This window comes from Rhinolophus hipposideros, assembly GCF_964194185.1.
Source record: "Rhinolophus hipposideros genome assembly, chromosome: 13".
NCBI classification, from domain to species: Eukaryota; Metazoa; Chordata; class Mammalia; order Chiroptera; family Rhinolophidae; genus Rhinolophus; species Rhinolophus hipposideros.
The window spans coordinates 75,792,595-75,864,683 of NC_138059.1; the positions used below are offsets into that span (position 1 = coordinate 75,792,595).

The 72,089-nt window shown below is 42.7% G+C and overlaps 1 protein-coding gene across 1 annotated transcript; it reads right to left on the reverse strand.

Annotated features, from left to right (window-relative positions):
* Positions 1–210: 210 nt before the first annotated feature.
* On the reverse strand, positions 211–36,017 carry PIP4P2 (phosphatidylinositol-4,5-bisphosphate 4-phosphatase 2). The gene is made up of 7 exons (XM_081069921.1): positions 35,801–36,017; positions 22,377–22,525; positions 18,591–18,697; positions 17,417–17,540; positions 9,925–9,977; positions 4,135–4,225; positions 211–3,311 (listed from the first exon to the last, which is right to left on the reverse strand). Exons 1-7 carry the CDS (start codon positions 35,904–35,906, stop codon positions 3,168–3,170), a joined length of 774 nt encoding a protein of 257 aa, XP_080926047.1. The 5' UTR covers positions 35,907–36,017; the 3' UTR covers positions 211–3,167.
* Positions 36,018–72,089: the final 36,072 nt, after the last annotated feature.

The window sequence follows — 72,089 nt, forward strand, 5'->3', positions numbered from 1 at the left end:
ACCTTCAGCAGCCACCCACCCTCCTTATCAGTCAGCAGCCATCAACATCGAGGAGAGACCCCCCCACACACACACACAACAACAGAAACATTATAACTTGCTGAAGACTCAGATGATGGTCAGCATGTTTTAGCAATAAAGAATTTTTAATATAGATGATGTATTACATAATTATATACCTGAAACCTCTGTAACCTTACCAAGCACTGTCACCCCAATAAACTTTAATTTAAAAATACAGAATTTTTAGTGAAGGTATGTGCATTGTTTTGTAGACATGATGTTACTGTGTACTTAGTACACTACAACAGCATAAACATAACAAAATAATTGTGTGACTTACTTTATTGCGATATTCACTTTATTGCAGTGGTCCGGAACCAAACCCGCAATATGTCCAAGGTGTGCCTATAAAAGTTTTCAAAAAGTCATTTGTCTTTTATTATCCAGAGATAACCACTCCTAACATTTTAGTGTTCAATTTTCCTTAGTTTTTTTCAACACATACACATAAAATCATTTCCAGAAAGTGGATCATACTCTACATAATTGATTTATAATCTGACTGCCACACAATATTTTGTGAACCATTTTCAATTCAACAGGTAAGAAATAACATTTTAAATGACTGCCTATTATTTCATACTCCGAGTATACCATTGCTTATTTCACCTATCCAATATTGTTGAATTTGGGGACTTTTTCTTGTTTTTAATTCCTATTATACACAAAAATGTGATAAACATCACTGCCCATATATATTTGTTCTCTGATTCATAGCACCTTTAAGAAAAATTCCTAGAAACAGAATTACTATGTCCAAAAATACTTATGTGTGTGTACTGTTTCATATCCTAAACATTACAAGGATTATGCTTTCATTCTTTGCTAATATGGTAGGTGAAAAAACAGTACCTCTTTGTTTTAACTTACATTCTTTGATTATTAGTGAATTGAAAAAAAGTAACTTTTTATTACTTATATTTTTTTGGTGAATCGATTTTTCATGCCATTAGTCTCTTCCCGTATTAGATTAAGTCTTTCTACTATCGTGAAAATATCTTCACCAGTTTGTCTTTTGGCTCTGCTTGTAAATTTTTTTTATGCAGAAGTGTTTTACTTTTTTAATCATACAATCTATATCGATCCTTTCCATGTTTGATTTCTGCTTTAGGGTTTTACTTGGAAAGTTTTTCCTTAACAAAAAATTATATAAATATTTACCTGTGCACTCTGTATCAAAATAGAGTTCAGACCCAAGAACATAAAAGAATTTAACAAACCAATTCATTCACTCATTTGTGCATTCATGTAGCTGATGTGTATTGAGCACATACACATTAGGCACTGCTCTAAATGCTGGAGACAAATCAGTGAACAAGATCACCAAGGTTCCTGCTGTCACCGAGTTGTATTCCAAAGGAATATAACCACGCAGAATACAACTTAATGTGGGATTTCAAATTAATAGGAAAAAGTGGGTTATTCAACACACATGCTGTTACAACTAGTTAACCATTAAGAAATAAATTAGATTTGTTTTTCATACAATACTACATAAAGCATATTACAAATGGATGTAAAAATCTAAATTTTTAAAATGAAACCATGAAAATACTAGAAAAATAAATGAACATTATATAAAGAAATATAAATGTTCTCAAACATGAAAACTCCTTCAGAACAAAATCTCAAGGCAATTTTGGAAATCACATCTTATTTTTTAAAAATGGAATAGAACAAGGTAATTGTTGAACAATAATCTTTATTAGTGTATTTTTCCAAGGTACACATGATTCTGAGCTACTGCATTTATATATTTATCATTTACTCTTTGAAGTTTGCATGTATTTTGCTTCAAACTCTATTATGTGTACATTCTTATACTAATCGGGGACATAAATATTTCAAATTATTCCTATCCCTGGAATAGCCAATTAATTTCCTCAGATCATCTCATCTTCTAATTCTACATTAAAGCCTTTAGAATATTATTTCCCAACTAAGCAATTTGTTTCAAAAGTGCAAATATGGGAAGTGTGAGAAATGATTCCTTAAATCCTGGTTAACTTTTTGAAAACCATGTGTTTTACTGTCTTTCATCTATTTTCTTGAATAAATTGGGTCATTATCTGACCTGATATATTTGAGAAGAATGGAAATAGTAACTACCTCTAATCTCAACATTTTAGCTAGTGTGAAATGTCACAGGCTCCCTTCACATAATTAGTCCAGAATTATTACCATGAGAAAAATTTACCATGACAATGAAAAGGAGGGCAACCCAATGTAAATATATCTTTGTTTAAATGGTTAAGTATTATAAAACATGTTATGTAAAATACTTTTTCCAAGCTCTGTAAGGAAATACATACAGCCGATTAACATTCAATTTCATAAATGTAGACCAGAACTTTTATAATAGGTAAAATAAAAAACAGACAAAAACAGAAGACAAAAGTCCTTAGATCTATGAGAAAAAAACATTTATCCAACATTATTTTTAACTGTGGACAAATAAATATTTTCAGCCTTGTATTTTAAATTACTACCAAAATATTGTAATTTTCTACAACAAAACAAAAAACAACAATACAGTATCTAGAAATGGTTTTTATCTGACAGGAATGTCAAGTCTTTGAAGGTACACTCAAATTTTTTTCCTGAATAAGGTCACTATGATCTTAGGTTAAAGTTACAATAAGCACTTCAAGCAAAATGCGTATTGCTTAGATTTTAAAGCAAGCAATTTTGATACCGTTTCATTAAAATGTAAGTATAAATGTAAAGCTATCATAGAAACATTTATAAACACTTCTTGGGAAACTCACAGATCAGCAAATTATGAAATAACTAATTTAAAAATAATGAAAGGTGATATTAGACATAATGCTTGGTGACAAATCCAAAAATACCTTTAAGAGATGTAAAAGAATATGAAGATGCCACTTTATTATTTGGAGCTCGAAAACCTAGCAGCAAAACAAACTATTATTTGCATATAATGTAATGCAATAAGCATTTGTTCATAAAAGGCTCCCAAAGTCTTGAAAATTTATACATAAACCAGAATGGAATCCATTAGGAGACACAATTTAAAGATGCCCAGAGTAGCTTGTCAGGAACTGCTAGATACTCTCACCTGCATCGCTTAATCATAAGCAAGCTTATGCAAAACTGTGTTCTGGATAACTCACTCGTATGGCTCCCCAATAACAAGCTCGGATAAGGCAGATCAAACCTAAGAGATAAGCAATTGCCCAAGAAACATAGGTTGCATGAAATCGCCTTGCAAAGTCTTGGGTGCCAACCTAAAATAAAAAGAAATACAAAAACAAAAGGTTAGAAATTTAAAAACAATGATCTGTTCAGAGAACATGTGTTGGCTTAAATGTGATTTTCATGAAATATATCCCTGAGACCACAAAGTCCCTATAAAATATGAGTTGGTGTATTTGTTGACTATCGCTGACAGTAAAATTTAGTAAGAGGATGCTGCTAGTTATAGTAAGTATAAATGTTACGAAGTAAGCAGAACAGCTCACTAATACATGGTATCTCAGAAAGGGACTTAATCCATTTAACCCCTTAGTGTCATGTGACAGGGCAGGAACACTGCTAATAGTGAGGGATTGAGCGGGTGGAAAGAAGGAGCAGAGAGTAAATGCCAGCAAAACAGATCAGCCCCTTCCTGTTCTCCTAGGATAATCGCCATGCCAACTGCTAAGCTTCAGTCTCCTCTAAAAACCACCCCATGTTGATAATAACCTCTGCTAGACTTGAACAAAGAGAAGAATGGTTTTTCAGTCTTCCATAGCTGCCTGACTATTGCTTCAGCATTGGCCATGGCCTACCAGGTACCAGGTAATAACAAGTGGCTCTTGGTAAATGGATGGTGAAGTCTCCAATGTCAAGGAGGGGTCCAAGTCACCAACTTCCCTGGATGGGCAAGCTCCACCAAACACAGCTCCACAGACCGAACCTGAAACTCCCACAGCCCTTCCGAAAGCTTCTGGGCCTGGAGTGCCAGGGAGGCAGCTGTTCCGGGAGCTAAAGGTTGTCCCAGGCCTCCCCATTTACTGTGTTAAAGCTGAGAGCAAGGAAGGAATTCTAACGGAGTGGAGTAATACTCACAGTTAATCCAACGCCAATGAAAACACACATCATCCCAATGGTGATATACGCACAGCAGCGTCTTCGCGGGAGCGCACTGCCCACCGAGGAACTGCAAATTCACAAGAGCAGAGAGAACGGTAAGTTTACACAGTGATCTCCATTTCATCTATGGCTTCAGTAACATATATACTTCCATTTATTTCTTCAACTTGAGAGACAAGAACATGCATAAAAATGTCATTTTTAATGACTAACATTAATCATAATCATAAATGGTGAATTTGTGGTATATTATTGTGGCTTTCAACAAAAATCAAGCCTTGATCATTGACAATACCCACAGAAAAACCACTGGGGTCAATAATGATCTTCCCAGATAAAAATATATTTCCACTTAATTCCAGAATGGAAAATGAGTGCTCTCTTACTTACAAATAGAGTTTTATTTAATTTTTTAAAAATAAATAAATAAATGAAAACCCTCTCTATTTCATGTCAACCTTAAAATCAGAACACTAAATCAATGTAGCTGAGATTTCCCCTCTATCCCATGCTTTTCAGTTATCAATTCTTCAGTCCTGGAACCAGCCTTTATGAATATGAATACCCCCATCACTTTAACCTGCTTTAGGTGTCCTGATCCTTCTTATCTGGATCCAAATTCATACTGAACAATGAGTTCCAGGTTGCAAAGAGGATTTATTTTTTGCTCGTCTATATGTCTTTGTCCACAAATCAAATAAAATACCCCTACAAGTACTACTTTTTTTTCACAGTTGTAACGGTATATGCTTAGTGCAACAAATTTGAAAAATAAAGAAAAGAGATATTATCTATAATCCCACTACCATAAACAGTCACTTGGTATTTTGGCATATTTACCTCCAGCCATTTTTTTTTTTTTTTGGTACCTTACCAATATAGCATAAGCATTATGTTGTTAAGTATTCTCAAACTGGAATTCTGGTGGATGAATATTAACATAATTTAACCAATTCTCTATGATTGGACACTTAGTGTTTTCATTATTATAAATGCCAGCTAAACATCATTTATAAGCATTGTACTTATTTTTCATTGTTTTCTTAAAATAATTTTTTAAAATTAGGATTAAAGTTAAAGCGATAACACTCTGAAATCTTTTAATATATACTGCAGAAAGCCTATGGGAAATTCATAAAAGCATATACTTCTCACTTATTACACTTCTCAACTGAAATTCCAAATCTAATAGTTTTCAGTTGTCTAATTTTCATGTTTTTCAAAATGATGCAAATATACCATCAAGCAGCCATATTAATGCTTTCTTCACTTCCTAAACACACACATATATGTATGTATATATATATATATATATATATATATGTTAACACATATCATATATCAGGCACTATATTAGTGGATAACATGTAGTATCTGATCTGCCTTTGCATGGCCATTGTCAACATCATGCCCCGTACATAGTAACTCAAGGAATGTCTGTTGAATAAATTGAATACAGAAATGCATCATTTACTAAACATAATTTAGAAATGTGCTATTCCAAACAGGTTAATTTTGCAAATCAAAAATGATTTTAAGTCCCAAATCTTTTTAACATTTGGTAAATACTGCTGCAAATATTATAACTATTCTTCAATACTTAATTGAAACATAAACATGAATGGCACAGCTTGCCATCAGGAGTTTAGTGCTTTCTTTTATAATTATTCATGAATTTGACAAACAGTCCTGTGTTAGGTTCTGGGTGCTGCAAATAAAAGATATAACCTTGCCTTCAGACAGCCTAGTCTGGTGTGAATAGAAAAGAGAACAGACCATCACCATGAAGTTTTAAGTGCCTTGCGAGAGGTGTGCTCCACATGCAGAGCCCCTGGTTCAGATTGGAGGGAAAGGGACGTGGGAGAAGGCGTCCAGGAGGGAGGGCTGTGTGAAGGAGAGCGGGGATCAACTTGAACAGAGCATGTGCAAATATTATAACTATTCTTCAATACTTAATTAAAACATAAACATGAATGGCACAGCTTGCCATCAGGAGTTACTAGGACATACGGAACTCATTGCCTTTATGTCCCATTTAGCCTTAGGCTACTTTTAGTTTTAATTCCTATATATGCATTTAGTTGTTTTCCCTGTCTTATACCTCACAGCTTGCCATCATTTCTCATTTTCCTGTGTATCTTCCTTTAGCGGTCTAGTCTACCACAGATTAGAAACCAACTATGCTTATTATAAGTATATATTGAATAAATCAAAAGGTTCAAAGCAAATACTGGAGCAGTTTTTATGTCGGCCAAAAGAAGACACTTTAGTACATTCAGTGCGTGAATTCTGCTTACCGTGCTTCCCTGAAAATAAGACCAGGTCTTATATTAATTTTTGCTCCAAAAGACACATTAGGGCTTATGTTCAGGGAATGTGTCCTGAAAAATCATGCTAGGGCTTATTTTCCAGATAGGTCTTATTTTCTGGAAAATACGGTAGAAAAGCATTCCCAATTTTCATCACAACTTAAACCGTCACAACCTCTGGGAAGCCTTCCCAAAAAAGAAATAATCTACTGTTCCTGCACAACCCAAATGCCATCTCAGCACAGGGACAGGGACAGGCAAGACCCAATAAACACCTGGTGGTAGACAGTAAAATCTCAGCCACACACAACTGTTGATCTTGCATTGCGTATCCCAGTGAATGCTTCCCCAGTCTCTCGGGGACAAGGTCACCCTTGGTCCCACTACCCCTCTCATCCCTTCATAGCCAACCCTACCTGTTCCATGTCCTTATAGCACATGCTCTGTTCAAGTTGATCCCCGCTCTCCTTCACACAGCCCTCCCTCCTGGACGCCTTCTCCCACGTCCCTTTCCCTCCAATCTGAACCAGGGGCTCTGCATGTGGAGCCCACCTCTCGCAAGGCACTTAAAACTTCATGGTGATGGTCTGTTCTCTTTTCTATCCACACCAGACTAGGCTGTCTGAAGGCAAGGTTATATCTTTTATTTGCAGCACCCAGAACCTAACACAGGACTGTTTGTCAAATTTATGAATAATTATAAAAGAAAGCACTAAACGGCAAAATAAAAGAGAGTAAGAGTCTGCTATTGTTTAAAATGGTGGGAGGGGATCCACAAAGAAGTGCATCAGTGATGTAGAGAAACGGCATTCAATAATTATCGTGGACTAAGGAGCCATCTCTACTAGTCGTAGGTCCACCATAGACTGGCATCGACATGTAACCCAAGTCGTATTTCAAAATGCTGAGACTACATCTTCTCCCATCCAGCATTGGCCACAAGCTGCCCAAATGAAAGAGGAGCATTGCCTCAGTGACACTAGCTCATCGACTGCGTGAGGAAGAAATGGTGGTATGAAAAGAGGCTTGTTGGTTTCTGGGCCCTGGGGGAAGCCTTCCCCACTTGGTTTGTGATAGCGTCATAGTAATGATTTAGTAACTCCTAATTATAGGAGTTACTTCTAATTATAGGAGTAAACTTATAAATAATTTTAGGGTATTTGATATTTGTGTTTAAAGAAATAAAATTCTATCCCAGAACCTCACTTCAAGAGATGATTCATTATTCTGCTATGAAGAAACACATTCCAAGAGAAAAGAAATGTAGATACGAGCCAAGACTGTTCATGTGATAACTGCATCTTTGCTCCAATCTGGAATGAATGCCGAGTCCTCCCATGTTTAGCATGTGATTCTACTTCTATCACATTCCTCTAGAATGATATGTAAGCTGATTCATTCTGTGTGAACTTGTACGTAAAATAACTGATTCAAATTCTTCTTCACAATCATACACTGTCTTGTGATGTTTTAACTAATCACAGAGTATCTAGACATTCAATACTTCTTTATCATTAGCAAAATATTGTCACTGTTCTAAAATAATCAACCACGCAAATCACTACAGCCAAATCTGTCACCTCCCTGAAAGTTCCTCATTTGTAGATTCATAGGTTGTGGGGCAGATGACAGCAAGTAAATCAGTGTATATAAAGTGACTATCACTGTGCTCAGCAGAGATTGCTCATCACAAGAAGTCTCGGTTTTTTATTTTTCTATAGAATTGTTTAAGTCCAATTACTGTTCTCAGGGAAGATATCTGCAATTTAATTTTGCTCATTTTTGTGAAAATACAGATAATACACAGACATATGGATCATTCACATACGTATTCACATACTTGTCCTTCAGTATATATTTTTCTGTGTACTTATTTGGGGTTATCCACTTCGCTTCTCCATGTACAGACTTCTACTGGACTCAACAAAGAATTCAGATGATTAATTTCACAAATAAATTAAATGGAAAGATTTCCTTTGAAACTGGAAATATGCTGTAAGGAGTTATACTTGTGGGGCTATATTTAGCTGGAATCAATTCCAACAAAAATAAATGTAGCTGTTTTGTTATACATACTCTACTCAGACAATTTTTAATTCTTTGTCCTAGAAATCATTCTTAGGATTTCTCTGCTATCAAAACAGATAAGGTATTTATATCATACTAAGGATCACACAAATTAAACTATTAACTCATATTTTCAATTTTCAAAACTGAATTGTCAAAAAATTCCCGTTTAATTTTCCTTAGCATAAGTTATAATTCACACAAAAGTAGAGAGGAGTATTTTTTAAATTAAAATTTTATGATAAAAATAGATACTGTGTAGAATATTAATACAGCAGTCCTGAGACTGCTATCCTTAGAGAGGTCTGCTTGCAAGATTGGCCCTTGCCTGGCATCTGTGAACTTAAATTTCTAGAAAGTTCCCCCCATTCCCTAACTTTTAAGAGTGGCTTAGCATGCCTACATTGTGCAAATAATGTGGTTTATGCTGAGTATCCGCTTTCCTCCCGGGAGTTTGAAAATTTGGTGTGTGCTATGCAGTTAATTGCCTATGTGACCAGCTCCAGTAAAAACCTCGGGCACTGAGTCTCTAATGAGCTTCTCCTGTAGGTGACACTGTTACATGCATGGTCACAATTCACTGCCAGAGGAATTAAGGTAGTCTGGTGTGACTCCACTGGGAGAGGGCTCTTGGAAACTTGCTTCTGGTTTCCTCCAGACTTTCACCGACATCTTTGCCTTTGGTGATTTTGCTTTGTGTATTTCCACGGTAATATATCATAGCTTTGATTTCAGGTATGTGCTCATTCCTATTGTTCCTCCTAGAGAATCATGGTATCCTGGTGTAAGTTGGGGACCCCCAACACAGCTGCCATAAAATGTCTTTAACCAAAGTCTCTTCTTTTTCCCCCACTGTTATATTGCCTTTTGTTAGTTCCCTTAGATACACCATTTAGGAATAAAGGGAAATAGACTGAATAGTAAAGATAGATAAATAATTATATAAGCTTTGTCATCAGATAATAATCTTCTTCGGCAGGAGATGACAAAGGGTAACTACTACATAATTATAAACCCCAAACAATTTGACTCTTCTCCTAGATGAGAGCCCATTTTTAAAATATAAATTTTACATGATTTACAATGGATTGTAACTTCTTAAGACATTTTTAAATGCTCACCAAATTACTAATAATTTCAGTAATGTCTTTCTTAGAAATGGATTTCCCTTCAGAAATTGATAATCAAGTGCAATCATTTTCATTTCAAAATGGAATATGTTAATCGGTTTAAAGATTTCTTTTTTATGTCTCTGAAAGGATAAATGTATTAAGCTTTCATTCATCCCACAGCATGTCTTAAAATCAAAATCTACTTAAGTAAGATTTCTGAAATCTTTAAATTGTTTTCAAGTACTTCCCAATAACGTTTCCAATGGTAGGGAACTTACATTTTTTTGCAGTGTGGGCATTTTGCCAGTGTGTTGAACCTCAGTTCCATCCACTGAAAAATAAATAAAGAGAGGGACTGAAAAGAAAAACAACTGAAAACTGTCCAATCTGATAAGATGTTTCTTTTAGTTCCAGTGTTATCATGGATCACCATACCTTCTCACGGTTACAGGAGCTTTTCTTTCCAACACTTCTCCCCCTCCCTTAAAATCAAGTCTGGGACTCCCCTCTGAGAAAGTTCCCATGACTTCTCCGAGGTCTGATGCAATCTAGGTTTGCTTCACAATCAAAATTGATTGTACTGCTCTGATTAAGGTCATTTCTTTCAGATTTATGTCTCAGTTCACTCCCAGGGAATAAACACATATTTCATGTACCTTCAGAGTTTTTGTTTTTCCTTTAAATCTTGAGTACTAGCTTTTAAAACACATGACTATTTAGATTCATTACTGAAATGCAACTGTTTATTCTAATAATGTTGGAAACCCACAAAGTAAGTAAACCAAACAGATCAGATACAGGGAGAACTGAGGTCAGGATGCTGCTTTCTGCTCCATCCTGGCTTGTTCTATGTAACAGAACACTCCAGTGGTGCCACTTCTCTTTCAATTTTTCTCCCTGTAACTGTAGGAATCAGAACAGGCTGCCTTCCTCACAGGACTGCCATTCAAGTACTTGAAATGGATTACTGGTGCTAAGCTCACTGACTGAAAGAATGTGCAATATAAAGTAAATCTTTGCCACCAAAAATATATTTTAAAATGCCTTTCTCACTTTTCACCTTGTTTGCTTTTCTATATACTTTCTTGTAAAGTATATATTTCCTTTATAGTTTTAGGAGACTGCATTTAAGTACTCGAGGAGTTTTGTCACCAAAACACTTTTATTTTATCAAAAGTAATTTTGTTTAGGATTTCAGGTCACTCATTTCTCTTTTCATAAGTTTCCAATTCTAGTTATAATGGAGCTTCAATAAATTATACAAATTCAAATGTTTTCCACACAGTAAGAACATAACTTTCAGAATGTATCTGATGCATGATTTTTTAAAAAGTTTTTTTTTTAATGTTTAACTTTAAAAAAAGAACAAATAAATCTGGGTTTGCCTGGACTTCTTTCTTCATTTTTATTTCAATCCTCATAAAATTTGGTTAACCTTGAAATAAATCCTCTCAGTCACAGTAGAAACCTAGAGTCCCCAGATAAATAAATTAGAAATGAAACGATACATGAATGTTCATTCTCCTTTCACAATAATTATTTTTCAACATCTGAGAATGCCAAAAAAGCTACATTTTTTTTCAAGCAGCAATAATTCTTTCTTCCAGTACTTAGTTTGTAACAAGTTAATTTATTTCAAAATTTACTCTTAATAATAAAAATGTTAGAATTAATGTGCTAAACAGAGATGTCTATAGAATTTCTAGAGAGATTGGTACAGAACATTAAGAAGTGAAGAATGCAGAAATATTATTGGACACTTTTGTATGTTTTTGTAATTTGTTTTAGGATAGTTGCGGAACTTACCATGTCATCTCAAATATTATTTATAACAAATTTTAGTTTTTCATAGTTAAAATAAGCAAACTGACAGAGGAGGCAATTATGAAACCCTTGAATGAAGAGGAACTCGAAATCCAAGCCTGAGGTCTCACGCATTGGCACAGAAGGTCCAGAATGTTAGATGACCACCCTAAGGAGATTATGTAGTCCAATGTTATATTATAGTGTCCTTCATTTTAGCAGTAAATGCATGGTAAATGCAATTATAACTGACAAACAGCTACGACTTTACTGTGTAATTAGTAAATTATCTATCCAGCAACAAAACACATCTGGCTTTGTTATTGCCAAGTACTCATTTAAAAGCAGCAAATGAAGAACAGAAAAGCATCTATCACTAGAAATAATTTTGTCGTACTACATTCAGATGAATGCAAATACTTGCACTTCTGAAAGAAAGTTGGCCTAGAAAGGCAGCTGACTTACTACTATTTTCTTATCTAAAATGCATCCTCTGCACTCTTAAATTTTTATTGCAAGACCTTGAAGTCTCAATTGGTAATATACAAAAAAAAAATCTATTTTCTATCACAAAAATTAAAAGCAACTTCTCTAAAACCCAATCATTTTTAGTAGAGGTCCTCAAATATTTGACTGACTTCAACCATTCTATGTAACTAAAGAGATAAACTTAGTTTCTTCCAGATACCGTCTTAAAATCAATCTTAGAAAGCTCATAAGAAAGTTATACTGCTAAAAACTAGACTTCTGATAGTACCCGACTGGGTTTTATTTTTTAATGGATATAGTAAACAACTAGTGTCATCACTTTGAAGTATGTTCAAATTAAAAATATTGTAACTCTTGGCTAGGGTACCAAACCATATGTCCCTGTATCCAAGTAAAGATAATCTGACCCTGTCAGGAAGTACTTCATTGGCCCACTTCTGGGCAAAGTTTGAGCCATCAATTATGATTCAGGCATACATTATAGGTTGTGTTACTTTTTATGTAAGAATGTCAACCGACCAGTTAGGTACTGGTTGACAAAGCATCTGGACCTGCATCTGGAATGCAGAAATGTAAAATTAATCCCAGTTGTCTTAAGAAACTTCTTCATATTCATGCAGGACTAGCTGAAGGCTACGTATTCCCTTTATTCTTCTGCAAAATTATTTTGTACGCAATTTCCCCAAGACTGTACTCTGGCTACATGGTCCCCACAAAATGGTTTGGAGGTTAAAAAAAAAGTTTGGATATTAACAATGATGCATATAGTAAAAGTAATAAAAAATAAACCTATAAAAAATTTTGTTTAATTTTTTTTATCCTAGCAATTCCCAATGACCATGGAACTCCTTACTCACATACCATTTGTTATTATCGTATAAAATAAGTATTCTATTGAATAACCGTTGTAAAACACAAATATAGCTTTTATAAACATTATCCATGGTTCCAGCCAGGCTGTGAAATGAATATTGTGAATTCCGAGTAAATTTAATTTCAGCATTATAACATTGATATATTTAAAAATGTTGTTGAGGACACAGTCCATTACACTGTTCTGTTATCTCAGTCCATGTAAATAACTCTCTCGGGGTCATAGTATTCTAATAAAGCTTCTCCTCTGTGACCTTTTTAAAAGACATGATGAATATCTTATAATAGATCATGTTTTCCTCTTTTCATTGTTTATAGAAGGGCCACAGCTAAAATTCAGTCTAATTTTAACAACTGCAGAGGATTAAATATTATGAATCTTATATTCTCATACATAACATCATATTTTTTCTGCCTTTTTTTCATTCTCCAAGATTTTCAGATATGTTAGTTTCAATTCCGTTGAACTTTGTAACTCATCTCAATTGATTTGGGGCCTTGCAATTCGAGGCAAAGACAAGATAGAGAATAAGCAGTGAATTATCCTAACAGTTAAAAGCTTGAAGGGCAAAAACCAGACTACAAAGGATATGACTATTCATGATCAGCATAATAAGAATAAGGCAAAGTTCTCAAGTCAGAATTAAGAACTTTGCAGTGTTTATTCTTCGTAACACTGAGCATCTGATTAATTTCAAACTCTCAGAAGCAATCGTTGTCCGTAGGTACATACTGAACTCCCTTACCAGAAATTTTGTTTTCTAGAAATTTTGAAATCATCTTCAAATACCATATATTAGTCCTAAACACCTTTTTCTGCTGAAGAATCAAAGTTTTTTCAATCGTAATTACTGTGCTAACATGCTCACATCATTCACTTGCCTGCACTGAATATTAAGTAACAAAGAGCCAGTTTTAGAAGTTAGTCTCTGGCTTGCATATTACTTTAGCGGTTTTCTTCTAGAGAGGAAATATCTAAATGTCTAATTTATTATTATTTTTTTAAAGATTTTATTGGGGAAGGGGAACAGGACTTTATTGGGGAACAGTGTGTACTTCCAGGCCTTTTTTCCAAGTCAAGTTGTTGTCCTTTCAATCTTAGTTGTGGAGGGTGCCGTTCAGCTTCAAGTTGTCCTTTCAGTCTTAGTTGTGGAGGGCGCGGCTCAGCTCCAGGTCCAGTTGCTGTTTCTAGTTGCAGGGGGCACAGCCCACCATCTCTTTTGGGAGTCGAACCGGCAACCTTGTGGTTGAGAGGGCGCATTCCAACCAACTGGGCCATCCGGGAGCTCAGCGGCAGCTCAGCTCAAGGTGCTGTGTTCAATCTCAGTTGCAGGGGGCGCTGCCCACCATCTCTTGCGGGACTCAAGGAATTGAACCAGCAATCTCGTGGTTGAGAGCCCACTGGCCCACGTGGGAATCGAACCGGCAGCCTTTGGAGTTAGGAGCACGGAGCTCCAACCACCTGAGTCAACGGGCCAGCCTTATATGATTTCTAAAAAGATATTTATTAACTACACCCACAAAGCATATCCTCTAATTCATTTATTTAATTGCTGATTTAATCAATAAAATATAAATGCACGGAAGAAAATTTAGCTTGTCCTGCCCAACTAGAAAAATCCCAGCAATTCTGGCTAGATGCACAAAATTAAATAAATAAATGCATGCATTTCCATTTACTTGACCAAACCTGACTAAAATGATAGTAAATTAATTTTAAAATTTATAATAAGGACATTTGTCCATAAAGACAAAGAATCAGAAGAGAAATGGTCTCAGTTTTTGGACAATGGAAAGCTGATGCAGACTTGGCAAGTGACTCATTGAAAAGCCAGCGTGTTCACACCAAAGAAGCCAGAATCGCTCAGGGGCTGGGCTGCCGGCATTTTCTCTCACAGTGCAGGTTAGGGGTGGAGATGACAACAGGTTGTAAGCCCTTCTCTCCACATTGCAAAATCAGAAACCTCTCCTTCTCTGACACATGCAGGAGAAGAGTAATTCCTTCTGAAAGGAAATCAGACTAGAGAGTTTGTGAACTTAAGAACATTGGGCACAGCAGAAGGCGAGAATACAACAGCATTCTGCAAACATAGGAATTAAGTTACAGTTGGAACAGAGGAGGAGGTCTGCGCCCTATTACCCGTCTTAGCTCCTCGAAAGCTGTCATACAAGCACATCCCTCCCAAGAGATCGAGGGTTTGCTCCCCAGAGAAACTTACCCTAAAAAAGAGACCTATTGACAGGAATCACTGACAAATCTTCAACAAGGGAGAAGGAGAAGAGGGGAGAGGCAGGGGCAGAGGAAGGGAGGAGGAGGAGAAGTTTAACTGCTGCTGCATGCACAGAGGCTCCAATCAGTGATTTACCCTCAGATATGAGTAAACTTTTCAGTTAAACCTCGATAACAAAGGAAAACAAATAGAAAAAGAGGGGAGAGAACAGATAAAGCATAAAAAGGAACAATATCTCAGAAAAAATATAAGTAATAGCTTCAGAAAGATGCTATAAAGAAGAGAATACTCTTTAGAGAAAGAAAAGTTAATCGTGGGTGGCTGAGTGGCTCAGGTGTTTGGATCGCTGGCGGGGGGGAAGAAAAGTTAATCAGAAAACACAGGGAAACTCTTGGAAATTAAAAATTAAGTATATTATCTGAAATTAAAATTTTGATTTAAATTTAGAAGATATAGATGAAATTTCCCAGAAAGTAAAAGCCAAAAGGGAAAAGAAAATGTAAAAAAGAGAGTTAATTCAGGTGATCTGTCAGGAAGAGTCCTAGAAAAAGGGAACAAAGCAAATGGCCTGGGCTGTAACAGGGCCCACTGAGGACCCAGACAATGAGTTTACACACACACTCTGCAAGGCACATTCGAATGTAATTTCAGAGCATTGGAGAAAGTAAAAGAGGAAAAGGAATATAAAGAGGAAATAAGGTCACACAAAGGATCAGGAGTCAGAACAGCAGTTCAATTTCTCACCAGCGGAGCAAAGCCTCTCAGTTTTTGAGAGTAAACAACTGGCAAACTATGATTCTAAATCTGAACAAATTATAAAGTGAATGTGAGATAAGACTGAAAACTGTTTAAGAAGTAAAAGGGCTCAAATATATTTCCCTACATCTTTTCTCAGAAAGCTACAAGAGGATGTACTCCACTGAATGAACAAACCCAGAGCTGAGAGGATGGCATCCAACACGGAAGACAGGTAAAAGGAATTGTAGGCTAATGATGAAGAGAAGTCCCAAGAGGACAGCTGTGAGGCAGGAAGCTTAAATGATAGATTCGCCATGATGTGTTTGACTCTATTGAAAGGAATTTTATAGTTCCATAAAAGAACACAGGAAGAAGTAATGAACTTTACATCGAAAATTAAATTCAAGAGGGGAAGGGAATATTATTAACAAATCCAAGAGAAATTTAAAAGCCATAGAAGAGAGTAATGTAGTATTTTACTTGGCTCAGCTGAAATTATAATTTACCTAATTATTAAAAGTGTAAACACTACGTATTAATTGAATAAAATATCATATATAACTCTACTAAGAGTATGGAATAGAGGAAAGGAATGTGAGTAGAGACTGGGGTGACAGGAATCTTAAATCCTCAACCTGCATTTTACAAGGTAGTATCTTAAATTGTGTAATCAAAAAGAAAAAGCATAAGCAGATAATTTAAACACATGGAAGTAAATATCAGCAGAGCAGCTTCATGTGGAAAGTTTCTGGGAGGTAGTGTTTTGAGGTGAGTTAGATAAAAAGATGACTACCATTTTCCCATAATCCTTTAGGGTCCTATTTGACATTTGAAATTATGTACCTGAATTGCTTTACTAAAAATAAAAATTGGAAGAAAGAAAGAAAATCATCAAGACTTTCTTAAGCTCGTTCACCGGGTAGTGACAGCAGGTCTTGTTTACAGACCACTGGGACCTTGCTCAGCCCACTCTGCCCACACTCAAATACTTGGGAGGGTTCTTTAATGCTCAAATTGCAGGGAAACTTTTTGTCTCCCAGGAAGGCAAATAACAAAAGAACTCCTGTTTTTACTATTCCTGGCAGTCTAAGTAATCATGAAATTAACTTTTAAAAATCAAACTTACAGGTAAAGTTAAAAGTAGTAAAACTCATAACTCTTGCTCAAATCAAATTACTTATACCTGTTTTTTAGCTAATGGTTTATCTAATTAATGATGCCAGAGTTAATTTCCTTTCCTCTTAGTTTAAATTTTTTAATGAGAAAAATTTTGATAAGTTATAAGTGTTTTCTGAATCTAGAAACCGCACGCTATGCACTCCACCAAGGAATTGAAGGCGGGGCTAAGATCTGCCACTCACTAAACCGAGGGTAAAGGGTACAGTTTCTCATTAGCCTACCCAGAGGGGCCCCATTTTGCAAATGAACTAATCAGAGGATGCACCTTTTATGTAATTCACAGAAGATGCAGTCTATCCTAGCTGCAGCTCTGATTAGCTGTCTTTCTCAGAAAGGCTCTATTTTAATCTTTTGATCAGTTTGCACTGACAAAACTGTAAGACCATGAGCAGTGGTCCAATCCACACCATCACGATATACATTTACAGATTGATGTCACATATGTCTGCTTACTTACCAGGAATGTGTTTCCACAGTGCCCACACACGACCCTTGTACCTTCTGGCTGGACTGGCAATGCAGGTTGAGCTGGTTGTTCTTCAGAAATAAGCATTACTGGGCTAAGGTTAATTATGCGTCTACTGCAGAAAGAGAAAGGAAACAATTTCATTTTCCCACCAATGGACTGAGGGCAAAACCTGCGACGTATGTCAAAAACACAGAATACAACACTGAAAATAGGTTATACTTGTTTTATGAATCAAGTGTCCGGCTTTGGAGCCAAAATCACAGAAAGTAGCAATAGTCTGTATTTTAAAAGCAAAAATAATAAGAGTCATTGTAAACTTGGGATGGAAACCACATATTATATAGTATTTGTCCTAATCAATGACCTTGGGAAGCACTTAAATGCCATTTGCAAGTTTTTATAAGATCAAATTGGAAAATCATTCTCTCATTCCCTATGTAGAAAGACAACTTGAGTTTGGTAGTTTATGAGAATACTGAAAACATTAAAATATTCCACATCAACAAACGTGTGTGCCCAGAAGGTATCAAAGTGCTGAGTCAAAACCACAGTTCCCCAAGGGGGCTGGAATTCCTTGATGTCTATGTAGTCTGAGTTGGACAGGAAGGAAAATGGGGGAGCTCCTTTCCTTTCAGACATGTTTGCAAATGAGTTATGTACTGTTTAAAAAGCCAATACTCACAGGAAAACACAGGTAAGGACTTGATGTCCTATCTGAGCACATCCCTGGTGGCATCTGCACTGGCCAGTAGCTCCAGAAGTTACTGCAGAAATTTTGCTTAGCAGAGACCATGCAGTGCACAGTGAGGTGCACAGAAATGATTTAAAAACCTCTAGGTTAAGATGAACTGCGTCACAAGTAAAGTAATTTGTTATTTTTTGATAACTTCAATGAGTCACTGACTGACTACATAGCATGAAGAACTTATATAACATCAAGAAAACTTCCACTGCTCGCTCAAGAAGAATATTATATCTTAAAAATACCTGTGACCAGTAATTTCAAACTAAGCATATCATTCCTTTCACAAAGAAAAGTAATCTAGGTCCTGTAATTACTATGAGGACAAAGACTCTGTTTAGAACAAAGCCTGGCACATCATAAGCCTTTAATAAATACTTGTTGAATAAACAAATGAATGAATGAATCTTTATCTCTTACCAGTTGGGTCTCGGACATCCTATTCGCCGAGATGTGTCCTTACAAATGAGGAGACAATTACAAGGGCATCTAACATATTTCTTCCCTGTTGGGGGATTTTTGATTGGCTAGATAGACAAGGGAAGAAAATGCAAACATAGCGAATTAACCAAAGTACAGACTGCCAAAGCTTATTTGTATATAAAAAAGAAATGATTCTTTAAAAACTAAGGCTAGTGCTACCAAAGTACCGTTTAAGGAAAGGGCATCATAAGTGCTTTTAGATAGGTCAAATGTTGGCAAGAACTCAATGAAGTTTTGGGTGCTGTAGCGTTTTAATTATGAAGGGTAGTTAGTTTGTACAGGCCTTTTAATGTGGGAAGAATGTTTAGTGCACACCAAGAGTTGTTTCCCTTTAAAGTTCACAAGACAAGGTCATCTCCTTCAGTCTGGCCAGGTACAAACATGCACTGAGCATTCTTGCAACTGTCTGAGAAGGCCGGGCTCAATAAGAATAGTGGGCGAGGAGGAGTACAGCACAAATTTGAACTTTTCCTAACCTTTACTCAGTAGAAGAAGTGATTAATTGTATGACATCTTTTAATTTAAAAAAAAAAAACAAAAAAGAAAACCTTAAGATAGCTCCTGATCCTAGCATATTTTCTTTAATTTTACAATCAATTTAAAAGTAAAACTAAATAGCACCAAAGAAAGCACTTCTTTCAATAAGACGACTTAGGCTTCTTAAAGTAAATAACTGATGATGCACTGAGAAGAACAGAAAGTCAACTCCCGTGGTATGCCTGCCAAAAATGCGTAGCCTGAATCTAATCATAAGGGAACATCAGATACACCCAAGTGGAGGAACATTCCACAAAATATCTTGCCTGTACTCTTCAAAAAATGTCAAGGCAATGAAAGACAGAGACTGACCAAATATCATATAAAGGGAGGTTAAAGAGACACAATAACCAAATGCAACATGTAATACTAGACTGATTCCTAGACCAGATTTTATTTTTAACGGAACAACTGGAGAAACATGAATTAGGTCAAAAAATTAGAGAACAGTATTTTAACAATGTTGATTTCCCGCATTTTATACTTGTACTGTAATTGCATAAGTAAATGTCTTTTTTCTTTTCTTTTTTTAAAGAAATTCACACTAAAATGTTTAGGGGTAGAAGAGCACCATGTCTATAATTACCTTAAAAGGTCCCGAAAAAAAAGAACTTATTTATTTAGAGAAAGAAAGCTAATGTGACAAAATGTTAACATTTGGGGACTCTGCATGAAAAGTCTATGAGAATTCTCTGTACTATGTACTATTATTTTTATTTTTGTAAGTCTGCAACTTTTTTTTTAAAGATTTAAAAAATTTAAGTAAATACCTTTGGTAGAAATATATAAAAGTTAGCAATAAGCCACCAATAACTTACTAAACTCTATTATCGAGAAAAGCTGAATATCTAAACTGCACGAACATCCAGAATGCTTTGCTATATTATCTAAAGTATCACAAAAACCAGAATTTGGCTTAATTTTTGTATCCCCAACTTCTCCCATTAAGTAAATGTGTGCTTGCAAATGACAAGGTTTGTTTTTATATTTTATTCCTACCTCACTGCCAGACCCTAGCTCTTCATTTGTAAAACAAGGCGAATGAATGAACTACAAGCTTTCAAACAATGTCCCCGAGCCATCCACAGAGCCAGTCAGGCCTCGTCATGCCTGGTCCTCAGTGAAATGGGGGCGGGGACGTTGTCCTGATGTGCAGTTTCATATTCTTACTTGGCAAAATAAACTCATTATGTGGCAGGCACTGTGCTGAACACTTTACCTGTCCCCAAAAACAACCCCAGGAAGTAGGTACTGTTAGCATTTTAGCACTTGACACAAGGAAACCACAGTTTAGAGACATGCCCAAGGACATACAGCTGGTAAGTTGCAGAGCTAGGACTCAAACTCCACTCTGTCAGCCTCCAAATCTCAGACTCATTATCAGTTCTGTAGTCAAGTACCCCTAAACATTCTACCCCTACTCTTTCTCCAGGACTTCTCAAATTTTCCATTAACTTGTCCTGGTAATCGCTTCTCCTTTAACCTTAAATTCTGTATTCTCTAAATCTTGCTAAAATGTATCCATATTTACACACACACACACACACACACACACACACACACACACACACCACTCTTACTTTGCTTTCCAGTTCTATTTGGTTGGTGCAAAAGTAATTGAGGTTTAAAAGGTTAACAAATTGCATACACCGCAATTACTTTTGCACCAACCTAATATCTACCGAAACAAAAAGGACTTTTACTAGCTTTGGATTTGTTTTGTGTTGTTTTGTTATCTGGTTGTTTTAGTCCCTCTCCACAGGAATGTCAGGCTCCTCTCAGAAGTGCCCAGGAGAATGGATACACTGATTCCCAGTGTGGATGACATGAGAATGCGTCACAGTAAGAGCGAGTGAGGGACATAAGGAAACTGTTCTGTAGGAACTTAGTCCATTACAGCCATATACTACTTGCTCGTGAAATTATTTTAATCCCCACAGCAAACCTGTGATAAATTGCTGACAAAGACAGAATCCACCTCTGAATATAAATCTACTGCATCTCTCAAAATGAAAGCAAAACAGTAGAAAAATAGGAGAATCAAGATCACTAACATCAAATCCAAGGAAACCATAAGTCACTGCTATTTTTTAAAGTACTACTCATGTCTAGCATCTCTTATTAGCTTGCCAAGTCAAAAAAGAACCCTAAGGAAGTTAATGCTAATTAAATATACTAGTAAGTGTTCAACTAAAAAAAAAGCTGGTTTTATAGGTATCACCTATCTAAACAATAAAGTTCTCCAAATGATGTCCTTTATAGAACAATATATTTATAATGAAATATATTGCTTCATGAGTAAGGTTTTATTTTATGATTTTATATAAAACATATAAAGCCCAGTCTCTTAGAGACACAATAATCACTGACTTTTTTTAAGACTAGATTTTCTAAAGAATAATAAAATACAAATAACAAAAATTAACATTTAATTGCAGATTTTGAGAGATTGCCATTAAAAAAATAAAGCCTAATCATTAAAGTAGAAATATATTTCATCTAAGCAGTATACATACACATTACCAGTTTATTACTTGAAACTGTTTTAATTTTACTTAAAAGTTAGTTGTTCTTCCCAAAGTTCATTTAAAAAATGTGCCCTTCAAACTTTTTGAACATTTCACTTGATGTTGCATTTCAAAGCAACATCAAGTAAATGAAATAAAATACCAAGCTACTTGTAAACAATATGGCACAGATGTCAATGGCATACGTGTCATACGAAACGTATGATCACAAAAGCCCAGAAAAACCATAGTGACATCTTATAGACATAAAAAAAAGTTTAAATAATTTTCACATTAAGTACAAAGTCCACATTTGTAGTCAACCTCAGTATGTTTTCATTTCAGTGAGAATTATAATGGATTTCATTGTGATGTGGATAGACAATGAAAATAATTATAAATGTCGTTGTTCAGTCTCGTTTTAGAAAGTAAAGAGCCAAATGGCATTAAATTTAAATTTGTCATGAAATTTTCACAGTGAAGTTAGCTATAAACTCCTGGAGGCTACCTTGTGTGTTAAAAGAGAAACAGCCAGAGAGTGAAGAAAGAAAGGATGAAAAAATGTGCCGTATCTGTGTCCGGCCACATCTACATTTAAGTTACATTACTGGAGTACTTCCTTTAGGGAGAAGATGTCAGACAACAATGGATGCTTTTATTAATGGAAATCTCCACTTACCGTAGCTTCATTGCAAACTGTGCACTTAACCACATGCTGGTGAAGCTTGCCATCCAAATTGATTAGAGACTGGCACACGCGGCAGTTTATTACTGGAATACCACTGGCGTCTGGACTGGCAATGGCTGTGTATGGAGGTGGGAGTTCCGCTGAAAAGGCATTAGTCACTGAATCAGAGTGTCACAAATATGATGGCTGGTTTGAGCACATAAGTAATAGAAGTAAATAAGAAACTATCAAAATTTTCCCATTCTTTTAGTTATGTTTTTAAAGCTAGCCAACTTAACCTACTTTCAGAACAGAAATGCACATGGGATTATCATGTGAAGTAGACTAATTACTAAGTGTGATAAAGTCCAAATTATGTTTGCCACAGTCTACCCCAATGATCCCATTCCCTTTACTAACCTATACCCAAAATTGCCACTCCATTCCTGTGTGTAAATTCATAGAACTTGTAACAAGAAAGTGATGATTTATGTCTACAATAAAAATCTCACACTAAGGATCTGACTACAAAGAAATAGTCAATGAAAGCAAAATTTTTAAATATAGGGCGGGCCAGCCCAGTGGCTCAGATGGTTAGAGCTCCATGCTCCTAACTCCGAAGGCTGCCGGTTCGATTCCCACATGGGCCAGTGGGCTCTCAACCACAAGGCTGCCTTGAGCTGAGCTGCTTCCCCAATGGCTCAGTTGGTTGGAGTGCGGGCTCTCAACCACCAGGTTGCTGGTTCAATTCCTCGACTCCCACAAGGGATGGTGGGCTGCGCCCCCTGCAACTAGTAACGGCAACTGGATCTGGAGCTGAGCTACGCCCTCCACTGAAAGGACAACAACTTGAAGCTGAATGGCACCCTCCACAACTAAGGTTGAAATGACAACAACTTCACTTGGAAAAAAGTCCTGGAAGTACACAGTGTTTCCCAATAAAGTGTCCTATTCCCCTTCCCCAATAAAATCGTAAGAAAAAAATAAATTTTTAAATAGAATATGTACATACACATAGACTGTATACTATGTTTCCCCGAAAATAAGACCTAGCTGGACAATCAGCTCTAAAGCGTCTTTTGCAGCAAATATTAATATAAGACCTGGTGTCGGTCAAGTAGAGATAAAAATCAATCAAGAAAAACTAAACTCATCAGTATGGAACAAGCTAACTATAATGGAACCATACTAATTTCAGACACAAAACAAAAACAAATTTAACAATTTTTATTCTCAAATTCTTTCTTAAATTAGAAATCTAAGAATTCCACTAAAATGTTGGTAAAAAAAAAAAATATGTCTGGGATCCAGTTTACGTTCTCCAAAAACAAAAATTAGTAAATAGATGAAACTTTCAAGAGTAGCAAAATGTTGATAATTGATGGTTATAATGACTTAGAAGATGACTTTGTTCTCCATACTCTTGTGTTTGAAGATTCCCGGAATATAAAGATATACACAGCCACTGGTTTTCGAAAGTGCTAAGGCTGACTAATTAGATAAAGGGCCCAGTTTCAGAATCATGTTTATCTACCTGAAATATATGCTTTCTGTGCAAGCCTGAGGAGAAGAAGCTAAACACACTACTCCATAACGGGATTGTGGGCAACTGCCTAGGCCTGTCCCATAGCTACTAAGGCATAAGGAGATGAGGAGGCCTTTGATTCTAAGGTGTTGTCCTAGGACTTCTAGAAAGGACTAAACCTTAACACATGATTGGAGCCCACAAAATAGAACTGGTATTCAAGGGGCTTCTGTGACACTTAAAAAGACTCATAGTACAATAGCTCATCATGAAAAGAGCTATTTTTGAAATAGAGATTTTCTATCCACTGTATTGGATTCTGAACTCTGATATTTTAAAATGAGTTAGAGCATAGCTCATTGTGGTATGTTTAAAATCCACGTTTACCACCTGGTATCATCATGGTTTATCATGTAGACTGCTTCAGTCTTGCAAAGGACTAGCAACAAGTGTTATTCATTCAAATGATCCATAACAAGCTGAATTTGTGCAGCAGCGAGGCTCTGAGAGGCCACTCGGAGTGACAACTCACATGGTTCTGGGAGGCTTCCACCAGAGCACTGCCAAACACTGAACTTGAAAAGCAGCTACAGATGTCTTAAATTATAAAAGTAGCTTTAAATCCTTAAAAGAGTTTGAGGTTAATCCAAAGAGATCTGTAATGTATTAATCAAGAAGACAAAAGCCAACGGTTAGAGTAGCAATGAGTCAACAGTAGTCTTGAGCCCTTGCAAATTGCAGGTAAGTTGATCAGATCTGGCCACATACCTCACCTGAAAATCAGGACAGGCTGCCTGCTTTGTAATGATTAGGAGCATAGCGTTACTGATCAAAGGAGTTTCCTCTCTTGCTTTTCCTTTGAATTGTAAAGTAATGTGAAGTGGTTTTCCTATAATTCCAGGTCTCTATCTTACACAGTGTGGTAGAAATGTAAAGACAAGAGGACTTCACAAAGAAAACAAGTGAATTGGTGGTGAGGGAAGGAAGGCACGTGTTGCAACTACACAAAAGGACAGTGAAACACAGGCAAAAAGCTTTGCTCAAAGAGAAGGTTTCCATGGTTGATCTTAAGAAGCCACAGAAGTGAATCACAGCCAGCAAAACCCTGAGAATTTATTCTGAGATCTGCACTACATCATTTTTGATCTGACTAAAAGGAACAGCCTTCAGTAACAGATATATAACCAAATCTACTCTCGGGAAGCGGAGGGAGGACTATAAATCTAAAATGAGGGATATTATGAATAACTATGTTGTACACCTGAAAGTAGTGTAATGCTGTATGCTAGCTATATTTTAATAAGACTCTAAAACAATGAAATGGGGAGATTATAAATCCCATGAGGCCAGAGTCATACCTGGCTTGCTCAGGACAGATTCACCACTGTTGCCATAGGGTCTGGTCTGTGACAAATGCTCACTAAATGAATGGAAGGGTGAATGAGTGAATAAATGAATGCGTGACTCACTGAAGTCTATCAGACACATCTGTTTCTCTTGGGAAAATGACACCACATGACTGCCACTGTCCTCACAGAGGAGCTCGGGTCCAAGCTGGGGAGTGCAGTGTGACTGACACCGAGGCTCTTTCCTGCAGATGACCCTCCCCAGATCCTGCACTGAGCGAGGTGAGGCAGCAGAGGACATTGGCCTGGCCCAGCAGAAGAGTGGAATCAACGTAAGAGATCAATAGTGACAGATGTGGCCGCTTAATGTCTCCACTGAACAAAGCTTTCAGGCCTTTCACTGCAATTTTCTGCCCATTACTTCAGCCCTAGGCTGATTTAGATATTTCTGTGATTTTTACCCAAGAAGACCTTACAACTCCATCTCCTCTTGTAAGGGACTTGGAATTCCAGATACTTATTCCACAGTTAGTAGCCTGCAGTAATTAGCAACTTAGAGTGTTCATTTTGTCTCTTTTTACGTTAAAACAGCAGATCACCACTATTGTGCCTATTTTACATTTCTGCCCTGCACAAAAAGTCCAGTCATCTCAGAACTAGGGAGAATTAGATATTAAGAGTCACAAAAATTCATTTTCAAAGTTTTGTTATTTAAACCAATAGTTGTTCTCTTTATGGGGTTTGTCCAAACAAAAAATATTTTTTTCTCCATGTGAGTAGTATTAATTATAGCATTAGTCCTCAATCCTGAAAAAAAATCCCTCATATTTTCAGAATTGTACAATGTTAGAAATTCAAACAATCTTTGGAATTAAACAGTCTAATTTCTCTATCTTTCAGAAGAGAAAACTGAAGTCCAGAGATTCTAACTTTTGAGTAGACTTCTCCAGCCACCTCTGCAAAGCTAAGAGCAGAACCTCTCGGAGGCGTCTGCACGAGAGCAGCACCTCGTCTGTCTTATCGCAAAAATTTAGTGCAGGGACAAGATGGAAGGACTAATGAGGTTTCTGCAGAAACACTTAGGGAAGAGTCAGATCTGAGTTAAAGAGGAGGAGGAGGGGAAGGACTGGGAAGAGTCAGGGAAGATAAAAAATAGAACAGAGTATGAAAATACAATCAGGTTGATAATAAAAACTTCATAGAAAAACTGAGACTTGTAAAAGAGTCAAGATGAAAGAATATGGATCTCAAGGCATCCATAACCGTCTTCCTAAAACACTCTGAAGCAATCGTTATTATTTTGTAAACCCACAAGTGATCAAATTACACTTTCCATCACAAACATCAACTGGATTTATCTATTTTATGGCAAACAGCCTCTTCATCCTGCTAATTCATCTTGGTGTATTAATCCAAACTTCATATTTTACCAGATATACCCTCCAGCATTTGAAAGGCTGCAATTGTTTTGCTGGGTATCATACTTTTTTTATCTCAGCTATTCCTTTATAAGTCTCTTCCATGGCAATATTTTCCAGTTTAATTCACTTATTTCCACTAATACACTGTTTAGCCCTTCAGGCCCTTGGCAAAGGAAGATGTATCAAAACTGAAAAATGACATCAGATTACAATGCAAAGATTACTTTAGGACATTATGATTATAGGTTGAGCAAGAAAAGCACAAAAGATCAGCCTGTGAGGAAGGCCCTGCCTTTCTCCTGAGGGTCTGGGTGGACAGTAGGGGCTGGGAACAGTGAGCTTGGCTGTGGGGCAAGGACTTCTACTGTGAAACCTCCACACTGCAGTTCAACAAACACCGAGAAAGACAAGACCACCTTGAGTTCCTCCCCTCTCTGAAGCCAAAGTTCTCCTGGAACCATGACACGTCAGAAGGAGCCTGAGGCTGACGCCTGATGGGAAATTAAATGTGCTAGTTATGAGGTGACTGACTGTCAGCTCCAAAGCCACCCTTCAATGCTGCCTTGCGGGGCTGGAAGTCGGCGCACCACATCCTGGCTTTGCTAGCTGGCTGCAGGCTGTGTTCTGCTAATAGGAGTTGATGAAGGGGCCGGCAAGGTTGGAGGAGGAAGAGGGACTTGCGGCCCTTACCCCAGCTGTACAAAGTCCTTCTCCAGAGCTGAGACTTCAGCACCAGCTGGCTGGTGCCTCTCAAACGTCATGTCTCAGTTCCGCAGGGCCCTGCCTCTAAATTATCAAACTTTAATAACTCCAATCTCTTCCGTTGTTCTCCCCGCACCAGGGGTGGCAGCTGCCTCCTGGATCTGGTCCCAAATGACAGCTTAGGGTAATATTTTCACCTTTTATTTAATTGATTAACAACTTTATACCTAATTAACAATTATTTCTACTTGATTTTATTGTGTGGTTTCTACCTTCGGGCCCTAACTGTTTCAAAAACTTGTACCAGGAGTAAGCCCTGGAAACAGACCCTCAGAAATGGGACTAGAGTAGCAGGTTTGGTCACCACCTGGGCTTGAACGCAGTGCCAAGCTCCTTCCCCGGTGGGACATGGTGTGGTAGTAAGTGACGGCATGCCGTGGCCTCCTGACAAATCACTGTCCCTGGAGGTGACTGTCATGTTTGCGGCCTCTCACTTGACCATGACGGCAGCAATAATTACTCTATGGACTGTGATGTGGCCAGATTCTCATGGAATGCACCGGGGCCCTTACGGGAAGAAAAGTAGAAGGTCTCAGGTGAAGTCACAGTCACAGAATCAGAGATTTCAGTCACAGCCCTGAAAGTGTCACTTATTTCTAATTGTCACAGAGCTTATCTTGCTGGAAATAAAACACAAAATATAATTGTGTAGACTGCAAAATTATAATATCAGGTAAATCCACACTCTTGCCATGTCTCTCATGTACAACGTAGGAAGCTGACTGCAAAGGAGTGGGAATCTGAGGCTTGGAATGGGGCCACCCAACAGAGTTAACCCGAGTCACTTGTGAGTGGAACGCAGTTTGTGTCCTCTGGTATCTGAGGGGACAAATCTTGCCTCACTCGAAAACTCTGTAATAACCTCACATAAGGCAGCTGTCTTACAAGAAGACAGCCATTCTCCATAAGGCCCATTGTCTTGTCAAGACCCATAACTCGGATCAGATCTCCACATGCCCCAGGAGGACAAGTGTGACTCAAGAAGCAGCAGCCGATACAAGAGAATTGCAAAGTTTTGATATGATAATGTATCATTGTTAGATTCCTGGAAAATCTGTGTGAGAGCAGATCCTCAGGACTCACATCAAAGAGGATGAAATGTAACACCGAGTGAAGCCAAGTTCGTGACATGGAGCACTTGCCAGATGGTCTGCATTCGATATTTGTTTTGAAGCTGCTTGTTGGCTGATGACACCAGCCTTACATTTAATGAGGCTGAGATGTCAGAGCGTCTCTAGCATGATGCAGAAGCAGCCATCAAAGGCTTAGGGAGTTAGTCTCTGGGCATGGACACACATGACAGCGGGATGCATGCGCCTGCTGTGTGGCTGTCCTCCGCGGCCAGGCACTGCAGGATGGGACACCTCCACTGTGACGTGCTGCCCGACTTCAGTGGGCATATCGGGACACCAGGGAAACAGAAGCTGCATGGCAGCACTGAAAAGCCAAAGACAAGGTGGATCCATTGATTATAATGGGAAAGAGTCGGTACTAGAGAACTGTGACCCACAAGGACCTTTGGCTAACTGAAAGGAGCCTAGGATAGAAATGGATGGGTAATCTACAAAAACATTACTTTCTTCTAGTATAATAGAAAAATCTAGATCTTATAAGCAGAAACCTGACTTGAGTAGTCACAGTGGAGAGTCACAAATTTCCATCCGATGCCTAATAAGACCAAGTTCACAGACCCAGGGCTCCTTCATGGAAGGGCTGGTTCGTGCCCTTGAGGAACATAGCAGTGCCCTTAGCAGCAGCACTGCTAAGGATTTATTGTCAATCCCCAAGCTTTCCCCAAAGAGACCCAAGTATATTTACCAGGTGACTGTGCACTGGGGAAAAGAAAACATCTACATCTTTCAGGGATTAATAGGAACTGGCTCTGAAATGGTGTTAATTCAGGACTCAAAAATCCACTGTGGCCCACCAGTCAGTGGAAGACAGGGGTTATGGCTACTATCCCTACCCCAGGTCCAACTCAGAATGTGCCAAGGAGACCTGAGGACCCACTCAGAAGGTATCGTCCCAGTTCCCAAAGACATTCCCGGCACCCTCTAACTTCCTCTACCAGACTTCCCCCAAATCACCAGGCTGTAACCTCATCCTTGTTTTAAAACAGTATGTTTTACACTTGCTGTCCAGGTGCCTGGTACAATCCTCCAAGTCTTCCAACAGCTGATTCTGATTCATTTTTTAGATCTCTAAGCAACTGTCATCTCTGAGTTACCTTTCCTGAACACACTATCTGAAACACTCCCCTGCAGCCAGTTACTCTGTCCTCACGCCCTGCTTATTTTCTTCACTCTCTGAAATTATGCAACTCTTACCAGAATGTAAACTCCTCAACATCTGGAACAGTATATAACAGACACTCAAATATTTGAAAGGATGAAACTGAATGAAACATTTCCTGATTAATGTTTTAAAGATGCTGGGTAGAGCCAGGAAAAAATGTGGGTATTATGAAGGAATTGTGCCAAATAATGGAACAGGGTTATCGTAGGATATGGGCTTGCCACAACACTGGAGAACTGGAAGCATATGTACCCCACCAAACGGGGCTCTATGTCCCGTTCATGAGGATGTTTCCTCAGTGACACAGATTTTGATTCTCAAGAGCCACTTTGAGAAAATTCCTGTAAACGGAGCATTAGCTGTAGCACAAAATCAAGCTCCCACAGACCCCATGGCTCAGTATGGCAGCAGCTGCACAGACCCCAGTTTGCTTCCAGGGGGCTTTGCTGGCATCTCCTTCTGCTTATCGTGACAACCTGCCTTCCATGGGCTTCAGAACCTGTGGCAAACAAAGTGAGAACTTCACTCACACATTGGGTTGTGTGTGTTGTGCACCATCTCTTCCTGACAATCCACAGCAAACCCCAACCTTAAACTCTGCACGGCTGCAAGGAGGTTCAGAGATTTGAGAGTGCCTAAATATAGTCACGAACTCTAGCTCCCGTGCAATGGACTGAATGTCTGTGTCAAAATTCCTATATTCAGCTGGCGACCCCCAGTGTGACAGGTTAGGAGGTGGGGCTTCTAGGAGATGATCAGGCCATGAGGGCAGAGCCCTCGCGAATGAGATTAGTGCTCCTATGAAAGGGAGGGACCCAGAGAGTTCCCTGGCCACTTTGAAGCATGTGAGGATGCAAGGGGACGAGCAGTCTGCAATCCAGAGGCGCGAGCTCACCAGACACCAAACTGCTGGCACCTTGATCTTGGACTTCCCGGCCTCCAGACTGTGAGAAATAAACGTGTGCCATTTAAGTTGCCCAGTCTACAGTACTCTGTCACAGCAGGCTGAATTAAGCCATTTGGCAAAACTCTAGTCCAGTGCAGCTCATAGTTCTACGTGAAATTAGATTTTGTCCGATTTTAAACCAAGGTACCATTTCTAACTTCAGATTTCTTCAGGTAGAGGACCTAAAAGGATGGCTAAAATTATACCTTATTTACTGAACAATTTCTAAGAAGTACAAGAGTACATATTACACAACTTATCTCTCAAACCAGGCGTCAATTTATTTTCTATTTTCACTGAAAACATTTCCTCAAGCAATTTCAAATTTATACATTTTTTAAAAAACAATTCAAAGGTAAAAAGGAAATGACAATGCCTTGTAAAACACAATTATTTTTCATAGGAAATCAAACTGTGTTTCAGAATCAAGGAATATTAGCTTCTTCGATGACGTTGTTTTAAGGTAATTTTACAATTAAAATATATGATAGAATATAACATTCAATTGAAATGAATTGTTCAATTCTTTAAAAAGGACTTAAATATAAACATATAAATAATTTTAAGGTCACTAATGACCCCCAAGACACTAAGTTCAAAAGATATTTTTTACTCCTGATCTATCTGCTCTTTCTTTACAGCTTTTGACGTTTGGCTATTCCTTTATTGAAGTTTCCTTCCCCTTCATTCTGTGATGTTACATCTCATGGCTGTCCTCATATCTTTGGGAAGCTATTTTTCAGTCTTTTATAGGCTCATGTTCCTCTAACTAGTCACTGAATGTAGGAGTTTCTCAAAGCTTTGTCCCAGGCTCTGTCCTCTTCTTACTGTATTCTTTCTCCCTAAATGGTGTCATACAAATCTTCTCAAACTTTTTCAATGTTAGCACACAGAGAAAGTGATAGTATTTGTATCGCTACTGAGTTGGAGGCAACTGGCCTGAATGCTTCCACTGCTCCAAGGACTAAGGATAATCAGTAACGTAACACATGTACGTTGTGTTTGCACATCCATTGTCACGGGTGGCGCCTTGGGAAGCTGTCAATCAACACCCATGTATTCATCTACTGCCATATGCAAATACAGTTTTCTATTTTCAGCCCAAGCTCCATTTCTCAGCCCTACACCTGCAGATCCAATTGCCTATCTGACATCTCTTCTTGGATATTTGAAAGCATCTTAAATGTATCATCATGTCTAAACTAAGCTCATGAGCTGTGTTCCCCAACAGTTGGTCCTCTTCTGGCATTCAGGCAATCATACCATCAGCTGTGGAAGCCAGAATTCTAGGAGATATCCTTTCTACCCGCCTCTCCCTCGCCGGTCCCATCTACCATCACGCCCTGTTCAAGTTACTTCCTGAACATCAGGCCATCTCTGCACCTCTATCAACACCTGAGTCTAAGCCATCATCACGGTTTATCAGAGTTGCTTGAATCATTCCTGTAGCCATTCAAGTCATCTGCTCTCATTTACTCTTGCTTCCTAAATTTAAACCTCTAATCTGTAAATAGAGTGATGTTAAAAAAATAACAATAAAAATATAACCAAAACATCCCCTTGCTTAAGGCAAAGTTCCTCAGCATGGCCAACAGTTTGCTGCATGGACAGATTAATAGGTATTGCTCTGGTCATCAGCTGCTGCAGAAGAAATCACCCAAAACTTAGTGCTTAGGACAACAACCCAATATTACTCTTACGTTCTGTGGATTGTTCGCCTCACCTAGAACCTATCACGTGGGGGCAGTAAGAATATGGCTTGGGGTGGGCTCATCTGAAGGCTCAACTGGACTGGGCAGGCAAGACGGCTTCCTCACACTCACGTCTGAAGGCTGGTCAGGCACCCATCTCCACGTCCCTCTCCATGTGGCTAGTCAGGGTTCTTCAAAGCAGGGCAGTCTCAGGGTACACAAATCCTCACATGACAATTTACTTTCCTTGTAAAGAGTAGGCTTTATAAGAGACAGAAGCAGCAAGTATAAGACCTCTGTCACCACTTTTGTGACCAAGTCCCCAAAGTCATGCAGCTGTGCTACCTTAGTCTAAAGGTCAAAGCTGAATCGCAGGGTCACCCAGATTCAATGGAATGCTCTATCCAAGGGCCCCAATAACCAGGAGGCCCTCAAGAGAGGAGGAGGGTCTGTGGAGAATGTCACCACACTCATCTCTCCAGTCCCTTTCTGCAGCCAGTTCCCCACTGCGGTCCTGCGTTAGCCGCCCTGGCCATCCTTCATGTTCTTAGCTTGCTAAAGGATTTTTCTTTTGCATGCACAGTTTGCTTTGTCTAGAATGTTCTTCCAATCCCCCCTTTGCCAAGTGTTAGGCCTCATCAAGTGTAAGAATAGCTGTTCCTGGCTTCCCAAACCAGAGCACGTCTTTTTTACTACACACCCCCTCCCACAGCACTGAGCCAATCGCTCACACTCTCTTCCTCCCCAGCATACCTGCATTTGTTTGAACGATTGTATAATTTATGTGTCAACGTCCCACACTTTTGCTGTATCCTGCCAATAAAATTAACAGATCTATAAAGAAATCAATTAAATATAACCAAATTGTGTAAATTTTATGGTATTTCTTCCAATCTCCTTTCAGGTAAGACTAAAACTGTCTGAGTTTACTTTCTATGCCGTAGCAAAGCTGACAAGTGTACCAAGTGGGGCACCATCATCACCAGAGCAGTGATCCCCTCCATGTAGGAATCCAGTACTGCGAGTGAGGACCACTGGCAGCATTCCACTTAGAAACCCAGGTGGACTGTTATAGAGACCACACTTGATTCACACTATACTAGAATCAGGTGCAAAATAGTAATTGTTCCCCACTACATCATCAATAATCTACAAATAAATACTCCACCAACTCTCTTCAGACAATGGAAAATTTCATGTTGGGGTAGGAGCTAACATTCCTGTTTTTAGAAGGTGACACAGATAGCAAAGGGTTAGATTGGAGAAAATATTTGCTAGTTATGCTTATTAAGTACTTAAGAAAAGGAGTCTGGGTAATTATAAACGGTACCATAAACCAACATTCATTATCAAAAAGTACCTTCTGTTTCTGGTCTTTTGAATGCTTAGCCTCAACTCTGATTGTTGTCAACTACTGAAAACCGATGGTCTTGTGACAGTGTTTCTTACAGCTTGATTTAATTCAGCCATGTGTTTACTTATTTTTCTCTTCCCAGTACATAATGGGCTCCACAGGGCATGGGTTTGGTCAGTCCTGTTCACCGAGATCAGCCTCTGGCACATTGTGCTGCCCAGTGAATTTCTAAATGAGTGGCAAGTGGTGTTCTAGAATCAGAACTTGTGTATTCCTCGTAATATTTAAGAAGATATTTATTTTTTATTCATTAAGAAAAGGTATTCTGTCAAAATGCAAAAAAAAAAGCCTTTACTTCTCATTTAAGCTTATAACTTTCTAGACATCATGCCATATAAAATTAATGTTTCTAATTATCTAATCTAATTTCTTTGGTTATTAAAAGTTTTCTGAAATGAAACTTCTTTGTGTCCGTGGCTAAACTGAAACTTGTACCTTACTGTGTATCAATATTACCAGATTAAACAAATATATGACAAATGATGAAGTCTATAAGCAGATCTGTGCATATGACCATTTAGTGGAATAATTTAGCCACTATTTAAGAAAACAGAAACATAGGTGCAATATAGAGGACATGAAAATCTATTGTAAGAAAATTGCTTAAATCCAAACTCTGCCTCTTAGTAAACTATCACATATTATGTCTTAAAAGGGTGAACTGATAAAGTTGAGGCATTCGCTGATAAGTATTTAATCCTCTTCTATACCATACAATTTATGTAACAGTAAAATATTAATCTCAAATTTGCCCACCAAAGGAAATTCTCCACCTGGTATGCTCTGATGCCAGTTTAATGCTGACCAAAAACGCAACTTGTGTGTTTTCTGTGGGTGAATCTGTTCCATTTCGCACCTCACTTCTCACTCATTGATCACACTGAATTATTCACAGGTAAACACCTTTTTCCTTTGTCCTGCATCTTGTTAAGTGTGGATTAAGGTCTCAACTGTTGCTTCTCAAGTTATAATGTTCGTAATGAAAAATAGTAAGTGCTAGACAAGTTCAACGTGCTCCACAGCTGCTCCAATTTCTAAACCTTGAACTTAGAAAAAGTTGTGTACAAGTATCATGATCTGCCCATATTGTCAAAAGCATTAACGTTGCTTCCTTGGGTTTTTTAACTTTGCTCTCCTTTGGCTAAAAAAAGAAGGATGCACTTAAGCTATATTTGCAAGTTCCATATTTGACCAATCTTTTCAGGACTCTTAAGTGGTTTTTTTAAAAGTCTTGCCTTCAGTTTTCTATAACTTCTATAACTTCAGTTTTCTATAACCACCTTATTTCTACAGGAATCCACTAAAAGGCTTAGAACAAAGATCTTTTTAATGAATTTAATAGTTTGTTAAATAGATCCCTCTTTCTTTCTCCAGATCCCATTGCTAACAAATCTTTTTGGAGTCCATCTTGAGAAGAAAAATATAGAAATATATGCAGTATTAATTTTGGCTAGTTTTTAGAAGTTAATTTCAATCTCACCTAAATATGCATTAAAAATATCCCTTTTGATTTCTCATCATTCACATCCAAAGCTAACACATACCGCTTACAAGCAGGAGAAATAAGGAAGGGCAGGAATTTCAGACATATTAGGAATACTGATTAACTATATTCCTTCTGGTAAAGCAATTTCCAGATTGAACAGAGCACTGGTGGGTGAACAATAGGAGATGCATATTTTCCAAGCTAAAGCTTTTCAAGGACAGATGCCAAGGTGAGCAAGACTCCGGGTCTCTGCAACCTGAAAGGATCTGCGAATGATCGTGAAAGATGAGCACCACTTCCCAGCTACACCTGGGTCTGCCGTAAAACAGCGAAGCCCGGCGTGTGTGATTGCAGTCCTGTTCTGCGGTCCTGGGTGAGAACCGGTGAAACACGCGCACATGCACCACACCCCACAAAGCCCTGCAGCGAAGCTGCCAGCAGGCAGGCTCCGAAGGTGCCGGCATCCCTGTCCCCCAGGCGAGCGAGCTCCAGCCCCCCGGTCTTGCCATTCTAGGAATCTCAGGACTGGAAAGGTCTGTGTCGGTCTTACCTCCCGGGCTGCTCTCCGGCAGGTACGGTGGGGCGGTGGGAGTGACGTTTCCCGAGTGCGGTGCTGACAGCAGCGGCGACCGCTCGTCCACCCCGTCAGCAGCCATGACTGCGGCAGCGGACAACCGGGCGGGGCTGGTGAGCCAGGCTGCGGCTCCGGAGCGGGAGCCGGAGGCCCGGAGGTGTCCGTCACCAGGCCGGGGGGCTGGGAGGGGAGGGCCGGGAGGAAGAAAGAGGGGGATAGGGGCGGAGACAGGGGAGGGGGCGGGGGGCGGGCACAGGGGCGGGGCGGGGATTGGGGACGAGGAGTGGGGACAGGGGGAGGGGGGCGGGGACAGCGGGGGAGGGGCGGGGACAGCGGGGGAGGGGCGGGGGACAGCGGGGGAGGGGCGGGGACAGGGGAGGGGGCGGGGGCGGGGGAGGGGCGGGGACAGCGGGGGAGGGGCGGGGACAGGGGAGGGGCGGGGACAGCGGGGGAGGGGCGGGGACAGGGGAGGAGCCTGGAGGTGACCGGCAGGGGAGGGTCCGCAGGAGGAAGGGGCTACAGCTTTTTCTCCCCCGAGTTCTCCGTCTCCAGAACAGTGGAGAAAGAAGCGTGAGGAGAGCGCCGCAGAGTTAAAGACCGTGACCTGATTTCGGAAACTGCAGCCAACGCCGCCGATCTGAGTGCAGCTCTCCATGGAGGAGGGACTCCTGGCCGTCGCACTTTGCAGCGATTACATGAAGGCTTATTCCTGCGATCTCAGTTCTTTCTTGATGGCTGGTTCTTTTGTTTGGAAATTTGTGAACATCTGTCGTCTAAGAAGTAAATTTGTGTTAATTTTTGTTAATGTTTTAATACCTGTTTGGCACTCTAGTAACAGCGTCTATGGACACGATGCGTACCGGTTTACATTTCATTTCAGAAAACAGGTTAACATTTAATTTTGTTTTTGTACCATATTGTCCCTTACATATATACAGTAATGAAGTTTATGAACATAAGACAAATAACAACTATTTTCTTGAGATGTTTTCAATGTTGACTGTTGATTCTCCAGGTAGTCCACCACGGCGGGGGAGGGGGGGGGACAAAGTCACCAAGGAGTGTGTGAATGCACACTTGCTGAAGGCTCCAGCAGGCCGCTCACTTGACAAAAATTCCCCCTTCACAGATGGCTTCCCTATTTATTAGCATCCCTCCCGTGGAAGTTACCCCAAAGTGTAACAGGAAGTCAGGTCTAGAGAGTTAATGAGGGGCCCAGCTCCACCCATAGTCCTCCCTGCTGTATGGTTAATCATCTTAAGATGCGAGTTCACTTTTATCATAAGATTATCTTTCACATGTAAAATTAAAAAAAAGAAAAGAAAAAAAGCTAGGCACAATTCTTGTCCTGCTTTCTGTGTTTATATATTTCTTTTCTTTGTTTTTGTTCTTTGCTAGTTTGGTAAAGTGGTTTTAAAAATCAAAGTTTTGAACATGCCTAGATAAAAACAGTGGTAAAATAGTCACGGTCTCAAACGGTAATTTTTCGGCAGCATTTCTCACTCAACATTTATTATGTGCTTACAGGATCTACAAGCATTAATAAGGCAGGTCTTGGTCTTCAGATGCCTGTGAGGTAGCAGAGTCAAAAATAAACCAAAATTGAGGCTGGGAGTCCCAACGGTAGATATAAAGGGGCATAAGGAAAAGCATACTTTAGACATTTGAATTTACTTCTCATGTGGCATTAGAAAGGGTCTTCACTTTGCTCTCTAAAGATACTGTTTCTTCCAAAGTATGCATTTGGGCACCAGCTTGAAATCCTAAGGTTAAAATCAAAGTATGATGTCTTCTAATGTGCATCATCTTTTGTGGTTTGGTAGTATCAGGATGCAATATAACATAAGGATCCCCCTATGACGTAATTCAAAGGCATTAATAGGTTTCCAGGAAGCTGTGAAGTGAGGGGTCAAAACATAGCACTCTCTGAAAAAGTGAACAATTTATAGAATGAACAGTGGTGTTTTTACAGTTGCAGGCTGGAAGCTATTGAGCTAAAAAAAACTTTTAAGAAGAATCAACAAAATCCTATTACTATAGGGTCCTATCCTATCACCAGTCACACTCTATTGTAACAGTGTGTTCACATTACCGATCAACCCTAAACCCCTAGCTGACTTTGTGTGGTCAGAAACCACATCTGTCTCATTCACTAGGACATCTCTAATATTTAACACAATGCTTGGCACAAAAATAAGCGCTCAGTAACTATTTGTCAAATAAATAAAGGGGTATATGAACAAATCCTACACAGTCCCAGAATCTCACTAAAACAAATTGTTAGCCAGAAAAAGTTAAGAGAATTTCTTGACTTTTTGATGAAGATGATGTTTTGCCATCTGACTGATGACTTTTTTTTATTGTTCCATTATATCTTTAAAACTAAGGTTTCTTTATTGTCCAAGTAATGATGAGTATATTTTTTTTCTTTCTTTACTTCTTTATAGGTCTTCTCTATCCATTTCATAACTCATTTGAGGGTATTACAGTTAATGGCAATTACTCTTCTTACACTATAAAAGGTAGTAGATATTCCAAGATTATATTTGTAGCAATGTCGAGTTCCACAAAAAGTAAAAACACTTATTAGATGGTTATTTCTTTCTTTTAAACATAACACTGCAGTTATAGTTACTCAAGAAATGTTCAATAATACTCATCAATCCGAGGCATTTACAATTATGATACTTTGCCATCTCTCTTCAGATGAGCTAATATGTCTTTTGGAATAATAGCACAGCATAAACAGATACTGTGTGAGCCAGTAAGAGATATACCTCATTAGTTACTTTACTGAAGCTACAGTTCCAATTACCTACCACTGAATAACAAATCACACCAAAACCCAGTGACAACATGATTTCTTATTTTTCATGATTCTGTATGTTGATTGAGTGGTTATTTTATCAGTTTTTCCTGGGCTTACTCAGGCAGATGCATTCAGCTGGCAAGTTGCCTGAAGGCTAGTCCCAGACTGATGGGATAGCAAGGCATGTCTCTCTCTGAAGTCTCACATTCCAGGCTTCTTCTAATGCCTGGTAGTCTCAGAGCAGTACTCCAGGGGGTGATTGTAGAAGCTACAGCACCTCCTCAGATCTAGGCTCTGGATCTCACTTAATGTCATTAGCTCCCCTGATCCCAGAGCCAGGGAATGCTCCTTTATTAGGGCACAGTTCTGCTCCGTTTTACTGGGTGTCCTTGTTTATTGCTCTCCTCAGCTATGGGCTCTGCCATTGAGTTCTTTCTTTTACAGAAGATGTGGCTCATGTTTGCCACCTAGTAGCTTTCCAAGCCCAAAGAAAGTTGAAGGCCCATAGGAATTTTTTTAAATGTCTGTATCATTTTATATCCAAGTTGATACAACTCCCTTAAAAACTGTGTGTTTCCTGTGAATCTCCTAGGGGTTTACCTAATGCCCCAAAAGCCACAGACATAATTCTTTTTAAGACATGTATATTTCTGTGTTGGGCCTCATATGAAGCCCTTCAGATTCTTAGAAGCCTCTTGCCCTTTGACTATCAAAGGAAGTGTCTAAGTCACTGCCTTGAATCTTTCCGATATGTTAACAAGGAGTTTATACTCATCCCCTTGATTTTCATTTTTATCCTGAGGCTATTTCTTACATTAAAGACTATCCTGAGTCCTCTATATTTCTTCTAAATTGTTGTAAACTGAAAGTTCCTTTTTTGGTTCATCTATGTGGTGAGCAAAATAATGCCCCACAAAGATACACACACCCTGATCCCTGGAACCTGTGAACACCACACCATACACAGCAAAAGGGATTCAGCAGATGTGATAAGGGGTGTAGGCCTTGAGATGGGGAGGTTATCCTGGATTATCCCGGTGTGCCAAACCTAACCACATGAGTCTTTAAAAGCTGAAAACCTTCCTAGCTCTGGTTACAGATCTTAGTAGTATGACAAGAACTCTACCTAACAGTGCTGTCTGTGAAGACTAAGGAAGGGGACCCAGGATTATGGGTGACCTTAAAGCAGGCTATGACACTCAGCTGACAGTAGCAAGGAAGTGGGGTATCAGTCCTAGAACCAAAAAGAACTTGATTTTACAAAAAACCTGAATAAGCAAGGAAATAATTCTTCCCCTGGAGGCTACAGGCAGGAACACAGCCCTGCTGACAACTTGACCCTGGCCTGCTGAGCGCTGTTTGACTTCTGACCTACAGAACTGTTCAAATGAAGTAAAATGGAGATCAGATATGAAAATCCCCCAAGCAGACAATACACTTAAGCAACACAGAAAAACAAATCTAGCTTATTTCATGAACACAAGCAAAACTTAACTCAGTTATTTCTTGTAAGTGCTTTTGAAAATCATAAAGGAAACTTCCGTCATCTTCCTACAATGAGATAAGATAATCGTTTTTAACCAATCCCCTGCCATCTTGAAACCCTCACTATAATAACTAATCACCGTAAAGGTTAAACAACATCCTTTTAAGCCATCTTGTGACATCATGTTCTCTGAGCAGCTACTAGATTTGAACACTCCCAGTTTGTGAACTATTATTTTGTATACGGTAAATCCTCACTAAATACAATTTTACTGATCTGGTTTTAATTTTTACTGTCTCTAGATTTTTGACAGAAACATAAAATAATAAATATATGTTCTTTAAGCTGCATGTTTGTGGTAATTTTTTATGACAGCAATAGAAAATGCCACCTCTCTCTTTTGATACCTTACCAAACACAGCTTAAAGAAGCAAATTGTCACTTTCTATATTCTACATGGAAATTACATTAGTGAGATCAAAAAGTTCATTAGATACATTTTCTACCTTCCAAGTTACCACAAGCAATAGTTCACCTGTATTCTCTGGTCTCCAGGAGTAATTTCTTCCTTACTTTTCTAGCTTGCACTAACAGTGTCCTCTCTACTCCTTCCAGCACTCACCTGCTGCTGCCTTGCCCTGAAGACAATGCCATATATTGGGGATTTTGTCAGAGAATTACTAAGTTCTATTACATTTATCTATTGCTTTTCAGTACCAATTTCTGCTGAAATTACCTGTTGTTTTGTACTTCCATTACTGTTTCATTCGTCTATTGTATTTTAGCAATCCACTATTGTAAAACTTACTGAATTAATATAACAATGCATTATTTTTGAGAAAGATGACCCAGCTGTGAATCAGCTGGGCTGTCTGAACCTCTTCAAATGCACTTTCATCTCAGGCTTCTTCATCACAGTTCTCCCAGAGGCCAAAGGCAGAGGCTGCTGAGGCCTCATAAATCTACGATTTCAAAACCTGCACAAGGTCACTTCTACCACAGCCTTTTGCTCAAAGCAAATCACAGGGCCATGCCACAAGTCAGTCTCCTGGTGGAAGGTGTGGCAGTGTCACAGGATGAGGGGCATAGACGCATGGAGGTGTGGTTCAGGAAGCCACTATGCAATGATCTAATCACAGCTACACACTTCATGTAAGAAAGTCATAGAAAAAAACAAAACTGACAGCTGGGGTCCAGAGCTGATGGCAAGTAGCAGTAGGTGCTCCCACACAGTAAATCATCAGAACTTCTCAATAACCATAATTACCCCAATCCACAGATGCAGAAGAATGAGGAGAAGAAAAGTGGTGATTACTGGAGTCATGAATTGAGGGTTTAGGAGGTACTGCTTTGGCTTTCCCCTGTGCCTTTCCCTCAAGCTGATTGAAAAGCACCGGCTCTAAGAGAATCACTTGTCAAGTTTGCAGTGTCTTCATAAAATGAAAACCAGCAACTAATTTCCTAGTTGTGCTTGGAGATAGGACTCAGGCTAGTTAATCTTCCCACAGTGTATGTGAACAGGAAGAAAGAACTAGGTGATGAAGGCCAACAGAAAGGCCTGTGGGTATAGTTCAGCTGCCACTTCTGCTCTGATGAGAACATGGGTTTCCAGTAGGACAAGTGAGCAAAACAAAAAATAGCTGTGCTTGTGCAATGATGCTAACAGCAACACAAAAAGCTAATTGCTGGGTGAAAATAAACCCAGCAAAAGCAGATACCACGGGATACCACTGAATGGAAGGGCTCAGGAGGGTTTGAAGAGGTTAAGCAGGACACTGTGGATTGTGAAGGACCCGAAAGAACTCGTATCTGTGCCTCGCATCTTGTCTAGAAATCCAAAATTTGAGTACCTGCCATGGAGAGTCAATGGTCAGTCATTACTGGTCCAAGAACTTGTGTCAACAGCATGAGGAGATCTACAGTGATGGCACATGAATCCCTGACTCCTGCAGAAGCTGGAACCTAGGAGAGAGAGGAGGAAGCTGAAACCAGAGGTAAACTACATCTCCCCATCGCAACCAGAGGGGACACTGGGAAAGAGGAAAAGAGCAGATTATATGCCCTCCCATCTCAGACCCTTTAAGGCACAATGCTAACAGACTGCAGAAAAGAGGAAGTCTTTGATTTGGATGTGAAATTGAAGTTTCAGAATGAGTGGATTTTTAATCACTGAAATTGACTATGATGTTACAGAATCTACCAAAGATGTCATGTTGTGATAAGATATCTGTTATAGGAGGCAATGGGGAGTTTTAAATGGCTCTGTAAGGGGAAGTATTTGGAGAAAACTATAACCATTTCTTATTCCTACCTCACAGAGTTCAGGTTTTTTTAATAACTTGTAGAGAAAAATAGATAAGATAGACAGTCCTACCCATAAACTACTAACACTACCCCTATCTAGTCAACTCACATAAGGACATCATAAAAATAGAAAACTATGAAACCATAGTCCTTATCAATGCAGATATAAAAATCTTCCTCAAAATACTAATATGAAACCAATGGCACATTAAAAGGATTATGCACCATAAGCAAGTATCTCTACACCAGAAATTCCAGGGTTGTTCTACATACTGAAACCAAGCAATACAATAAACCACAATAATTGTGTGAAATAAAAATATATGATCATATCAACTGATGCAGGAAAAGCTTTAAACAAAATCCAATGGCATTTCACAATATAACCACTCACCAAAGTAGGAATAAAAGGAAATTTCTTTGATATGATAAAGAACATTATACAAAACCCACAGCAAACATTCTCAATGTTGAAGACTGAAATCAAGAAGGCAAAACTGCTGGCTTTCACCATTGTTCTTTAACATTGCACTAGAAGTTGTATCCAGATCCATTATGAAGGAAATATAAGGCATCCTTATGTAAAAGGAAAAAGTAAAACCATGTCTATTCCCAGACCACATATCACATCATCTTATATACAGAATTTCCTAAAGAATCAACAACAAATTATTGGAGCTAGTAAACTCATTCAGCAAAGTTACGGGACAAAATACCAATATACAAAAATCTGAACCAGCAATAATTAATCTGAAAATAAATGTAAGAAAAGAATCTATTTTAAACACTACCAACATGAATAAAATACTTAGGAATAGATTTAATCAAGGTTCAGAACTTGTACAATGAAAATCACAAAGTATTGCTGAAACAATAAAGAAAATCTAAATAAATGTGAAGACATTCCATGAGTATGGATTGAAAGACTTAATATTGTAAAGATAGCAATAGTATATAAAGCAATCTACAGATTCAACTTAATTCCTATGATGATACCCAAAGGTCTTTGGGAGGAAATGCACTAGCTGATCCTAACATTTATATGGAATTTCAAGGGACCCCAAATAGCCAAAACAATCTTGAAAAATTATAAGCTCACATGTCGCAATTTCAACTCGTACTACAAAATGACAGTATATAAAATTTTTGGTACTGGCATACAGATAAACACATAAATGAATGGAATTTGAATCAAGAGTCCAGAAATAAACCTATGGTCGATTAATGTTTGACAAGAGCCAACATCATTAAATTGTGGAAGGAATGGTCTTTGCAAGAAATAGCCAGCTAGGCAACTGGCTATCCACATGCAGAGAATTGAAATTGGACCCTTACTTCATACCAAATATAAAAATTAACACAAAATAGAGAAAAGTCTTAGATAAACTGTAGACAAAAACATGGGGATAAATCTTCAAGCCTTGGATTTAACAATAGTTTTTCAGATCTGACATAAAAAACATAAGTAACAAAAGGAAAAAATAGATAAATTGGTTTTCCTCACAATTGAAAACTTGTGTGCATCGAAAGATACTATCCAGAGAGTGAAAACATAGGTCACAGAAAGAAATATTTGCACTTTTTATGCCTGACAATAACCTGTTATCCAGAATATAGAAAGAACTACTGTAACTCAACAAAAAGATAAACAACCTAATTTCTTAAAAAGACAAAGGACTTAAATAGACCCTTCTCCAGAGAAGATATACAAATGGTCAACAAGAATATGAAAATATGTTAAACATTACTAACGATGGAAATGCAAATTATAATAAAACCACAAATAGATACCCTTTCATACACACTGGAGTGGCTATAATCAGGAAAATTAAAAATAACAAATGATGACAAAAATGTAGAGAAATTACAACTCTTAAACACTGTTGAAATGTAAACTGATGCAACTTGTTTAATAATTCGGCATTTTCTCAAGTACATAAAAACAGAATGAGATTCATGTATTCCACTCCTAGATATATACCCAAAGAATTGAAAACAGGTGTTCAAACAAAAACTTGTCGCAGCACTGTTCACAACCAAAGGATAGAAATAATGCAAATGTCCATAGGTGGGTGAATGGATAAACAAACTGTGGTAGATCCATAATTACAACAGCATTCTGCCATACAAAAAAAAATAAAAAAATAAAATGGACTGGCTGCTATGGAAAATGGTCGGCAGTACCTCAAAAACATAAATATAGAATTTACATATGATCCAGCAATTCTGCTTCAGCATATATCCCCAAATGATTTGAAAGTAGGGACTTGAACACAGATTTGCACACCCATATTACAACAGCATCATTCACAACAGCCAACTGGTGGGAGCAGCCTCAGTGTCCATGGAGAGATGAGTGGATGAGCCAAAGCGGTCCGTCCTCACACTAGCATAGTATTCAGCGGTAAAGAGGAACCATGCTGATGCTGCTCCAAGGCGGATGGACTGTGACAACACAGACCACACAGTGCTCAGTGAGAGAAGCCCGTCACACAAGGACACGTAGATATGATTCCGTGCATTTTTAATGTCCAGAACAGACAAATCCAGAGACAGAAAGTGGATAAAGGGTTGCCAGGGGCTGGGGGAAGGTGAGTGATGAGTGACAGCGCAGTGGTGCAGGGTTCCTGTGGGGTGACGGAATGTTCTGGAAGTAGGTAGATGGGTGGCTCACGCTCTGGATGCACGGATTCCTCCTTGTGGGCTGCTCCGAGGGGGGCTCAGCATCAGGCCTGGGTGTTCCTGCAGGAATGCAGGCCCAGGCTGGAGTCATCTGTGCCTTTAAAGCCATCAAGGTGTGAAAATGAGGGCCAGTCTCAGGGGCAGTTCCAGCAAGACTGGATCCGCCAGTAAAAAGGCGTTTCGCACAGTGGGACAGGCGCGAGGGGAGACGGGCCTGAGGTGGGTTATGACGCACAGACCACGCTCCTGTTCTCATCGCGCGGGCTTTGTGGCCGTTCTGCGGGAGCGTGCCCGTTTGGGGCAAGCCGTCCCAAGCACTGCGCACGTGGTGGCACACGTGGTCCAGAAGGCCAGCAGGGAAACCCGGTGAAGGGATGGAGAGAGGGTCCTGTGAACACCGCCGGTGTCGTGCGCGGCAGAAAGCACTGGGAAGTGACGTTCTCCTGGGAACACCACGTCCACACCACCCCAAGCGTGCTGCGCGCAGCCCCGAGGCCTTCCCCCCCCTCCCCCCGAGGCCCGCCCCCCCCAGGCCCACCCCCCCAGGCCCTCCCCACCCGAGGCCCTCCCCCCGCAGGCCCGCCCAGGCCCTCCCCCCCCGAGGCCCTCCCCCCCCAGGCCCTCCCCACCCGAGGCCCTCCCCCCCAGGCCCTCCCCACCCGAGGCCCTCCCCCCGCAGGCCCGCCCAGGCCCTCCCCCCCAGGCCCTCCCCCCCCAGGCCCCCCCAGGCCCTCCCCCCCGAGGCCCGCCCCCCCAGGCCCTCCCCCCCCAGGCCCTCCCCCCCCAGGCCCCCCCAGGCCCTCCCCCCCGAGGCCCGCCCCACCCGAGGCCCTCCCCCCCAGGCCCTCCCCCCCCCAGGCTCCCACAGGCCCTCTCCCCCCAGGCCCTCCCCCCCAGGCCCCCCCAGGCCCTCCCCCCAGGCCCTCCCCCCCCGAGGCCCCCCCCAGGCCCTCCCCACCCGAGTCCCTCCCCCCCGAGGCCCTCCCCCCCAGGCCCTCCCCCCCCAGGCCCTCCCCCCCCAGGCCCCCCCAGGCCCTCCCCCCCGAGGCCCTCCCCCCCCAGGCCCCCCCAGGCCCTCCCCCCCAGGCCCTCCCCCCCCAGGCTCCCCCAGGCCCTCTCCCCCCAGGCCCTCCCCCCCCCAGGCCCCCCCAGGCCCTCCCCCCAGGCCCTCCCCCCCCCAGGCCCTCCCCCCCAGGCCCTCCCCCCCCCGAGGCCCCCCCCCAGGCCCTCCCCACCCGAGCCCCTCCCCACCAGTGTCTGCGCGCCCTCGGGGGGCTCGCAGAGACCGCGCCTCGCCGTGAGGGGACGACCCGGGCGCGAGGTGCTGCTCACACCCAGCTCCTCCTGGGCACTGAGGCCGCCCTCGCCGCTTGGCGGCGACGCGAACTTTTCCCCACCTTCCCGCCCTTCTCACCTTTCCTCACTTTTCCGTCCCGCGGCCCGACGTTGCGCCCGCATCGCCTGCTCAGGCGACCTGAGTAAAACGAAGCCTGGTCCTCCCTGCAGGCGCGCGAAAGCGGCTAGCGGAATGCGCATGCGCCCCACGTGCGGCCTAAAGTGAGGCGTCGCGCGCCCCCTGCCGGCAGCCGGGGACTGCGCAAGCGCTCCGAGCTCACTGCCCCTCCCGACAATCCAGCGGCATGCAGGAAATACAGATTTCAGACTATTTAGTGCCATTTAAAATCTTGGCAAATTTTAGAAACTTAAAATGAAATAAGCCCCACTATCCAATGCCTTAATGTGATGGAAAGATTAGGAAAACATATGGAAGTTAGGAAACATATGGAAGAAAATAAATGTAAATAAAACTTCACAACACGTTTGTGGGCACAATGCTCCTTTTCCTTGGTTAGCGCGCCCTGTCAGTTCTTGATTGGCATGATCAGCAGGAAAGCCTGGGAAAGTCGACTGTTTGCAGGTGGAGCCTTAGTCTCCATCCAGGACTTGAACTGGATTCTTCAGGGCTTCAAGCCTGTGGATGGGTCAGGTACAGACAAAAACAACTGGCAAAGCTGAGCCTTCGGCTGGAAAAGCTTCTTCACAGTCCAGCCGGATGACTGAAAAGCTCTCCACCGGTCCTCACACAGCCTTGCGTCCCCATGGGTGGGCTCCAGGTGGTGCACACTCACCCGGTCACGTGCTGATTGCTGGAGCCAGCTGCCTCCATGAGGTTTCAGATTCAAGTGAATTAAATGTGGAGACTCACCAGAAGGGTTGTATGGCCTCTGCGAGTTCTGCAGGCATCCCACGAGGCATTTGGACAGGTCCCCTCACTGACCTCAGTATTTATTGGTAAACAGGCACTGCAGGACTTCCCTTGTGTTTCTCAAGGCGACAGCTGGGCAACTGAAAGACAGCAGCTGCGGCCCCACTTGGAAATCCTTACAGTGCTCTGCCAGTTACCAGTGGTTGAAGGCGGGGGACGGGCGGTGGCATCCCAGGAGGGTGCCAGGAGTGAGTGCCCTGCCCTGAGGTGAACTAGCACACCAGCCACAGGCGTCCCTGCTCTGGCACCCAGCTACAGAGCTGCGCAGTCACCACTGACACGGCAGGTGGCTGGCTCCTACAGACACAGAGAGGAAATAGGGAGGGGAATGGGCCTAATCTTCCTCAAATCTTTGGCTTCAAATAGTCCATCCAGAAGTGGTGCCTGAGCCCCCCAGGATCAAAAAGGAAACATGTTGTAGACCCACGAAGATCTTTCCCCAAAGCCCTTACAGACAATTGATAGTATCTTAAATGGAAGCAGCAGTAGCCTTCAAATCTCAAACTTCTAGATACATGGAGATTAACAGCATTTTGTTCGTAAAGAATAGGGGGGGATTTAATAGTGAAACAGGGATATTATTTTTACGACCCTAATAAGAGAGAGAAGAAAGGTCAAGTCATGTGAGTTGCTGAATCAGCGGATCTTGTTGATGACATCTATGATGTCATCATCACAGAGAGGAGACCGTGACGAACAGGGGACCGTGATGGAGAGGAGACTGTAATGGAGAGGAGACATGATGGAGTGGAGACCGTGACGGAGAGGAGACAGTGAGGGAGAGGAGAGGAGAGGACTCCAGCACCCCCCACCACATCCAGTGGCCTGGATAAGAGGTACAATGTTTCCCCAAAAATAAGACTTAGCCAGACAATCAGCTCTAATACGTCTTTTGGAGCAAAATTAATATATAAGACCGGTCTTATTTTACTATATCACTTATTTTACTATAAGACCGGTCTTATATAACATAAGACTAGGTCTTATATTAATTTTTGCTCCAAAAGACGCATTAGAGCTGATTGTCCAGCTAGGTCTAATTTTTGGGGAAACAGGGTAAGTCCCGTTTCCCTGGGCAGCCCGAGGGCTGGCGGGAGCCCAAATCTGTGCAGCAGGAAAAGAGCAGTGGTTCCTAAACAGAACAGTCTTACCCTCCCTTCCCATGGGCACTTGGCAGTGTCTGGAGAATGTGACAGTGGGAGGTAGAGGCCATGGACGCTGGTAACCGTACAACAGCCCCCCCCCCCCACAAGGATGTCAGTCAGCAGTGCCAAGGGTCAGAGACCTGGGCCTGTGTCCATGCTGGCTTCCAGGAGACACTCAGGATCCCAGCCCACCTCCACTCGAGCTTGGTCAAGTATAAGGAGCTTATGTTGTCCACTCTTGGTGGGTGACCTGGTGCCTTGGCCTCAGAAGTCAGGAAGGGAGGGTTTTGTTAGCTCCCTAACTTCCATGGGCTCAGAGCAGCCCCCCAGCACACCACCTCTTCCCCTCCATGTCATGGAGCAGGTTTTGAGAAGCCTGGGCACGGAGCTGCAGGCTTTAGTGCTAGCAGGCTTGGTGTTGGTGTCGCTGGTAATGTGCACTGTGGTATTTGGGGTAGAAAGTTCCAGTTATGTACAATTAATAAATTCCAGACAGCTACTGTACAGCATGATGCCTATAGTTAACAATATTGTTTTGTACACTTGAGATTTGCTAAGAGGATAGATCTTATGGTAAGTGTTCCTACCACACACACAAGTGATGATGACAGTACTAATAATAAATAAATACGTAGACTGGAGGAAATGTGTGGAGGTGATGGACATGTTTATGGCATAGATCCTCGTGATGGTTTCACAGGTGTACACTGATCTTCAAACTCATCGAGTTGCATATGTTAATTCTGTACAGCTTTTCTATGTCAACCTCCATAAAGTGGTTTTAGAAAACTACAGTAAAATAGGAGAGACTACAGCCACCCAAAGCACTCAGCACACTACCTGTCACAGCACATACACAACCAATGTGATCATGGTTTCACCTCAGCTCAGGAGTGGGAGCTGGTCCCCCAGACACTTGGCAGGCGGTGCCGTTGGCCACAGCCCCCAGCCTGGCCCAGCGCCATGTCTGCTACTCCCGGGGCCCAAAGATGGAGACTGGCTCCTAGTGTTGATCACTCCTGACAGGTGGAGAAGGCGGGCCACTGCAGACACAGGACACTGTCTCCTGGTTACTGGCTACCCTCTCCTTTGTCGCCCAGGCTCCTAACCCTTAGCTCCTGTAAGAGCCTCGGTTTGCAGATTTCTGAGGACAGTTTTAGGTGACATCAGTGTTGCCTTTGTTCCCCCATCCTTGAGTCAGGACATAAAGGTGGGAAAACTCTGCACACTGTGAAAGCAACAATAACAAATAGGCATGCTCTGCCCTTGGTGCCTCAGACTTCGAAGAAACGCACCCCATTTTCTACACAGCCTCCTTTAAGGGCACATCTATGTACATGCAATGAAATTGAACTGAAAGAAATCTCAATGCTGAACTTTTGCTTTGCAGAAGACACTGTTATAAAAGTCCCTGAGAAGACATGTTTTTTAAAAGGAACAAAAACAGCGTGAGAGTGTAAATTGAAATATGATTTATGGGTAGAGTCTGTTTTTCTATATTTCAAAGGGAAATGAGCAGACTGTGCAACTCAGAGTCTAGCTGCAGCTCTATCATTGCCACCAGGGTTGTGTTTGGAGGACCCCAGAGGGCTGGACAGGTGGGAGGAACTTACAGCCTTGTGGCCATGCCCTGGGAGTACAGTGGGCGTCCCTGGTGCTCTGGGACCTGCAATGCCTGAGGTGGTTGAGGGCAAAGGGCGGGGGAGGTAGGTGAGGACAGTACTTTGCCAGATAGCTAACTGGTGTGTTTGAATTTTCTTTATTTTAGAGTCTATTTTATTATTGTGTATTTTTACCTGGAAATCACCCACTTCCTCCAGGTTTCCAGTTTGATGAAATAGATTTTTGTTAGTTTGCTTTTAATTTCTCCTTTTTATAGTTTTCTATAGAACTTTTATAATTAATAAACAAATGTTGATGTAGTATTATTCATTAAAGTCTGTATTTTATTCATGTTCCGGCATTCAGGCTCAGTCTCCGGCTGGCCCCTCTATCTGTTAAAGCCCACACCTGTCATCCAACCTGAAAGGTTAGTGGTGACAGCTGGGGTACCTGGTGACCCTATTGGGGCGGTATGATAGGAGAGGTGCTGCTGGCTTGAGCTGAGGCGGGGACCATGAGTTTGGAGAGGAGCGGGGGTTGAAGACAAGGGAGGGGCCGTGGTGAGCATCACCCTGAGGATGAGATGCCAGAGTCAGCACTCAGGGGACTGTGGCTGTGTGGACACCAACAGGAGAGCTCATTCTGCCACAAGGAGACTGTTTGCTAAACGCTTGATTTTTCCAGCCCTTAGAGGTAGAGAAAGGACTGAAAAGGGAAGAGGGAGGGGGAGTGAGGGACGATCACGTGTGGGGCAGGAGCCGACCTTTATCACCTCACTGACCTCACAGCCATCCTGACAGGTGAGGAGACTGACTCTCAATGTCTTTGCCTAAAGTTACACAGCCAGTACTTGGAGGGGACAGAAGTCAGCTCTGCGCCCCTCTGGGGCTCGAGCACCCCCCCCCCACTCCGGAAAGTGTCACCCCAGACTCCACTCTGAGCAGCCAGGAAGCTCTTGTCAGTTGTTACCTCAGAAGAAGGGAATATGGGGAGAAGCAGACCAGTGCTCTGGGCTGAGGAAGAAGAGATTTTCAACCTTACTGTGACTGTGTACTAAGAATCACGTTTGGGAAGGGTGAGCCTCAACTTGATTTGATTTTTGAAGATTGTTATGGCTCTTTTTTCCCCTGGAGATTTGCTGTGAATATTAGGGTCACCTTGTGCATTTTCCCACAAAGGCCTTGGGGCCTTTTCACAGGAATGACACTAATCCATACATCGCACAGCGTCTGTTCTGTTGCCTCCGAACAATTTCCATCACCCGGGGATGGCCTCCGTTTATTTATGTATGTTTTCTTTAATTTTAATTTCTTTCAGCAAAGAAAGACATTGTTTTGTAATTTTCAGTGTAGAAGCCTTGCACTTTGATTAAAAGTATTCCTAAGTATTTTATCAACATTCATATTATTTAAAATGGACTAGTTTTCTTAAACTCCTTTTGAGATTATTCGTTGGTAGTGTATACAAATAAAACAGATTTCTGTGTATTGATATTTTGTCATTTAACTATGATATGGAACATAATTACATCTCTATAAGGGATACAGATATGTATATTCTGTTTTTGTGACCTACTTCTGATTTGACTGGTTGGGGGCTATTAGTGTCCTACGGGGCTAGGGTTGGGGCTGAGGTGGAGTGTGGTGCTGAGTCAGGGGTTAAGGTTAAGATTGTGGGTTACAGTTTGGTTATGGTTTACGTTTATTGTTTACGGCTACATATATGTTACATGGTTTATGGAATTGTTATGGATTCTGTTTATGGTTTATGGCTGTGCTCTTGGTTATGGTTTATGGATTAAGGCTTATGGTTATAGTGATGGTTTACGGATATGGTTCATAGTCTGTAGTATGTGGTTTCTGGTTATAGTTTAGTATTGTGGTGAGGGTTTAGGTTATGCTTTATAGAAATGGTTATGGTTTGTGGTTGTAAGGTTTTCAGAGTTTATTTTAAGGTTTATATTTACGCTTAGGGCTAAAGGTTTAGTGTTTAGGTTTTAAGGGTTAGGTTTTATGTTTGAGGTTAGGGTGAGGGCTCAGTGATGTGGAATCTGTTGCTTTCCTGAGCCAGCATCTGTTCTCTGGCCCAAGTCCAGAACCTCAGCTTCCAGGGAACTCGTCTCACCTTCCAGTTCTACCTGACATATCAGAATCAAGACTCCTGCGTGGGGGAGATTTAGGGGAACTTCTGAGCTGCTCTGTCCCCGTTCCTTCCCTGTCCCAGGAGAGGGAATCCCAGAGCAATGAGACAACAATAAGCAGGAGGAAGAGGTCCTGGATGACTAATTTGCTAGTATTTTCCTTATTTGAGGGTCCATTTTGTTAATGGCAATCACCCATTTTGATGCAATAGGTGTATTTTAGTTTTACTTTCTCCTCTCTTCCAGAATTGTTAGAATCAATGAACAAATGTTGATGCATCATTATTCACTGAAGTCTGTATTTTATTCAGGTTCCTGCACGGAGGTTCAGTCTCATTGCTGGCACCTCTGTGTGTTAAAGCCGATACCAGACAGGTTAATGCTGATAGCTGGGGTACCTGGTGAGTGAATCGGGGTGTTATGATAGGAAATGAGACCAGGAGAGGAACATGAGGCCTGATAAAGTCTCAACACTATGCTGATGATAGAGACTTTATTCTCCAGCTGAAGTGAAGCTGTAGGTAGTTGTAGGCACAGGAAATGACAGGATTATGTCCCTAACTTAGAAACATCGAGCTCCTCACAGAATGGAGGTCGCACTGGATGAGAGGGACGGGAAGCAGGGAGACCAGTGAGAAGAGTGGTGAGAGGTGTTGCTGGCCTGAGCTGAGGCGGGGACCCTGCGTTTGGAGAGGAGCGGGGGTGAGAAGACCAGGGAGGGGCTGTGGTGAGCGCTGCCCTGAGCATGAAGCTGGCACCGGTGCCAGAGTCTGCACTCAGGGGACTGTGGTTGTGTGGACACCAACAGGAGAGCTCATTCTGCCACAAGGAGACTATTTGCTAATAGTCCTTCTATTTGCTAATAGATCCTTCCAGCCCATGGAGGTAGAGAAAGGACTGAGAAGGGAAGAGGGAGGAGTGAGGACCCATCTCCTGTGGGGCAGGAGCTGACCTGCATCACCTCACTGATCTCACAGCCACCCTGAGAGGGAGCCGTTATCCCCACCTGACAGGTGAGGACACTGACTTTCCATGTCTTTGCCTGAAGTCACACAGCTGGTACGTGGAGGGGACAGAAGCCAGCTCTGCGCCTGTCTGAGGCTCAGCGCCTGCCCCCCCACACAAAGAAAGTGTCACCTTAGACTCCCTTTGGAGCAGCCAGGAAGCTCCTGTCAGTTGTGACCTCAGAGGAAGGGAACATGGGGAGAAGCAGAGCCGTGCTCTGGGCTGAAGAAGAAGAGATTTTAAATGGCCCGAGCACAGGCATCACACAGCTGTGGGGGGGAGTCATTGTCACAGGATCTGGTGCTGCTTGTCCTCCTGTGAGGGCCAGGCCACCACCTCCCTCCCCACCTGTCCCCATCCCCAGCTGCCTGCCCTGGTCCCACCCCAAAACCAGCCTGGGTGGGTGCAAGGCAAGGTGGACAATTAAGGTTAAGTGCAGCTTTTCCTCAATACAGTGATCAAGATTCCACCCAATGCTGCAACGACTGTTTGGATCCCTCTGTTTGTCCAGGACCCGGTCTGTATAAGCTCTGCTGGCCCACGTTGGGTAATTTCAGCCCCGGTTCTGGACTCCGAACTGTGTAAAAATCAGTCTCCCCTTTAAATACCTGTGAAATGGAAATAGTAATCGTCTCTGCCTTATCTGGAAAATGGGAGCAGTGGGTGACATGAGGTGTGTGAAGGGCCTGGGACTGGGCTTAGCTCCCAGCGAGCTCAGTCCCAGGGTCTGGAATCTCATTTTAAGGCTGTTGGGCAGGGAGATTGAGTGGAGAACTCAGGAGGGCCTGGGGCACTTGTAAACTGTGCAGGGTTTTGCTCTAAGTGCAATCGGACGCCACGGAACGTTTCCTCAGGGCCCACAGCAGGATCTGTGCTGTTTAATGGCTCTCGCTGCTCTGTGGAGTAGGTTTAGAGGGGGACAGGCGTGGAAGAAGTGAGAACGTACATAGCTGTTAAAGGGTCCAGGCAGGAGTCATGGTGGCCTGGGCCAGGCTGTGGGGCCAGAGATGGAGAGGCCAGCAGAGGACAGAGGGAAGAATACGGCTTCCTAAGGGGCTGTCCATAAGGTTCTGCCTCCGGCAGTGTGGAGAGGGTCATGGTAATTTTCTAAAGTGAGGAGCCCTGGGGTGGGGACCGGTGTTAGAGTGAGGGGTTCTCTTTGTGAGGAGCAGCACAGTGCAGAGGAGCTGTCTATGCCTCGTGTGAGTGGAGAGAGCAAGAAGGCCAGTGGGTACATGTGTGTGGAGTTCAGAGGGGAGGTCTGGGCTGGAGAGACCTAAGTGTGGCTGTCATCAGCGTAAAGCTGTGACTTAAAGCCATGGGAGTAGAGAAGGTCACCTGAGGAGAGAGGGGCAGGAGGCCCTGTCCAAGCCCCCAGGCATTCTGATAATTCCGGACCAGGTGGAGGTGGAGAGACCAGGAAGGTGAGGCAGCAAGTGCCTTGTTCGGCCAAACGTTTATGAACCTGCAGGGACACCAGGGCTCCAGCCCCCAGAAGTCAGAGTGATGCAGGAGCAGTTATAATTACAGCACGATGTGACCAGGTAGTGACAGAGATGGGCCCAGGACAAGGCCCATCTCTGAAGACATGTGTACAGTCTCAGGTTCCCGAAACTGGTCTTATGGCTGAGCTGTGGGCCTCAGGAAGATGGTGTGGACAAAAGTAGGTTCTATGGAAAGGAACCTCACAGGGGGATCTGATCATAGGTCCCTAACTGGGCTGGTCATGGTGGGTGCTCACGCCCCAGGCCTGTAACTTTCTTTGTGAAAAGTTTTTCTGTTGCCGTGAGCAGCCCTGGCATATTGTTTCTGTGCATCTTGGTACACACACTTTTGAAATAAGAATAACAACAACAACAACAACAACAACAACAACAAAAAGAAATAAGCATAGCCACCCTGTGGGGACAGAATCCCAGAGAGCTGTTTCTAGGCTCTCGGCCTTGGGTGGGGAGGTGCTGGCTGGGGTGGTGAATAACGGTGGACTGTGATTGGTTGGCCATCAGGTACCCGTTAGCCAATTGGCTAATGATATAACTGCAGGGCCGCGTTGATTGGTTGGTTGGTTGGCAGGCAGAAGAAGAGAATGGCGGACGGCGGATCCTGTGGGTCCTACTGCGTGTGTCTCCCTCGGCCGCCTGCGAGAATATGGTGGTGTGACTCCCCTACCTATGGCTCCGCGCGTGTTCCTTTCTGGCCTCACCATGTCCGCATTCTTATGTGGGGAGCGGGACCAGAGACCCCGCATAAGTCCCTGCATGACACCCTCAAGAGAACACATAATCTTGTTAACTATTTTGTAATCCATCCCCACGTGGCAAATGCATAAAAGAAGCTACAAAACTATTCTTCTCTGAGACCTTTCTTCCTGGCAATTGTCCACAGTTTGGATCAAATAAGTTCTTATAAAAATTCTTCACAGTGTTAGTTGTTTCTTACATCGACAATGGAGAGAAAAGATACAGAGCCTGGGAACTAGTCTAGACCTGGCATTGCTTTTCAGGACTGACGTGAGCAGAACCGTGGAGCCCTGCCTATTCCTCCCTCATGTGAAAACCCCCAGGTCTCCACCCCTCCCTGAGGGGCAAGCACCCTTAGCAGGAGAATTGTTTTCTAAAAACAAGACTAACTTGACAGCAAAATGACCAGAGCCTGGAGCTTGCCTTCCATTAAGGCTGGATGTTGTCTCAAAAACTATTGCTTCATTTCCTGTTGAGAAATTGTGTGTGTTGACCAGCTTGTACTCAGACTGCTTGAAATAGAGAGAGGAATCTGTTTCACGGAGCTTCTCACAGAGAAACGCGGTCAGCCCCTCATGACTGCAGGCGAGGCCCTCCAGCAACCACCCTCCCTGCACCCCGGCTGCTGCCCAGGGGCTGGCTGCTCTGGGTCTTGTGCCCATGCAGCTTGTTCTCCCATCTCCCGTGGCTGTAGCCAGTCCCCACGCCGGCTCAGTCAGGTCCCTCTCCCTCCACCTTTTCATCACGCTGCCTCCTCCTGGGCCCTGTGCCTGGCCCAGTGTGGACGTGCCCTGGGGGTCCTGGCTGTTCCTGCCTGGGTGACGCTCTGCCCCCAAGGACGAGGGATGTGGGAACCCACATTCAAGGCTCATGCTGGCCCCTCTGTCTCCCTCATCATCCAACCAGGGCCATATCTCCTTCCTTTGAGCTTGTTTTTTCTGTTCATTTTTCATCGCTGTGGCTCATTTAATCTTGAATGACAATATTTTGTGGGCATGCCTGTGACCCTTCTAGATTCTGTAAACTGCAGAAGATCCAGTCTTGAGTCTGGGGTGAAATCTCCTTCAGGTCCATCCACAGTCTCAGCAAGGAGTTTGCTCACGCTTGAGGAATGGATGAAATTTGATTCAAGTTGTAGAGGGGAAACTTGAACTGATATGGGAAATGTTGCCCAGGGCTTGATTTTACTGGTTCTCTGAGGAAATGCACACCTCTGCTACGAGCAGAATCTATAAAGGGATAGAGTGCAGTTTGTCCACGCACCCACCCTTCCACCAAGCAATGAACGAGCATCTGCTACGTGCCAGAAATAGTGTCAGGTGCTGGAGACAGAGGAATCAGGCTGCTGTGTTCTGGCTCACATGGAGATTCTGTTCTAACCCAGAGAGAAGGATAATAAACAAGGAAAAAAACCAGATCGTGGTAAGTGCCATGATAAAAATAAGTCAGAGTCATGTGACCGTGTGCCTGGGAAGTGGTTGTAAGAGTTCTCTGAAGAAGTGGGACTTTAGGGTTGTCCTGAAGGATGAGCAGAGGTGGCCATGGGACCATCTGGGCCTGCGCAGGTGGAAGGGGGTCGGACTGGACAAAGCTTTAAGGTTGGGGAGAGAGACGGGATGAGTTTTAATGGGTAAAAGGAACAGAAGGAAGGAAAGAGTGGGTCCTGGAGAACAGGGGGCGATGAGCAGACGATCAAGAGCTCGTTCAATAGTGAGATGGTGGCGAGGCAGCAACAAGGGGCAGTGGAGTGTGTGGGGCTTTGGCCCAGGAATGGGTCTGAGTCCTGATTGTAATTAGTTGTGGTGTTTGAACTTGGACAACTTTCCTGGGTCTTAGTTTCTTCTTGTATAAAGTATCTAATTTTCAGAATTCTTGTGAAGACTAAATTTTATACTAGAAGTAAGCACCAACTATGTTGATTCTTTATAAATGGTGGCCTGTAATCCAGGTAGTAACCTAAAGAGCAGCATTAGAAGGTTAGGAGCACGGAGCCGAGAGACTGACAGCCTAAGGGGCCTCCCTCGTTCTCGCCTGACAGCATCTCTCTCCCCCGCTTCTTTCCACTGCCTTGACCCTTCTCTCTCCATTACCCTTTCATCTTTGTTTTTTATCCCCCACCACAATGTCTTGCTCTTGCTCTCTTTCACATTATTTCAAATCATATCATCTCAACTACCCCAAATTTGGAATAAAGGCATTTTAAAATATTGATTATTTAGTTTTGACTTCCTCTAAAAACCACGTGTGTTGAAGGCTTTATACATCTCTCTTGTTAAAAAGAGGTAGCAGCAGCATCTACACCTAAATTAAGTGATTTTATGTCATTGTATGGTCCTCAGATGACTATTTTTTTTCCACTGATGTCACTGTCTCTTAATAGAAAATGGCTCCTACCACTGGATTAAAGGATTGGAAAGAGATTGTCTGAAGGCATTTGGGGCCTGCTGCTCTGGGAGATCTCTCTACCAGCTGGGGAGTGGATATCTGGACGCCCTCCAAAGGCCAGACACCTCTGAGTCATTCCAGGGATGCTCTGGACCCAGCCTGGTCATCACGCCCAGACGCTGGCTGGCTTTGGCCTTGTGAATCCCCCTGCCAATGTGGAGCAGGGTGGGTGGGGGTGTGAGGAAGGCCCAGCTGGGGCTGCTGGTGGAAATGGGGGCTCTGAGTCCTGTGTCAGGAGGGGCTCCAGCATAAAGGGCAAATCCACATTGTGCTCGGCCAAGAAAGACACGTTTTCTGTGTGTGTGTGGGGGGGGGAGGTGGATGAGGGAGCCACAGAGTGATGCCCATATTCAGCTCCAGCCTTATATTGAAAGGGGCCTCGTGGTTAGGAGAGCAGGCGAGGGTTCATACCTAAGTTTAATGGAAGCACTGGCCCTCTCTTGCTCTCCTTTCTTTCTGGGAAGGGCGTTCAGTGGTTGGCGGTGGCTAGTAGGTCATCTGGTTGAACCTTCCCACTGTACAGTGGGACCCTGAGGACTCAGGGTGAGAGGTCACTGGTCCAAGTTCACGCAGGGAGGCAGAGTTCATGGCCCCGTGGACTTTGCTCCAAGTCTCCTTTGGGTCTGGGTGGTGGTGATAGGAATCTGGCGGTTGATGTTCTGTCTGTTCTCAACTTTAGGGGTCCCAGATGTGTACCTTCAAGTCCTGCCTGGCTTCTGTTATGGAGTCTGAGCCCCTTACACTCAAGTCTGCCTTTCACAGGGCCAAGGCTGAGGGAAGGAGCTCCGGCTTGTAGCCTGGAAGACAAACAGGGCTTAGCCACGGACACAGAGGGGCAAACTGAGAGCTAACTTTAAAGAATGAATACGGTAGAGAATCCCATCCCCCCAGAGGCACAGATAAGGCCACATGAATGATTGCTGCAGTTTGAGGGTCTCAGATTAGATGCCAGGAAGGAGTTTTGGGAAAACAAGAGCAGTGGCCTGTGCGTCTGGGTTGGTTTGGAGGCGTCCGGCCCCTCAGTGCTTCTGAGGAAGGTGGAGGGCAGGTCACAGTGAGGGTGAGAGTGATTGGCGCCGGTTCCTTCTTCCTTTTTCCTCTAGAAGCCTCTTCTCAGGTGTCCTCTTCAGTGTCCTTTGGTCTCCAAGGAATGAAGCATTTGAGGGGTGGGGAAACTGCGAGGGAGTCCTCAGCTAAGCCTGGGCTTCTGGCTGCTTGTCCATGTCAGTCTATTATTGGCCTGGACAACAGCTGGGAATGGCCAGGACACCTGGGGGAGGGAGTGGGCGGCCCTGGGGCCCCCCGAAGATCCCAGGATCCCACATGCCATATGGTGGTGGCTGAGGGGTAAGGGGAGTGACAGGAACGTCTGCGTGTTCTGTCTTTCCCACTCCCATGCTGAACGAACTGAGGCACAGTCCAAAAGAAGTTGAATAGGGGGCCTTTGGAAGTGATGTTTCTCTCCTTGAGGTATGTTTGAAGAACACTTGTTGCCTGAATGATTGAATTAACCAAGAGGAATATGGCTTTCCTCTTTGCATCAAGCCTTGAACATGGGGAAGTGGGTTTTACTTTCAGCAAGAGACAGTGCGCATATAAGTGCTTAGTAGTGCAAACTCCACACCAGGCTAGGCAGCACCCGGGGCAGATGCTCAGAGAAACCTGAAAAGCAGGATTTGGGGTGCAGGGGTGAGGCCGTGACCAGCGACCTGCCGGCCATGCTCACTCCTGATCAATCACCCTCCCCCTACCTCTCAGAGGCAACTTCATCTGAAATGCTTTCGCTACCCTTTGCATTCGGTGTGTGGTGGCTCCCTCAGCCAGGATCCCTTCCAGCTTCCCCCAGACCAAGTGACAGCAGGTCCTAGAGTCAAGGGAAGCACATGTCTTTCCCAGGTGCGAGTCTTACAATTTGTGGAGAGCCATTCTCAGCATTTTGCCTTGCCTGGTAAGATTGGGGTCAGGGCAGAGGAAGGAAGGAGAGAGGAGTCCAGGGAAGAGCTAGTTTCCTGGGCCTGGTCAGCCCCCCTGCAACCAGGAAATCTGTGGACAGTGGGAGGATGAACGGTTGGTGCCTGTAGATGATTCACCTTTCCAGGAGACTCATGGGACCTTCAACATTCTTGGTCCACTCCAGCAACCTCTGGGGAAATTGCAGCTTTACAGCCTGGCCCAACTCTGTTCATGGACACTTGGGAGGAACAGAGGAAGGGAGGACACCATGGAAGGGAGAGATAATTAGCAAGCTCCCCGACTTTATCTCAAAAAAGGGCCCTTCACAGGGAATGCAGAGATACTGAGTTCAGAGTGAAACAGAAGAAAGCCTGGGTGCCACTAGTATCACCCTTACACCCACTAGGAGAAGGCCCAGGCTCCTTGGCCTGAGAGGGATAGAGCTTCCACCCTACTCAAGTTAAAAAAACAGTGCCATGTATCCTGTAACTATTAAAAGATGTTGAATCAGCAGTTACAAATCATACATCCTAAAAAAAAAAAAAAAAAAAAAAAGAAAATCAAGCTGACATGGTTTTCTTGGTAACCGCTACCAAACATTCAAGAAATAGACAAGTCATTTCACATAACTCTTTTAGAGTAGAAAGAGGGAGCCTCTGCAACTCGCGAGGATAATAAAACCTTGAACCCCAAATTAGTTTATGATTAGGATATCCTAGAGCGTAAGAAAGAACACATGTAAGCCAATCTTATTAATACACAAGTGCAAAAATGTGAAACAAAATATCCAACGATGTACAAAGAAGATGCTCCATCATGACCCAGTTGGATTAATCCTAGGAATGTATGATGAAATTAACGGGAAAATTGATGAATGTAATTTACTTTATTAACAGAAGTGCTCAGGGAGAAGACATTTTAAAAGGCCCAGCACAGACATCACATAGCTGTGGGGGAGTCGTTGTCGCAGGGACCTGGTGCTGCTTGTCCTCCTGTGAAGGGCCAGGCCACCACCTCCCTTCCCCCCTGTCCCTGTCCCCAGCAGCCGGCCCCGGGTCCCACCACAAAACCAGCCCGGGGAGCGCCTGGCCCAATGCACCCTGATCTGTGCAGATTTTCCTCCGTGGAATGACCAGGATGCCACCCCACGCTGCCAGGACTGTGTGGGTCACTGTTGTTTGTCCAGCATGTCCTGTGTGCACGCCCTAAGGGCCCATTTCGGCCTCTGTCCTGGACTCAGGACTGTGTGAGAATCAGTCTCCCGTTCAAGTCCCATGTGAAACGGAGATAAGAACCGTCTCTGCCTAATCTGGAACAGGGAGCGGTGGGTGAGAGGAGGCCTGCGAAGGGCCCGAAACGGGGTTTATCGCTCAGCGAGGGAGCTTCTTCCCAGGTGTCCGGTTGGTCATCCAAAGGCGGAGCGAGGAAGCGGTGTCTGCTGCCATCTCGTGGGCATTTTGGAATTCGCACCCTGTGCTGTTCGCCGGGGAAAGTGATTCTGTGCTGCCGCCTCGTGGACAACGTTGGGAACGACACCCGTCTGGGTGTCACCTGGAAATGCTCTTCTTCTCTGCTCCCAGCTCGACAAGTTAGGCTCCAGTTTGTTTCTTTAAACACTTGAAATGCCCACAACGTCACCGATATGAACTTCAATTAAAGGGGGACAACGCTGTGTAAGAGATACATAAACGTGTCTTACTGGACGTTCATTCTCCTTAGATAACAAGGAAAGAAAGAATGAGCAAAGACAAGGATGCTTCTTGTGAAGTTGATGTTTTGTCTGTAAGAATTTCCTAAGGCGCTTGTTGAGTGGTATTGGGACCTCAGTAGACGGTGAGATGGGATACCGAGTGTGATTTCTCCTGTTTGTTGTAACATAACCTAGAGAGGGTTCAGCAGTTGGATTGTAACTAGGTTGTGAGGCTTCGTCTTTTTTTTTTTTAATGTGTCTCAGACTTAATTACTAAATTCAGAAGACAACCTGATCACTCTTATATTGCAAAATGTGTTTTAATTTTAATTTAGTGAACCGTTTTTATCCAGAATATTACTGGGCATTTCTCATCTGAAAGGGAACTCAATAACTTTTCTGTTTCTTTTGAAGTACCCCACCTCGTGTCTATTCTCAGTGGAGTGTGTTAACAGTACCCCGATGGGAAGGACTGCATGCCGGTGGGTGAGAGGGTTGTTTTATGGTTTGTTTTGTCTTTATAGAAGATAAAGTGAACTCATACTGTATGCCACCATTTTCTCTTTGGAGTGAGTCGTCCAGTTTCAGGTTTGGCTCTGACACCTTTCCATCTACAAGTCCCTCGGCCCATCGATCATCTTCTCTCCACCGCTGTTTCTTTCCCTTGCGTTTACACCTCTTACTAACAAATGTAGCATCTTCACTTGTATGTCTTTTCAGCTAGTGTCCGGCTATTTTTTTCTCACCCTGAGATTTCCCTCTTTGGAAATGGCCCTACTCTTAGCATCGTTCACTCGTTCACCAGCTCTTTGTGTATTAATTCCGGGAGAGCCATCTTCTACAACTATCACTCGACTAAAACAACACTGTGGCTGAAACTCCAGACTCTAGTTGTATTTGTAGAAAGTGTTAAAGTTGTTCATGAATGTCAATCTAAAGAAAACTCGTGTAATATTCACAGGGCTTTTTTTTTAGTATTCACTGGAGATGAAGGCTTTTTTTTAAACTTAAGACTTCTAGTAGGTAAGGAGAGCCACAGAAATAAAAATTAATAGGAAAATGAGTTGTATATATAAGAAAAACAGGATATGTCTTGTGTGTAGAAAAAAGGTGTGAGATGTGGCGATGTGTTTTTGAAGGAAAGGCAGTTAAATTTGAAAATGAAGCTGGTTGTTTCAGAATGGGAAACAGGGACACGGGACCCGAATCTGAAGGTAGACTGGACATAGAAATCCTGAGAGGAGAAGTGTTATGTATGGTCAAGCCAGAGAAGGATGGAATACTTTCAATGAATAAATGAAGTTACATGTGAACATTAAGGTGACGTAGCAGCGGACTTTGGTTCTTTCTGACTTTGTTAAAGGAGAAAGTTTTCCTTCATCGTCCCGCTCCAAGGAAGATGTTATGAAAAGTTTTCTGTCTGCAAAGCAAAGATCCTATGTTCTCTTAAAAGAGTTTTCTGTTTCAGTCTGATCCTGGATTACTAAGAAAACAATCCTGTCAATCCTGAGTACCAAAGTTGTGTAAATCATATATTGATTGTCACGTTGGATAAATGAATAATTTCTGTTGCTTCATAATGACGTAGAGATGGGAAACATGGGGGACTAGTGTGGTTTTGAAGCACAGACTCCTTCCGTGCCTCCATGGCTCCTTTGCCAAGGATGAATGAATAGAAACCTGAGGTGCTTTTCACACAAATACTATTAAGAGCGAACTTTGGCTGTCTACAACATGGCAGCTTATTTTATTGCATCTGCCAGCAATATGTTTTGGGTCTATTTCTTCTTTTGCATTATCTTATCCATGCTGTGGCTGTAATTTTCAAAAAAAGCTGAAGGAGTTCAGTACAGGTCACTCCTAGATGTGTGATTGTGGTGTGCTGGTTGTTTTGAGCTAAGGGTAATGTTCTCCTCAGGCTGATGATAAACTTCTGGCCCTCCCTTTGACTATGCAGAAGAATGGGAAATAGGGGCTTTGCCCATAATGAGATCATCAGCCACCATCTCTGTGTGACCCACCTAGAGGGCTGGGCAAGCTGATAGTCACTGATCATGTGCTCTAATCTTTCTGCCCTTGCTCTTTGAGGCCCCCAGGTCACCTGAGCTCAGCCCTAGGTCAGGATGTGTTCAATCCGCACTTCCCCTTCTATCTCTGTACCTCTCCTGCTTGTGGGGTCTCTGACTCTTGTGTGTGGGGTTCCCATACAGATGTATGGGGTCTGACAATTAAGTGCGCGAACTGGTCGCGCACCTCTTTTGATATGTGAGGCATTACTCACTGTGACCATGTACCGACTAGACAAAGAGTTGGCCACGTTCACTACGTGCTGAAAAATCTGTACAAAAAGGACCACCCGAACTTTGTGCCAACAGTTCGGGCTCTCGTATCACGACAGTGTACCAGCTCACAGGGCACTGTCTGTGAGGGAGGTTTTACTCCGTAACTGTATGGGAACATCCTCTGTACTCACCTGATCTGGCCCCCAGTGACTATTTTCATTACCCAAAGGTAAAGAAAGTTTTTTTTTGTTTTTTTTAACCTCATTTTCTTTTTTTTTTTTTTTTTTTTTTTTTTTTGTTGAGAGCCCACTGGCCCATGTGGGAATCGAACCGGCAGTCTTCTGAGCCAGGAGCACGGAGCTCCAACCGCCTGCGCCACTGGGCCGGCCCAAGAAAGTATTTAAAGGGAGACATTTTTATGACATTCACGACATCAAGTGTATCCTCATATGACGACTGCTCTGGTCACTCCAGAAAAAGAACCACAAAATTGTTTTGAAGGGTGCACTAGGCGGTAGCCTCTGTGCCTAGCTTCCCACGGGGAGACCTTCGAAGGTGACCATAGCGATATTCAGCAATGAGGGATGTCACATTTTCTGTAGGATGAGTTCATGAACTTCATTGTCCTACCTCGTAAGTATTACATTGGGTTATTTTCTCTTGCTAATCTGTCTCGTGTCTGTTTGATTATTAGAGTAGCCAGAAGAACCTGGAGGGTCGAGGAAAGTTCATCGCAGACTTGGTGCTGTGAGCAGAACAGACTCTAGCTAGAAGCCGGACTTCACCTCCAGGCTGCGAGAGATCGGGAGATTCTGGGGAACGGACACTCGCCTGCGCAAGGTAAGGATTCTTACCAGGTCGACACACACACACACACACACACACACACACACAGAGAGAGAGATTTCTGTTGTAGGATGTGGTGTAAGACAAACGGCTGCTGGAGACCAGGAGATCCTGGGGCATGTGACACTGGCCTGCCTAAGGTAAGAATTCTTACCCCGTCAGCGCGCGCGCGCGCGCGCGCACACACACACACACACACACACACACACACACACACAGTCACACACACACACACACACACACACACTCTTCTTTTGTAGGGTGTGGTTCAAGGCAAACTGGTGAGAATATTTTTCTCTCCCTAATTCTTATTGGAAGGAGAAAATATTTGTGACTCTTTTCTTGGGTAGTGGCTCATTGTTATTCAGTCTGAGTGCTTGTGGGTCTCACATTTCTAGTCTCTGTCTGATTTCTCTCCTTTCATCCTCTCATATGTCCCTAGAGCTCGGCCTTATGATCAATGAGAACATTTTCTCTCTTGCTGATGAATGAGAGTTTATTCTCTAGCCCAGGTGAAGCTGTTGGTAGTTGTACGCAAGGAAGTGACAGGGTTAGATCCCTAACTTAGTTAGAAAGGTCGAGGTCGTCACAGTGTGGAGGTTGCACTGGACGGGAGAAGGACAGGAGCAGGGAGATCAGTGAGAAGAGCGGTGAGAGACGCTCTGGCCTGAGCTGAGACAAGGGCCCTGAATTTGGAGATGAGCAGGGTGTGAAGACCAGGGAGGGGCTGTGGTGAGCGCTGCCCTGAGGATGAAGCTGGCACAAGTGCCAGAGTCAGCACTCAGGGGACTGTGGCTGCGTGGACACCAACAGGAGAGCGCATTCTGCCACCAGGAGGCTGTTTGCTACACGATCCTTCCATCCCATAGATGTAGAGAAAGGACTGAGAAGGGAAGAGGGAGGGGAGTTAGGGCCGATCACATGTGGGGCAGGAGCTGACCTCCATCACCTCACTGACCTCTCAGCCACCCTGAGAGGGAGCGGTTGTCCCCACCTGCCAGGCAAGGAGACTGACTTTCCATGTCTTTGCCTGAAGTCGCACAGGTAGTACTTGGAGGGGACAGTCATCAGCTCTGCACCATCTGAGGCTCAGTGACCCCCACCATAAGGCAAGTGCCACCCCAGACTCCCTTCTGAGCAGCCAGTTGTGACCTCAGAGGAAGGGAGCCTGGGCAGAAGCAGAGCCGTGTTCTGGGCTGAGGACAAAGATTTTAAAAGGCCCAGCACAGACATCACATAGCTGTGGGGGAGTCGTTGTCACAGGGCCCTGGTGCTGCTTGTCCTCCTGTGAAGGGCCAGGCCACCACCTCCCTTCCCCCCTGTCCCCGTCCCCAGCAGCTGGCCCCGGGTCCCACCACAAAACCAGCCCGGGGAGCGCCTGGCCCAATGCACCGTTATCTCATGTGCAGAGTTTCCTCAGTGGAATGACCAGGATGCCACCCTCGCTGCCAGGACTGTGTGGGTCACTCTTGTGTGTCCAGCATGTCCTGTGTGCTCGCCCTAAGGGCCCATTTCGGCCTCTGTCCTGGACTCAGGACTGTGTGAGAATCAGTGTCCCGTTCAAGTCCCATGTGAAACGGAGATAAGAATCGTCTCTGCCTCATCTGGAAGGGGGAGCAGTGGGTGAGAGGAGGCCCGCGAAGGGCCCGAAACGGGGTTTATCTCTCAGCGATGGAGCTTCTTCCCTGGTGTCCAGTTTGTCATCCACACGCGGAGCGAGGAAGCGGTGTCTGCTGCCATCTCGTGGGCATTTTGGAATTCGCACCCTGTGCTGGTCGCCGGGGAAAGTGATTCTGTGCTGCCGCCTCGCGGACAACGTTGGGAACGACACCCGTCTGGGTGTCACCTAGAAATGCTCTTCTTCTCTGCTCCCAGCTCGACAAGTTAGGCTCCAGTTTGTTTCTTTAAACACTGGAAATGCCCACAACGTCACCGATATGAACTTCAATTAAAGGGGGACAACGCTGTGTAAGAGATACATAAACGTGTCTTACTGGACGTTCATTCTCTTTAGATAACAGGGAAAGAAAGAATGAGAAAAGACAAGATGCTTCTTGTGAAGTTGATGTTTTGTCTGTAAGAATTTCCTAAGGTCCTTGTTGAGAGGTATTGGGACCTCAGTAGACGGTGAGATGGGATACCGAGTGTGATTTCTCCTGTTTGTTGTAACATAACCTAGAGAGGGTTCAGCAGTTGGATTGTAACTAGGTTGTGAGGCTTCGTCTTTTTTTTTTTTAAATGTGTCTCTGACTTAATTATTACATTCAGAAGACAACCTGATTCACTTTTGTTGCAAAATGTGTTTGAATTTTCATTTCGTTAAATATTTTTATCCAGAGTATTACTGGGCATTTCTCATCTTTAAGGGAACTCAATAACTTTTCTGTTTCTTTTGAAGTACCCCACCTCGTGTCTATTCCCAGTGGAGTGTGTTAACAGTACCCCAATAGGAAGGACTGCATGCCGGTGGGGAGACGGTTGTTTTATGGTTGTTTTTCTCTTGTTAGAAGATAAAGTGAACTCATACTGTATGCCTCCATTTCCCCTTTGGAGTGTGTTGTCCAGTTTTAGGTTTGGCTCTGATTCCTCTCCACCCACAAATCCCTCAGCCGGTCAATCATCTTCTCTCCACCGCTGTTTCTTTGCCTTGCGTTTACACCTCTCACTAACCGATGTAGCATCTTCTCTTGATAGTCTTTTCAGCTAGTGGCCATGCTTTTTTATCACTGTGAGATTGCCTTACTCTCAGCATCATTCTCTTGTTCACCCGCTCTTTGTATTAATTCCAGGAGAGCCATCGTCTGCAACTGTCACTCAGCTAAAACCACACTTTGGCGAAACTTGCAGAGGCTTGTTGGATTTGTAGAAAGTGATTAATTTGTTCATGAATGTCAGTGTAAAGAATACTCGTGTAATAGTCAAAGTGCTTAATTTTTAGTATTCACTGTAAATGAAGGCTTTTTTTAAAGTAAAGACTTCTGGTATGTAATGAAAGTCACAGAAATAAAAATTAATAGGAAAATGAATGGTGTATATAACAAACACAGGATATGTCTTGGGTCTAGAAAAAAGGTGTGAGATGTGGAGATGTGTTTTGGAAGGAAAGGCAATTAACTTTGAAGCTGGTCATTTCAGAATGGGAAACAGGTTACACTGGACCCGAATCTGAAGGTAGACTGGACAGAGAAATCTTGAGAAAAGAAGTGTTATGTATGGTCAAGCCAGATAAGGGTGGATTACTTTCAATGAAGTAAATGAACTTCAATGTGAAAACTAAGTTGCCGTAGCAGCGGAGTTTGGTGCTTCCTGACTTTGTTAGAGGCCAAATTTTCCTTCATCGTCACGCTCCAGAGACGTTATGAAAAGTTTTCTGTCTACAAAGCAAAGATCCTATGTTGTCTTAAAAGAGTTTTCTGTTTTAATCTCATCCTGGATTGGGAAGAAAACAATCCCGTCAACCTTGAGTACCAAACTTGTGTTATATTGAGTGTCACGTTGCATAAATGAATAAGTTATGTTGCTGCATAATGACATAGGGATGGGAAACATGGGGGACTAGTGTGTTTTTGAAGCACAGACTCCTTCCATGCCTCCATGGCTCCCTTGCCAAGGACGAATTAATACAAACCTGAAGTGCTTTTCACAGAAATATTATTAATAGCCAACTTTGGCTGTCTACAAAGGGCAGCTTATTTTATTGCATCTGCCTGCAACATGTTTTGGGTCTATTTCTTCTTTTGCCTAATGCCACCTTCTCCATTGTTTCCTGCCCATCCCCAGGGTCGTTTTTCAACTCACGGTGTGCACAGAGAGCCTCTGTAAGTCGCCACATCTGTGGGCAGTGGGGTGCAAACCAAAGATTTATTCTGCACGTAAAACAGGCAGCCCAGGAGGACCACTCCAAAGGAACCCATGTCTGAGACCCGAAAGCCTGGGTATGGAAAGGCCACAGGGAGGCCTGCAGGGGTAGACTGCAGCCCTCAGGGAGCGCTGGGGAGGCCGGCTGTGGTGGGATCCCAGGCTCTGGCCTGTGTGCTGGGGCTGAAGGGGCCTTGGGGACGCCACTCCAGGTGCAGCATCTGCAGGGGGAGCTGAACACCAGGCTCTCAGGCAGCTTTGCTGGAACAGCCATCCCCCTGCACAGCTGTGGTAGCTGGCCTGTCCTCAGCTGTTCCTGGCATAAGGGGTCTTGTCCAAGGCTGGGCTCACCCTCAGGTCTAGAGGGATGCCTGGTGTGGGAACTCGAGGCATGCGGAGCCTAAAGGCATGTCCGGAAGACCTGGGAACACAGTGCAGAGTCAGCCAAGGACACCCTGAGAGATCCCAAACCCATAGGCCATGCACAGCGTCAGCGACCTTGGGCTGGTAGCAGCTAAGCACCCCACACCCCACATTCTTTGTCTAATTCTGTCCACGTCTGACCTTCTCCTTCAGTCTGTGTGAACATCTGTCTTTGACTGGGTTCAAGATAGTCATAAAACATGCTTGATGCAGAGAAAATATTCAGCCTAAGAGAAAGCCTATAAAGAGTTTATTTGTGCCAAACCAATACCAATTGCTGGGAAGCAAAATCTCAACGGACTGAGAAAACGCTCCACAAAGTGGCAGTTTGCAGCTTATTTTATACATAGAATCAAAAGGGGAGGTTACATGAAATCCAGTGGTGGTAGATTAATGGGGAAGCAGAAAACAAAGCGGGGAAATCTCTGTGATTGAAGTAAATTGGAGAGACAGGTACTTCTTACACCTAGGTGGGTACAGGACAGTTAATAGTTCACTTTTCACAGCACAAAGAGATCGTAATCCGGACAAGAATAATAATAAAGGGTTTTACAGTTTCCTGCTCTGGTGGGGGGGGGAGGGAGGGATTAGTGACATTCCAAAGGGTGTGTTATCTTAGATGCAAAAAGGCAACTGACAGGCTCACTTAAGGTAAAGACTGACCTTTGTCTAGGAAGCTGCAGGCCAAGGATGTGACTTCCCGCCATGGCCCCCCTTAGTTAGGAATTTTTATGTTCACGCCATCCTATGCGGTTATTTTCAGTCTCCTGAGTTTGTCAGGTTTAACCTGTGGCCCCTTTTCTGTCCTCATGCTCTTGAAGTCACCCTGCAGTGACCCTTTCGAGCCCCCAACAGACCTTACTTCATCCCTAGCTCAGGATGTCTTACCTACTCCTGTTCCCTTTCTGTCTCCCTACGTCTCCTGCATGTGGGGTCCCTGACTCTCTGTGCAGGGTTCCCAAATGTATGTGTTAAATCTGCTCATTTCCTCTTGCTAATCTGTTTCATGTCTGTTTGAGTATTACAGCAGTCAGAAGCCTGGGGGTAGAGGCAAGTCTTCCTCCCCCCGATAAGCAAGTAATCAGATATTTAATAAAAGGTGAAATTTGGGAATGTATCTACATCACTGGGTCCTGAAATAAGATTCGACAATTTAAACTAAGTTATTCTCAGGACTGAGTGATTAGATCAATGAAATAAGTAACAATCTACCAATTTACCTTCTGGATGTGAAACTTTTATTAAAGTTTCAAAGGTGGGAATGAAGAGGACCAAAAGTTTCGCCCTTGGGCAAATTGACTTTAAGCTGGTTCTTAGGAAACAAAAGACTCATTTAGAACCTTTGACCCTTCCCCTTTCCTGCCTAAGAGATTAAGATGGAAAACCTGGTTTAGGGAGGGAACCTTTGCATAAACTTTTTAGCCTAAGGCGGGAAGACTCCCAGTGGAGCCTGCTGACCACCCTTCCTCCATGACCCATTAGTTTCTGGGTTGCCTAACAATTTACCTCCCGAGAGTGTGCCACTCTTCCTAAATTACCTGCAAAGCACCCCATCTGACCTCGCTGTCTTTGGAATTTTTACACGTATGTGAATTCCCCATGCGCATATGTTAAAATTCTATTTTAACTTAATCTGATTGTATTAATTTTATGATTACCTCAGCTAGAAAAACTCGTTACCATAGGCAGAGAGCACAGGGCCACGGGGAGAGGGGGGAGGAAAGGAAGACGTGAGAGGAAACAAAGAAAACAGAAATGCCTAAGAAATTCCTAAGAAATAGTGCAGCTGCAGCTAATCGTGATGGATTATAACACCATCAGAATTCCAGGCAGGGAAAAATTCCTACGAAAAGGTACAGCTACAGCTAATTGTAATTGGGCATAACACTATTGCAGGCAGGAAAATTCTCCACCCCTTGGACAGTTCCTACAAGGGAATCCCTCCTCCTGGTGGGAAGGAGGCGTCAACAAAGGCAGGCCCTGGGAACGCCCCAGAAACGCCCAGAGATCACCTGTGACCGCACCTTTGAATATTTCCCGCCCTCATTCAGATATAATCGTAACTTTTCTTTGTTCTAGAGCAGTCCCTCTCCTGGTGGTCTTGTGCACTGCTGCATTTTGGGAATATATTTTCTTTCTTTTAGTAAATCCTTGGCCTGCTTGCCTTCAGTCAAGAGGCATTGTTCCTACATGCTGGAATACCTTCCTGTGGTGATACAAGGACCTGATCTCCTGTAACACACAAGATGAGAGGAAAAAAATCTTTTTTAAGCCCCCACAGTATTGGGGAGCCTGCGAGGAGAATTACTGACCGGGGCACTGCTGGCTCCTGGAAACCGCTGCAGCTGGGAGCTCAAGGACATGCAGGCAGAGGTAAGCGGTGTTTTTGTTCACCCTGTCATCTTTCCTGGTCTATTTCTGTGGGGTTGGGGAGAATCTAGAAGTGCTGCATGTCTTTTTCCTCTATTCTACATGTAGATTGGCAGGAAAAAATGTTTGTGAAGCTAGCTTCTTGGGAGCAGCGACTCACAGGTTTTCTTTATTGATTCTTTCCTCTCAGAAGTGTTCATTTTTTCCTGTGTCTGTGTCTTGTGCCATTTGTAATCAAAAGAAAACACCAAGGGGAGAGGAGGGTGGTAGATGATGATAAAGGGGATCAAACATGTGGTGATGGAAGGAGAACTGACTGGGTGGTGAACACACAATGTGATTTATAGATGATGTAATACAGAATTGTACACCTGAAATGTACGTAACTTTACTAACAATTGTCACCCCAATAAACTGTAATTTAAAAAAAGAGAGAGAAAATACCAAAGGAACAGAAAGCCTTTGGCTTCCTCAGTTAAGCTAGTAAAAGGGATTTTTGGTTTGAGGAGCTATTAAAATCCTATCATCAGTAGTCAGACCATGGCTCCTTTGAATTGGAAAAACTTCAAATTTTGAAAATACATTGAAGAACTTTCATGATAAACAGCTGTTTTATTGGAACCTAGAGGAAGAACATGTGTAACACAAACGAATTCAAGGCAATTTAACTTTTGAATAAGTTCTTCAGCTTGTTGGGTCTTAAAAATGCTAATGTCAAC

Bases quoted from the DNA above. Each gene is read 5' to 3' on its own strand.
- PIP4P2 (XM_081069921.1), bottom strand. From the start codon at position 35,906: ATGGCTGCTGACGGGGTGGACGAGCGGTCGCCGCTGCTGTCAGCACCG. The intron at 22,526-35,800 runs GTAAGACCGACA...ATGCCTTTTCAG, and splicing joins GCCGGAGAGCAGCCCGGGAG to CGGAACTCCCACCTCCATAC. The intron at 17,541-18,590 runs GTAAGAGATAAA...CTCTTTCTGCAG, and splicing joins GGATGTCCGAGACCCAACTG to TAGACGCATAATTAACCTTA.